The sequence below is a fragment of the Triturus cristatus genome, chromosome 2_2 (assembly GCF_964204655.1).
Source record: "Triturus cristatus chromosome 2_2, aTriCri1.1, whole genome shotgun sequence".
In the NCBI taxonomy this organism is placed as follows: domain Eukaryota; kingdom Metazoa; phylum Chordata; class Amphibia; order Caudata; family Salamandridae; genus Triturus; species Triturus cristatus.
The window spans coordinates 830,195,284-830,267,372 of NC_140582.1; positions in this window are offsets into that span (position 1 = coordinate 830,195,284).

The following is a 72,089-nucleotide window of genomic DNA, read 5'->3' on the forward strand; positions in this document are numbered from 1 at the left end:
AATGACAATTTCCTCCCCTTTCTCTATATGACTTAATACTCTTCGTAATCTGTGCATGCTAACGTAGTTGTTTAAATTGTTCTTGCACCTCAAATGAAACCTACCCAAGACAGCACATTTTATCTCACCTTTTATTTTATTTTTTAATTCCTTGACATGTCAAAGTTCACATTTTCTTGTGTGCGTGTTGGTCTTAAGGGGTGCTTCTCATGTGAATTCTGGTCATACACGCACTCTATTTGTTTCCATGCGTGTATAGACTACTTCTTCATAATTTGGTTGCTATTTTTTCTACATTTTCTTCTATGTTTGCTCCCAAACTCCTTGATCTTTTCAACATCTTCCTTGTAGACTCTAAGGCATCTGGTTCCTATATGGAGGCTTTGATTGTCCATATTCCTAAACCCGACAAAGAACACACCCTCTGTAAAAATTATCGCCCCATTTCATTAATTAATTATGATTGCAAGATATTTGCTAAACTCCTTGCCTCTCGACTTGAGAATATTATCCCACTATTGGTCAAAACTGATCAAGCTGGTTTTGTTAAGGGCAGATTGGCGGCGGACAATGCTTGAATGTTTGCTAATGTCATCTCGTTTGGGAAAAAGTACAAGTCTCCCCTTGCAGAATTGTCCTTAGATGCCGAGAAGGCTTTTGATAGTATTAACTGGCAATTCATGTTTAATACTCTTCAGTGGTATGGTTTTGGACTGAATTTGATCTTTTATGTTAAACTGTTATATTCTTTTCCTCGTGCCAGTATTTTTGTGAACAGCCATTGTTCTAAATATTTTCCTTTGTATAGAGGTACCCGTCAGGGATGTTCTCCTTCACCCTTGTTATTTGTTTTATGTTTAGAACGCTTCCTTGAGCGTATTCGTGTTAATACACTTATTTCTGGTTTTACACGTAACTCCATTGAAACCAAATTGTCAGCGTACGCTGATGACATTCTGGTATATATGTCCAATCCTATTACCTCTCTTCCTCCCGTTTTACATGAGGTTCAGTTGCATTCCAGTATTTCTGGATATAAGTTGAACTTCTCTAAAACAGAGGTTTTACCTTTGAACTCCCTCTGCTATCAATATATGTTTAATAGCACTAACTTTACCTGGTGTCCCACAAAAATAAAATATCTTGGAATTTGGTTTCCCCTGTTGGATGCTCCTTTTCCAGGCAGCACCTTCCTCCTACTGTGTTCGACCTCTCGATCCTGTCTTCGCCTCTCGCTTGCAGCCAAGCGCTCCTCCTCGCGCAGTCTAGCAGCCTCTTTTCGTGCCTGTCCCTTCCGGTGATTTTTGGCTCTTAGGTTTGCGGCTGGCATATCAGAGCCGCTCCCCGGCGCCTCTTGTCTTCCTGCGACCTCCTTCACTGCCCTCTGTACTTTCGGGGCCATGTCACGACTGAGGTCACTTCTGCCCCTTGGGTGATATTCTGAGACACAGTTGGCCACCAGCTTTATCAACGCCGTCAGCTTGCTCCGTACAGTCCGCTTCTTACCCAATCTCTTAATCAGCCATGATGCAAAGATGTTTGGCTCCCAGAGCATCTCTTCTCTTCAATGCCCTCTCGGTTTCTTTGACTCAATTCACTCCCCCTTACTCTCCAAACTTTCCAATTGAGATTCCATCACATCAGTGTATCTTCTATAGAAAATTATCGGGAGCAGGTCTAGGGGCTGCTGCTTCCTACGGATAGTCGGCGGCCATCTTGCCTCCTATATACGATGTATAGGAGCATCCAACAGAGTTACGAGTGGCGAGAGGCAGAAAGATAGCTCCTTTCGGCAATCGACATTATATGAATCTTTTACCTTGGTTCACCCGGAGCTAATTTTGGTAACTGCACCTGTTGACGGACTTGCAGAGGGAGAAGCTACGGGAGAGACGCTGGCGGTAACTCTGGGGATGACGGCGGCTCAATTGGAGGCCCCAACTGCGCCTGCGGAGATGAAAGCTGTGGAAGGGATCCCGGTGTCAGCAACAGCAGCTGCTCCGTTACTGGCCTCAACAGAAGTTACAGAGCTAGTTGACATCGCTCCTCTTGTAGGAGGAGCAGGCGGGGGTGACGTGATCGACGCGCAAGCTGTCAGCGCGCAGTCAGACTTTGCGGAGATTCAAACACCGGCACCGACACCAATAGCAGCAGCGGATGACAGGGGAGTAGGAGAATCGCTCGGTGAGGCTGATTTGTTGGCTGCAGCAAAATCTTCGGAGGTGGAAACAAATTTGCTGGAGGGTAGCCCCAGGCGGGGTGACAGGCAAATAGCTGGGAGCGCAGGAAGGAAAAAGGAGACGGAGACGGAGGGTTGGAAGGATGGTGCGCTTGCTACAATAAATAATCAGTCCCTTGGCTCTGGCGAGAATGGGTCAACCCCTAAGAATCAAGATGCATCGCTTAACTCCCAAGAGAAGCAAAGGAAGGAGGATGGCTGTAAAAACGGTGGGAGTAGCGGCGCCATTGCCACTACACAGAAAGATGTTCAAGTTGTGAATAGATCTACAATTCATGATAATTTAATCAACTGGGATTCTGTGACTAACCAGTCACAGTCAGCAATTGGTGGCGCATTAGTCGTAAGGAGTAAATCCATAAGAGACACCCATGTTGGAAACAGAGGTATTAGAGATACTCAGTTGAGATCTACGGGCTCACCGAGCGACGATTGCTTTTACACAGGAGTTGATGAAAAGGATGGGGGGCTAGAGGACACGGGCTCCAGTACTGGTTCATCTACAGATTTCTCGGTGGAGAGCTACTCAGAGGAGTTAGACTCAGAGGCCTCAGAGATGTCAGAGGCGATGGTGGGGAAAAATACTGCTTCAAGGAAGAATCATGCAGTGAAGTCAAAGGTGAATCCCAGCAGACCAAGGGGGGGCCGCGAAGGAGAACAAAAAAGATGGGGTATCCACCACAAGGAGATATTGCAAAGAGGTTAGTGTGGGAGGCGTCAGCTACCTCACAATCGATCTTGGGGGGTGCCTCAGGCGGAAAACAGCTACACTCAATCCAGGAAAAAGCCGGAGGGCAACCTACTGGCCAAATGGAGGGGCACACGGATAAGTTTGATTTGTTACTCACAACTCTGAAACAGATTCAGGGAGAGGCTCGCTTGGAGAGCAAAAGGGCAAAACATGCGAATAACAAAATTCAGACCTCGCTCCGCAAGGTCGATAAGCTATATGAGGAAGTATCTAGTAGACTTGAGGAAGTTGAAGAGAGAACTGGCAGAGTGGAGGAGGAGGTGGTGACGCTGCAAGAGTTTAGACAAAAGCAGGAGAAAACAGCATTGGATGTCCTCTGGAAGCTTGAAGATCTTGAGAACAGGCAGAGGCGTAATAACATAAGAATTCTTGGTGTGGAGGAAGGGAGGGAAGAGGGAGACATGCGGGCTTTTGTGGTGGAGTTGTTGAAAGGTGCGTTCCCGGAGATGGATAACTGGGATTGGGATAAGGAGGTGCAGCGCGCACATAGATTTCCGCTGGTTCAGAGGAAGAATATGTCAGGAGCCAAATCTAGAGCCATTTTAGTCTATGTGGGGAGCTACTTACTGAGGGAGGAGATAATCATGAAAGCCAAACCAATGAAGAAACAAACATATAAAGATATCTCCTTCTTTGCCCGCCCAGACTTTTGCCACAAAACAGTTGAGAGAAGATGGCAAATGAGGCAACTTATTACACCGTTTCAGAACATTGGGTGTGAAGCGTATTTAATGTTCCCATCACGTCTTAAAGTTATCGTTAACGGACAGACCAGGGTGTTCTTCTCAGAAATTGTGGCACAGGAATATTTAATTTTTTTGAAGGAAGAGAAGGGGCGAAGGGGAGAAAGGGAACAAAACAGGCAAAGTGATCGAGTTGCAGCTATCAGGAACACAGAACGCCTGACATAGTATCATCCATAGTGACATAGCAATATCCCCAAAAAAGGGGGGGGGGGAAAAAAAAAAAAAGAAAAAAGAAGTTAAGAGTAAAAAGAAATGAAATGAAACGAAAAGAGGGGAATAGATTTGACTACAAAAAGTGGGGTTATCACATCAGTGTAGAATGATTTGAAGGCTTAAGATGCGTGGGCAGGTTGGGGGTGCTTCCCGGGAGGACCGGCTGTCACACATAGGTCGGGATCGACCTATTTGCCAGTAAGGGGGGGGGAGGGGAGAGTGGGTTGGGGCACTTGGGGGGGTACAAGGCACGGTGTGCATAGAACAGGTAGGGCTAAAGAGGCAAAAGAGGCAAAACAGGCAAGGAGGATATAAGGAGAGGGTAAGAAAGCTGTTAGCAGGTTCAAGTAACTGGAAAACGGCGAGTACATGCAAGCAGAGGGAGGCTAATCTAGGGGGGGAGGGTCAGAAACCAAAAAAGATAATTCAAGGAAGGAGAAAGGATGCGAGTAATGATATCTCTGGGTCCTCATGGGTATTAGGTGTGTAACGTGGAATGTGTGTGGGCTAAATGATGCACAAAAAAGAATGAGAATCTCCATTGCCTTAAGGCAAATGAATGTTGATCTGGTTTTTATGCAGGAGACACATATAATGGACACGCAGGTGTACCTGTTGAATCAGCTGGGATTTTACTTATTAGTGAGCTCCAAACAGGGGGTGAAGAAGAGAGGGGTAGCTATCCTTGCTAGGAATAGGAATATTGCGGTAAGGAAGAAAGCGCAGGATCAGTGGGGGCGGTGGGCTATGGTAGAGTGTCTCTTGGATGGGGTATGGACCACGCTTATATCTGTATATGGGTCCACGGAAGATGATCCGGAAATCTTTCAATTCTTAGATGTAGAATTGGCTACCTGGGCCCGAGAGTTATTATAGCAGGGGATTTTAATATTAACGGGTCAGATGGGCTAGGGCAAGGCTCCTTTGGTAAATATAAAGGAAGGAAGAAAAGAGTGAGCCGGGCATTGGAAAACTTAATTGTAAAGAATGCCCTAATAGATGTCTGGGGGATTAAACGGATGGCTGACAAGGGGTACACATATTATTCAGCCCCACATCAAGTGTGTGTCAGGTTAGATTATTTTTTGGTCCCTAGCTCTGATGTCTCGAATGTACAGATAGGTAAATTACCAAGGATATTTAGCGATCATAACCCACTAATACTTACAATTTTAAGTAAAACAAATGAGAGACAGCGTACTAATTGGACGTTTGAAAGGGGACTGTTAAAAGATGAGGGTTATGTAGGACACATGACTAAGTGGATCAAAGATTTCTTCCTGATTAATAGAGGTAGTGCGGCAGAGGGGGTGGTTTGGGATGCCTTTAAGGCAGGAATCCGGGGCGAGACAATGAGCTTCAGCTCCTATAAACAGAAGCAAGAACGTTCAAGGGGCGAGGAGGCAAGGGGAAAAGTGATCGAGGCGGAGGCAGAATTAGAAAGTTGTCTTTTGAATGGTATCCAAATTGACAATGCATGGAATGAGCTACTCAAAGCTAAAGGGGAGGCTGAAAGGGATGTGGCTATTAAAGCGGCAGAATTGTTCACGTCAAAAAGGGAGAAGTGTTATGAGTGTAGTGAAGCCGTAGGTAGACACCTTGCTGTTCGGGCAAGACAGCAAGAGTCTGCGGGAATAATAAGGGAGATAAGGGATACAGCGGGCGGGCTACACACGGACTCGGAGGAAATTAGAGATGTATTCAGGAGCTTCTATGAGAGGCTATACACTGATGATCTGGGGGATATGGATAAACGGGCTTTGAATGAGTATTTTGAAGGGATACCTGGGGTAGCATTGGAGGAGGAGGACTCGGAGTGTTTGGAAGGGACATTGCAATTAGAAGAAATAAAAGAGGCAGTTTGGAATTTGCCGGCGGGCAAGGCAGCAGGACCGGATCAAATCCCGGTTGAATTTTATCGGGTTTTCTGGGGGGCACTGAAGGAGGTTATAACAAATATAATGCAGCAGGCGCAAGCAGGATCCTCAATCCCTGCATCGTGGGGGGGTGCGGTGATTGTGTTAATACTTAAAAAAGGGAAACCTCCGGTGGAGCCTGGGTCTTATAGACCAATCACTTTAATGAACTCCGATGCCAAAGTATTTTCTAAGGCATTGGCAACAAGACTAGCAGGAGTGATTGCTAACACTGTGAGCAGAATGCAACATGGTTTCATTCCAGGAAGGGGGACAACTCATCATATTCGTAAAGTGATTACTCTATTTGACGCGACGGAAGTTACAGGAGACCCGATGGCTGTTATGCTACTGGATGCGGAAAAAGCGTTCGATCGGGTCTCCTGGGGCTATCTATGGGGGGCATTGGAAAGATCTGGTGTAAAGCAGGGATTTATTAAATCAATTAAGGCATTGTATCTGAATCCTGTTGCCTCCGTTCGGGTCAACGCAGGGTGTACGAGGCAATTTCAAATCGGTCGCGGAACAAGGCAGGGGTGTCCTTGCTCACCACTGCTGTTTGCTATCTACATGGATCCATTTATACGGCGAATTGAGGCATGTGGTTTGGTTAGTGCTCTCCCTACCCTAACTGGGCAGTGTAAAGTTTTAGCCTATGCTGACGATGTCGCAGTGGTCACACCAACACCAACGGAGTCCATTAATCAAATCGAAATTGAGGCCACAAAATTTGGGTATATCTCGGGGTATAGGTTAAACACGGGAAAGACTCAAATAATTAAAAACAGATTTGCCATCTGTACTGATAACCGAGTTATTCGCTCAGGAACATATTTAGGAGTCTCTATATCGGCTGATTTGGATTCTTTAGTGGAAAGGAATATTGCTCCATTAATGAAAAAAGTAGAAAAAGACCTGGACAGATTGGAGAACTTGCATTTGAGCTTAGTGGGGAGGGCAAATATAATTAAAATGTTAATTCTCCCTAAATTTTTATATTTATTTAGGGCAATCCCCTTGCTGTTTGATGCTAGGTGGTTCAAAAAGATAGAACACATGCTTAATAGATTTATTTGGGGAAAAGGGAAGACACGAAGGGCACTAAGATTCATGACATTGCCAAAGGAAAGGGGAGGGTGGGCAGTGCCCGATTTAAGACTGTATTATTGGGCTGCAACGTTTCAAAATATGTTAGGGTTGGTAGGGGGTGCGGAGGCTGAAGGAGGTAGCGATCTAGGCACGGTTGCAATATTTGGACTGGTTTTGGGTATGGAGGTAGAAAATGTGTTTCTAAAATTCACGGAGGCCAGCTATTACAAGCGAACAAAATTCAAGACTCTTATGGCAGCATATGCAGTCTGGAAAGCATTTAGGAAAAGGGCAGGCCTGGGGAGGTATAACCGCTACACTAGATTCACAGATAACCCTAATATTCCAGAAGAGATTTTCGCGGACTCGGTGTTTACAGAATGGGTAGGTAAGGGAGTCAAGAGCATTGGGGACGTTCTGGGGGACTCAAGTGTCTGCCAATTTTTAGAAATCCAGAATAGGTACAACTTGCACAACAGTCACTTCTTTAAGTTCTTGCAAATTAGGAGTTTTTTGATGAGTAAAGTGGGCGGATCTCTGGGGTTTGGTAGAGACTCGGTAATGGAATTGATACGAATAGGGAAAGAGTGTACGATTAAACGATTTTATTCTGAACTAACGAAAGGGAAGCAGGATGATTTAGCGAAATGGAGTGATAAGTGGAAGGATAGTCTGAGTGTTAGTCAGGATTGTTTTGAGTTATCCCTGGAAAAGGGGCATAGACTTCTGTGTTCTGCATCATTGCAGGCACAGCATTGTAAAACTTAGTATCATTTGTACTACACCCCAGCTAAATTAGCTCAGTGGGGAGGAACTGTAGGAACAAATTGTTATAGATGTGGAAGTGATGAGGCAGACTTAGAACATGTATTTGCCACATGCCCCCATTTATACTCGCTGAAGAAGGATATTGGGAACTTCATAAAGACTGTACTAGGAATAAATTATTTCTCATTAACTCCCGCAATTATTCTATTAGGCATAAATGGGGAGGAAGGAGGGATGCAGTCAGGGGGGGAATTCTTGTTTGTAGCGGTAGCAGTCCTTAGACTGTGCCTAGCCTCTGCATGGCTAGATCCTCTCCCGCCTACATTTCATCAATGGCTTGCTAAACTGCTCTCGATGTATCATCTGGAGAAAGAGATATACGCTAGGAAAGGTAAAAATGGGAGGAAATTGGGCAGGGTAATTTGGGATCCCATCACTCGATGGAAGGAAGGGAATCTCTAATTTAGTTCAACGAACTGAATGGGTCTGGTAATACGTGTTTATATATCTTTTCTGCTGACTAGAAGTTGCGCAGATAGTGCTTCGTAAGAGTGGGGGATATTGTTTATGGTAATTAATGAATGATTTTTTTTTTTTGTATGGTCTCGTTTGTTTACCCTCTCTATCTGTGCTATGTATGCTTGCTCTTACGATAAAATTTTCTTGCCCTTTTCGCATTTATCGTAGATGGAATATCTCACTGCTGTTACGCTTCTCTTTTGAAATAGTGCACTGTGCCTTGTACATAAATGTAAAAAATGTTTAATAAAAGATTTAAAAAAAAAAAAAAAGGAATTTGGTTTTCCTCTACCTTATCTACCACAATCAGTTACACGTTTAATGCACTAATTACCAAATTACAAACACTACTTCTTTCTTTGTTGCCTCTTTATTTGTCATGGTAGGGTAGACTGGATACTATTAAAATGATGATTGTCCCCCATGTCCTTTATACATTATCCATGTTACCTTTTCAGATTCCCGTTTCATATTTTTCATAAATTAACTCTATTTGTATTAAGTTTTTATGGAATAATAAGCATCCCTGTATAGCCCTTGTGAAACTCAAATGCCCCAAAACAGAAGGTGGTGTGCGTTTTCCTGACTTTAAATTATATCACTCTGCATTTTTAATTTGTCAGTTTTTTGCCTTAACTTATGACTTTGCTGATAACCCTATCCCTCGTTGGATTGTTTTTGAACGTTCCCTATTAAAAGATTTTTCTTTTCGAAACATAATATACATGTCTAATTGTACAGTCATATCAGATAATCCTATTCTAAAATATTCCCAACAATTATTATATAATATTTTGTCAGATGGTCTTGATCCATACCAATATTTTTTGTCTTCTACTTTTTGGTATAAAAAAATTATTAAATATAGATGTAAATAGTTAAATTACAAACACTGGAAGGAGAAGGGAATTATATTAATTCATCAATTGATCCTCCATAATTCTGTTATTCCCTGCTCCCAATTGCAGTTGCAGTATAAATTGCCCAACTCATTTCTTCATGAATACCTCCTAATGTCAACTGCTTTGCAGTCCTATTTAACAGCTAATGATTTTCCAATAGCTTCTCCCTCACTTACTCCTGCACACAGATAAACGGTGTTTCTCAGGATCATGAGTCTAAGGCTGCTTCCATTTATTAGATGTTGCTATTACCTGTTACTGAACGTTATAAATCTCATACCGAATTACTCTGGGAAGCGGACTTATCTTTATCGCTTTCTATTCCTTCATGGGATAAATTCTGGTTCAAGTTATTCAAAACTTCTATTGCCGCCCGCATCACTCAATCCTTATACTTTATGTATAATAGAGCTGTTATTACTCATGCATGTATATCCAAGTTTTCGCCTACCTCCTCTTGATGGGGCAGTGTTTGACACATATAGACATCAGATCTAGATAACTCTGAGCAAAATGTTCCCCGCCCGACCGGACATAGGTGGACTGAGGGCAGAGACTATTAATCCTGATGAAGGGATAAACAACTCTCTCAACAGAATGAAAGAAAAATTGGGCCAAGAGACAAGATAGTCATGGGTAAATGCGGGCCTCTAGCTCACTTTTATCTTCAATATCCTTAAAAAGGAACTGCTCACCAAAGTACAAAATGGACTAGACAACATAGTTCGGTTGGATACAAAAACATGGCCAGAGATACAGGCTCATATCATACATTGAAGAAAGTGGGGCGGATTACCCACCCCACACCGGACGCACAGCCTTCAAGTGCATAAGGATGCCAATTAGTCAAGTTCATCTCAAATGTTTATTTCTAGTTAAATCATTCAATGTGTTCAGTTATTCTTAGTTCACATGTTAGACACACTATGTCCAATTTGAATTCCTTAATGCTATAGACATGCCATAACGAGCCTTATTCTGTAGCATGGAAAATTGCATAGTTGCTCCTCGATAAGATAATTTGCGTCACCCAATGCATTTCGTGCCTTCCTGGCACTTCGTCAGGGCTTCACTACAATGTTAAAGAAACATGACTATTAGGTTATGTCACAAAATAACCTTTGCTTATCAAGTTATACAATCACAGAACTTAATGCTCACCCCGTAATTAACGTTTTGCCCACTGGAATACATAAGAATTATCGATGTTTCTTACTGAATGCCCCATCTATCCCTTGACGCTCCCCTTCAATTAATACCAGAGGTGCTTTAGATTTCAGTAATCACAACACATTCTCGGCTTAACTCCCTTGCTAGTGCGGTAACCACCCTTCCTCTTCGAGGCTATTTGTTCTCAAAAAACGATTCCATAAACTCATACCTCGAGTGCGCTGCTGCCTGTTTCCTCGCGTTTCAATACGTGTGCTTCAATACGTGTGCTAGATATTACCCTCCCACCTTCATTTAACAACTTCCTGTGTTGTGTTCCCGCCTTCTTGAATCGTTCCAGATCGTCTCACTCCCTCAATACTAAAACTACAAGACCCACAATACACTGTTGTTATGCTTTGTAAAAACTGATGTGAAACGTTTTAACCCTCGTAACATTTACCTAGTTGTAATCACCCATATGATTGTTCTCCCCACATGTTCAAACCTCATCCGATCAATGCGTATTTCCCCGCCACTAAAAGGTCTCCGTGTAGTAAACATTCTGTGTGACATTTAAACGTAAATATGAAATTCCCCGCCCTCCCACAGATGTCATTTTTAAACGTTAATCACTCCAAGCATCGGAACGTAATTAGTGTTACTTATAAAAAGATAAACATGTTGTGACTGAAGTTAACCATGAGTCCAGCCGATTTTCATCTGCTACTTTACTCTAAAAACGTAGTTCATTATTATCATTCTCAAAGAAGGATGTAAAAATAGTCCCACATGTGACGAAACACTTTTCGTTGATTGAAATTCCTTAATCCATGGGTGCTACTCGTCGGGTGGACAGAACAGTAATAAGTCTCAAGAATGATGACAGAGTGCACACCAAATCTTTCAAATTTCAACATCGTTCATAATAATCAATTTTTGAGCGTGCTGGCCCGGAAACGTGGACTGCCCAGCCACGTGGTAGAAAGGTCACTGAAGAAAGTGGGGCGGATTACCCACCCCACACCGGACACACAGCCTTCAAGTGCATAAGGATGCCAATTAGTCAAGTTCATCTCAAATGTTTATTTCTAGTTAAATCATTCAATGTGTTCAGTTATTCTTAGTTCACATGTTAGACACACTATGTCCAATTTGAATTCCTTAATGCTATAGACATGCCCTAACGAGCCTTATTCTGTAACATGGAAAATTGCATAGTTGCTCCTCGATAAGATAATTTGCGTCACCCAATGCATTTCGTGCCTTCCTGGCACTTCGTCAGGGGTTCACTACAATGTTAAAGAAACATGACTATTAGGTTATGTCACAAAATAACCTGTGCTTATCAAGTTATATAATCACAGAACTTAATGCTCACCCCGTAATTAACGTTTTGCCCACTGGAATACATAAGAATTATCGATGTTTCTTACTGAATGCCCCATCTATCCCTTGACGCTCCCCTTCAATTAATACCAGAGGTGCTTTAGATTTCAGTAATCACAACACATTCTCGGCTTAACTCCCTTGCTAGTGCGGTAACCACCCTTCCTCTTCGAGGCTATTTGTTCTCAAAAAACGATTCCATAAACTCATACCTCGAGTGCGCTGCTGCCTGTTTCCTCGCGTTTCAATACGTGTGCTTCAATACGTGTGCTAGATATTACCCTCCCACCTTCATTTAACAACTTCCTGTGTTGTGTTCCCGCCTTCTTGAATCGTTCCAGATCGTCTCACTCCCTCAATACTAAAACTACAAGACCCACAATACACTGTTGTTATGCTTTGTAAAAACTGATGTGAAACGTTTTAACCCTCGTAACATTTACCTAGTTGTAATCACCCATATGATTGTTCTCCCCACATGTTCAAACCTCATCCGATCAATGCGTATTTCCCCGCCACTAAAAGGTCTCCGTGTAGTAAACATTCTGTGTGACATTTAAACGTAAATATGAAATTCCCCGCCCTCCCACAGATGTCATTTTTAAACGTTAATCACTCCAAGCATCGGAACGTAATTAGTGTTACTTATAAAAAGATAAACATGTTGTGACTGAAGTTAACCATGAGTCCAGCCGATTTTCATCTGCTACTTTACTCTAAAAACGTAGTTCATTATTATCATTCTCAAAGAAGGATGTAAAAATAGTCCCACATGTGACGAAACACTTTTCGTTGATTGAAATTCCTTAATCCATGGGTGCTACTCGTCGGGTGGACAGAACAGTAATAAGTCTCAAGAATGATGACAGAGTGCACACCAAATCTTTCAAATTTCAACATCGTTCATAATAATCAATTTTTGAGCGTGCTGGCCCGGAAACGTGGACTGCCCAGCCACGTGGTAGAAAGGTCACTGAAGAAAGTGGGGCGGATTACCCACCCCACACCGGACGCACAGCCTTCAAGTGCATAAGGATGCCAATTAGTCAAGTTCATCTCAAATGTTTATTTCTAGTTAAATCATTCAATGTGTTCAGTTATTCTTAGTTCACATGTTAGACACACTATGTCCAATTTGAATTCCTTAATGCTATAGACATGCCATAACGAGCCTGATTACTGAAATCTAAAGCACCTCTGGTATTAATTGAAGGAGAGCGTCAAGGGATAGATGGGGCATTCAGTAAGAAACATCGATAATTCTTATGTATTCCAGTGGGCAAAACGTTAATTACGGGGTGAGCATTAAGTTCTGTGATTGTATAACTTGATAAGCAAAGGTTATTTTGTGACATAACCTAATAGTCATGTTTCTTTAACATTGTAGTGAACCCCTGACGAAGTGCCAGGAAGGCACGAAATGCATTCGGTGACGCAAATTATCTTATCGAGGAGCAACTATGCAATTTTCCATGCTACAGAATAAGGCTCGTTATGGCATGTCTATAGCATTAAGGAATTCAAATTGGACATAGTGTGTCTAACATGTGAACTAAGAATAACTGAACACATTGAATGATTTAACTAGAAATAAACATTTGAGATGAACTTGACTAATTGGCATCCTTATGCACTTGAAGGCTGTGCGTCCGGTGTGGGGTGGGTAATCCGCCCCACTTTCTTCAGTGACCTTTCTACCACGTGGCTGGGCAGTCCACGTTTCCGGGCCAGCACGCTCAAAAATTGATTATTATGAACGATGTTGAAATTTGAAAGATTTGGTGTGCACTCTGTCATCATTCTTGAGACTTATTACTGTTCTGTCCACCCGACGAGTAGCACCCATGGATTAAGGAATTTCAATCAACGAAAAGTGTTTCGTCACATGTGGGACTATTTTTACATCCTTCTTTGAGAATGATAATAATGAACTATGTTTTTAGAGTAAAGTAGCAGATGAAAATCGGCTGGACTCATGGTTAACTTCAGTCACAACATGTTTATCTTTTTATAAGTAACACTAATTACGTTCCGATGCTTGGAGTGATTAACGTTTAAAAATGACATCTGTGGGAGGGCGGGGAATTTCATATTTACGTTTAAATGTCACACAGAATGTTTACTACACGGAGACCTTTTAGTGGCGGGGAAATACGCATTGATCGGATGAGGTTTGAACATGTGGGGAGAACAATCATATGGGTGATTACAACTAGGTAAATGTTACGAGGGTTAAAACGTTTCACATCAGTTTTTACAAAGCATAACAACAGTGTATTGTGGGTCTTGTAGTTTTAGTATTGAGGGAGTGAGACGATCTGGAACGATTCAAGAAGGCGGGAACACAACACAGGAAGTTGTTAAATGAAGGTGGGAGGGTAATATCTAGCACACGTATTGAAGCACACGTATTGAAACGCGAGGAAACAGGCAGCAGCGCACTCGAGGTATGAGTTTATGGAATCGTTTTTTGAGAACAAATAGCCTCGAAGAGGAAGGGTGGTTACCGCACTAGCAAGGGAGTTAAGCCGAGAATGTGTTGTGATTACTGAAATCTAAAGCACCTCTGGTATTAATTGAAGGGGAGCGTCAAGGGATAGATGGGGCATTCAGTAAGAAACATCGATAATTCTTATGTATTCCAGTGGGCAAAACGTTAATTACGGGGTGAGCATTAAGTTCTGTGATTGTATAACTTGATAAGCAAAGGTTATTTTGTGACATAACCTAATAGTCATGTTTCTTTAACATTGTAGTGAACCCCTGACGAAGTGCCACGAAGGCACGAAATGCATTGGGTGACGCAAATTATCTTATCGAGGAGCAACTATGCAATTTTCCATGCTACAGAATAAGGCTCGTTATGGCATGTCTATAGCATTAAGGAATTCAAATTGGACATAGTGTGTCTAACATGTGAACTAAGAATAACTGAACACATTGAATGATTTAACTAGAAATAAACATTTGAGATGAACTTGACTAATTGGCATCCTTATGCACTTGAAGGCTGTGCGTCCGGTGTGGGGTGGGTAATCCGCCCCACTTTCTTCAGTGACCTTTCTACCACGTGGCTGGGCAGTCCACGTTTCCAGGCCAGCACGCTCAAAAATTGATTATTATGAACGATGTTGAAATTTGAAAGATTTGGTGTGCACTCTGTCATCATTCTTGAGTCATATCATACATTATCACAAGAAGAAAATAGAAAAAGACAAAGACAGGTAGGACCAAGTACAGTGGGACACAGCCAAGTTGGCACAATAGAAATTTTAAAGGCAATGTTGGAGGGAGACATTGTAGCTGGTCCTTTTCTGCGTCCATTGGGACTTTAATTCATCAATTATATGAATTTTCTAATGTATTGACGTTTTGGCATTCTATTTGGTCCAAATGTATGAAAATATTTCAATGTAATATTCCATTATTATTGCAAAATGTTTTTCTAGGTTCACCAACTTTTGATGTTTCTTCTCGTATTTCTTTGTTGTTTGATCTTTTTATTGCTCTTGCATTCAAAGTGATTCTGTCCTGCTGGAAAGATAACTCTTAATTATCATTGTTAATTTGGTGGAAGTATATTTTTTATGAACAAGGAATTGCTAATGTCTCTTCTCTTTCCCTATCTCAGAAAATTCAATCTGACCTATTGTGGTTACCCTTTACTTCTTATCTTTCTACATATGCACCTGCATCTTAGTTTTTATCTTTAATTTTATTCTTTTCCTTTTTTATATTCATTTTATATTCTATAATTCTCTTCTCTTTCTCTTTTTTTTCTTTTCTTTTCTTTTCTTTCCTCTCCTATTTACCCATGTTTTCTTCTTATAGATTAATTGTTGTATTTTTATTACAATGTGTTTATTTGCTTGATAATGTTTTTCTTTTCTAGTCATGGGTAAATGCGGGCCTCTAGCTCACTTTATCTTCAATATCCTTAAAAAGGAACTGCTCACCAAAGTACAAAATGGACTAGACAACATAGTTCGGTTGGATACAAAAACATGGCCAGAGATACAGGCTCATATCATACATTATCACAAGAAGAAAATAGAAAAAGACAAAGACAGGCAGGACCAAGTACAGTGGGACACAGCCAAGTTGGCACAATAGAAATTTTAAAGGCAATGTTGGAGGGAGACATTGTAGCTTCAGTCACACAGTTGGCCGCGATCCACATGGTAAGAGACACACAGAACTTCCAGGGATTCCAAAATGAATGCTAAAAGGGCAAGAGGAGGTTCCATTTGGAAGAGGAAGGAGAGGCCCAATAAAAGACAATAGAGAATGCTTCTACTGCCCCTAGGATAGGACTCCTAGTAGGGGATTGCAGGACCAGAATGTATCACAAGCAACAGATAGCAAGGTGGGAGGCAAGGAACACATACAACACCCATCCCCATCCCCAGCCCAATAGCAACCCACAACACCCTCAGATGCAGAAGACTTGTGCTGCCCAGTGGGCCCCACGTCAAGGAGGGCAGTTGGAGACCTCTCGTCACCACAAACACGGATGGATGGGCCACACCTATGGCAGGATCAGCAAACAGCAGGGAATCAATGCCAAACATTAGCAAAGGGCCCAGGGTTCCCCGCTGCATATTTAGGAGCAACAGTGTGGGGAGGGAGCTCACTGTTTTCGCCCCAGAACCAGTGTTGTGTCCAATGAAGGTGACCAGGAAACTCCATGTGTCCTGGATTATCAGTCATGCACAGGTCTAATGAGGAACTCACTGTGACGGTGGTTATCAATAATGTACCTTATACCTTCCTAGTGTACCCTGGCGCCACAAGATCTTGTCTCAAGGAAGGAAATGTCCCCCTACCCCGGAACACAATGGAAACTCAGGGGTTTTCAGGGACTGTGAAAAGGGTTTCCTTCACTGAAAAACTTGACTTGGAGATAGGTGGAAACCAACCCAAGGGCAACTACTGTATCATCCTTCATCCCCTACTAACTTTCTGCAGAAATATCTAATGGGCAAACTAAACATGGCCATCCACTTCGGTCTCAGGGTCACACTCTCGTTGGCAGCTCTGTTGTGCTGTGTGTTGCCTGCCAGCCCCTCTATGCAGGGTTCGATCCCACCCTGATACTGGTCTCAGTTTTTTTCTGCATTGTGCCTGATTGCGCTTAAAATTTCACTGTTTTCACTGTTTTACCCTTGACTCTGCCTCTGATGAACTGTGTTTATTTTTCACTGTTTTACCCCTACGCTGCCTCTGCCTGACTGTGTTAATTTTTCTCTGCTTTACTCTACCTGATTGTGCTTATTTTTTTTTTCTTCACTGCTTTACTCTTCCTGCCGTTTTTCTCCACCCCTCTCCCCCCTCCCAGCTACTCGTCCCTCCACCCTCCCCTACATAATGGCGGCCGCTGCGGGGGAGCGCGAGTGAGACCTCCGACTTCGGTCCCAGGGTCACACTCTCCCCGGCAGCTCCGCTGTGCTGTGTGTCGTCTGCCATTCTATCCGTGCAGGGTTCAATTCCACCATGAAACTGGTCTCAGTTTTGTGCTGCATTGTGCCTGATTGCACTTAAATTTTCACTGTTTTACCCTTGACTCTGCCTCTGACAAACTGTGTTTATTTTTCACTGTTTTACCCCTACGCTGCCTCTGCCTGACTGTGTTAATTGTTCTGTGCTTTACTCTGCCTGATTGTGCTTAATTCTTTTTTTCTTCACTGCCTTACTCTTCCCGCCGTTTTTCTCTGCTCGCTCCTGCCTCCCAGCTACTCGTCCCTCCCCGTCCCCTACATAATGGCAGCCACTGCGGGGGAGCATGAGTGAGACCTCCGACTTCGGTCCCTGGGTCACACTCTCCCCGACAGCTCTGCTGTGCTATTTGTTGTTTGCCAGCTCCTCTGTGCAGGGTTCGATTCCACCCTGATAGTGGTCTCAGTTTTGTGCTGCATTGTGCCTGATTGCTCTTAAACTTTCACTGTTTTACCCTTGACTCTGCCTCTAACGAACTGTGTTTATTTTTCACTGTTTTACTCCTATGCTGCCTCTTCCTGACTGTGTTAATTGTTCTCTGCTTTACTCTGCCTGATTGTGCTTAATTCTTTTTTTCTTCACTGCCTTACTCTTCCCGCCGTTTTTCTCTGCCCCGCTCCCTCCTCCCAGCTACTCGTCCCTTCGCCCTCCTCTACAAAATGGCGGCCGCTGTGGGGGACCGCGAGTGAGACCTTCGACTTCGGTCCTAGGATCAAACTCTCCCTGGCAGCTCCGCTGTGCTGTGTGTCACCTGCCAGCCCCTTCATGCAGGGTTCAATTCCAATCTGATACTGGTCTCAGTTTTGTGCCTGACTGCGCTTAAACTTTCACTGTTTTACCCTTGACTCTGCCTCTGACGAACTGTGTTTATGTTTCACTGTTTTACCCCTACGCTGCCTCTGCCTGACTGTGTTAATTTCTCTCTGCCTTACTCTTCCTGACGTTTTTCTCCACCTCGCTCCCGCCTCCCAGCTACTTGTTACTCACCCCTCCCCTAAATAATGGGGGCCGCTGCGGGGGAGCACGAGTGAGACCACCGACTTCGGTCCCACGATCACACTCACCCCTTGCAGCTCCGCTGTGCTGTGGGTCGCCTGCCATCCCCTCTGTGCAGGGTTTGATTCCACACTGATACTGGTCTCAGTTTTGTGCTGCATTGTGCCTGATTGTGCTTAAACTTTCATTGTTTTCACTGTTTTACCCTTGACTCTGCATCTGCCGATGCACACACCACCAGAACCCTGACTTGCATCCTGCTCAACGTGCACTCCCTGGATGAAGGACAGCTGCCTGAAGCTAAACTCAGAGAAGACAAAGGTCCTCATCCGAGGTCCCTGCACCTCCGCCTGGGTCAACACCTGTTGGCCCTCTGCCATCAGGAGCCCACCCACCCCTACAGACCAAGTTTGGAACCTCGGCATCATCCTTGACTCCTTCCTCTCCATGAACCGCCAGATCAACGCCGTCGCATCCACTAGTTTCAACTGCCTTTGCATCCTCCGTAAGACCTTCAAGTGGAACCCCTCCGACTGCAGACGGACCATCACCCACACACTCATTACCAGGAGACTGGACTACGTCAACGCCCTCTATGCCGGAATCAACAAAGCTCTCCTGCAGAGACTCCAGACCATCCAGAACGCCGCTGCCAGACTCGTCCTCGGGACACCGCACCATGAGCACATTACCCAACACCTACGAGGCCTCCACTGACTCCCTGTCAAGAAGAGGGTCACCTTCAAACTCCTCACTCACAACTACAAATCCCTCCAGAACACCATTCCCAAATACCTCAAAGAGAGAATATCCTTCCACGTACCCAAGAGGAACCTCCGCTCCGCCGACCTCGCCCTGGCAGAGGTCCACCGCATTCGCAGACACAGAACCAGCGGGAGAGCCTTCACCTACATCGCAGCCAAAACCTGGAACGAGCTCCCTTTGAACATCAGACGCTCCCCGACCCTGCACACATTCAGGAAGGACCTCAAGACCTGGGTCTTCGACTGATCCAGAGCTGCCCCCCCAGTGCCTTGAGACCCTCACGGGTGAGTAGCGCACTTTATAAATCCCTGATTGATTGACTTTTCAGAAGATGCAACCATGACTTGCTCAACACACGAGATCTCCCCATTACGACTTATCACCCTAAGATCCAACCCTTCTAAGGGGGACGCAGTCCTGGCCTCACCAATAAACCTGGCTGCATTCTCCGAGCCAGTCCTGACCCTCATCGCCAACTCCCCAGCGCTAATTGGGATACAAGTACAGCTGCCCAAGGAAGTCTTATTTTGCACGGAATGGCACCAAGAGCGGAGATTTGACACAGGTACCCCCACAGCTATGGACAGCTATGGGCAACTGGTGAACATGATGTGGGGCTCATTAACACCACAGAACCAGTAGGGATCACACCCAGGGGCATACCCACTGTCCAGGTTAGCAGAGGAAGGCATAGACCCCAGGATACAGGCCCTCTTTGATCAGGAAGTCTTCCATGTGGAGGTGTCACCCTGTAATGCCCCACACACACTGTGAAGAAGGCAAAGGGGGTAGCTTGGTGCCTAGTAAAGGACCTACACCCACTAAATTATATAGTGGTTCCAGAGTTCCCTGTGGTACCAGACCCATCCATCATGATGACCTACATTCCAACCAACGCTGTGTACTTCTCAGTCATAGATGTTAAAACTGCTTTTGTCAATATTTTGCTTCACTCAGACAGCCAGTACCTAACAGCAATCATATTTAAAGGAGTTCAACTGCTCTTTCAAAGGTTGCCTCAAGGGTCCGATGAGTCACCATGTATCTTTAATAGGATACTGTGGTGTTACCTGTCCAATTTCCAATGTAACAGCACCCTGTTACAACATGCTGAAAATATCCTGATATGCAGCCCCAATGTACTGAAATGTAGACAAGACACTATAGCCCTCTTCACTATGTTAGCAGACAGGCTGCAAAGTGGGCATAGAGAAAGTATAATACGTACTACAGGAGGTCAGCTATTTGGGTCAGTTGATCTCAGCCTCAGGAAGACTGGTCACACCCGAGCAAACATGTACCATTAGTGCAATGACAACACCTCAGACAAAGAGGGAGATGCAAAAATTCTCAGGACTCTGTAACTACATCAGGTGATGAGTTTTGGACGACAGCACCCTCATAGCCCCCTTACTGTCCCTGATGAAGAATGCAAAGTTCAGTGGTGCTCAACCGACATGGACCCCTGAGATGCAGGATGCCTTCACCCGATTAAAAGACTAAATACCAAACGCACTTGTACTTGGGACCCCACGCTAAAAAAAGGAGTTCTTCCTGTTTGGCCAAAGTGATGGATGAGTGATGACGGCAGTGCTCACCCTGAAGTACCCCTTAGGGCACTAACCCTTTGAGTACTACAGTAGTCAATTCAACTCTGAAAATGCACTGACAATTCTCTTGCGAGCAGGCTATGGTCGCTGCAGCCTTTGTGGACAAAAGCACCTCCATTGTCATGAGGGCACCCTTCACACTGCACACCGAACACACAGTGTTCACAATCATGCAGAAAGGGAAAGGTACCCTGACCACCCAACGAGTCTCAGGATATGAGCTTATGCTTTCCAGAGCAGTGCCATATCGTAAACCCAGCTACCTTCATTGCCCATGAAGTACAAGAAGCACAGGAAGTTCATGACTGTCCAGTGCAGGCACCAGATTACTCTGTCAGGGCAGAAGAAGACCCAATCCTCAATATTACAGCCATGTTAGTAGATGGTTCCTCTGTGATAGATCAAGAAACCACTGTTAGGCACACAGGCAGCAGGGGTCACAGGAGATAGTCAGGCAATCTCAGATTCCCTGCAGATCACAGCACAGCTGTCATTGCTACCCCACCTCTCAGTGCAACCAGCAGAATTAGTGGCACTCATGGAGGTCCTCAGACAAGGCACAGGGGACATCATCGCTGTATATTCCAACTCAGCCTATGTTATAAATACAGTACATTCCAGTATTAGTAGATGGAAGATAAGGAACTTCCTCAAATCCGATGCACAGGGATCTGTTAGAGCTCCTCATCAACGCATTGAAGCTGCCAGACCGCGTAGCAGTCGTCAAGTGCACCGCACATACAGACGGCCAGGCCTTTATCTCTGGGGCAATACACTCACCAACCGGGCAGCAAAGGAGGCAGCCTATGGAACCACTGGAGTAATCCACGAGTTCCCAATACCGGGGGCTGAAAAGCAACCTCCAGAGAACTCCTCATCACCTTCTGAACTACCATACACCGAGACAGCTATATTATACCTCAGGGAAATACAGGAAGCGGCTCTTCCACAGGAGAAAGAATTCTGGGAACCTAGGGGATGCACACAGACCCCCGCGATCTCATCTACAGGTACACTTTTAGAAGGAGACCCATCATGCCCCAAAGCCTACTCTACACCACCCTGAACCAGCTTTACCACCCAGCACACACCCCTGAAGAAAGCATGCTCACCCACCTACAACTAGACTGGTTCATTCACTATGTAGCTGAAGTGATCTCTGTGTATCTAAATGAGTGCATAATATGCCAGATGAACTCATACTAAACAAACACTAAAGGTCACAGCCTCATCTATCCTGAGACCCTCTGGGCCATTCAAGACACTACACATAGATTTTATCGACATGATCAACTGGTGTGTCACTTACCAAAATCATCGAGGCTTCCTGAATATAAACACCAACAGTTCCTCCTTTCAATTAAAAAGAAGTGCACCGGCACAAGTTGTGTCGTTTTAAATTCATTTTAAAACAACACAAGTGCCGGTGCACTTCTTTGTATGAGTGAGTAAGTTCCTGTGTGTTTGAGTGTTTGGGCGAGTGGGTAGGTGCTTGAGTAGCTCTATGGGTGATTGAGGGTATATGAGTGGCTGTGTGGAAATATGGATTTTTATGATCAGTTATGTCCCCTATCTTGGACCCCAACGGTTTCATGTATAAATCACAAGTACATGTATGTTCCCTCCAGTTCCAGTTATGAAGACGCAAACACATGTGCGTCCATCGTCAACATGTCCTCTTTCAGATCCGCCATGAATGGGCCGGATATTCTATTCCTAAGTATGAAAGGCCACCGGCTTTATATGGTTCATTTATCCCATTTTACAGTCCAGGCGAGTAGGCCCTGATTCTGCCATTAAGCCTTTTACTGCGTTCTGCCTCTGAAAACTCCAGTCTGAGCTCGCATCTGTATCCATGAACTTTGTCCTACTCCCTGCGCGGCTAACGGTGCCTGACTCGGCCTGTCTGCTTGCCAAAAACTGTATTTCACCTTCGAGATTATCTGCTCCGCTCCCCATCCAATGCATTCCTGTCTAGTAGTTTAAATAAACATTCTTCCAGCTACCGAGCAAAAGGCCCGGCTTCTCTGTCTTTATGCAAGTAATTCATAGCCCTGTTACTATGGAAGATTCCTGCCCTTGCATCTAGTGTAGACACTTAGACGCTTGTACACGCACTCACAGTCAGTATAGAATAGATTTTATTCGAGAGACCTTTCCTTTTGGATAACGTAGTTCTTTAAACATAGGATGTTAGATATGATTTGGGATTAGGTTGATTTGACCCCCAGACTTCTGTCTCTACATGTAGAGCTAAATGTCAAGTCCCCTTCACCCCCTAGTTGCACGTCAATCACACGTCATGCTGCTGCGCGCGCATCTCTGCCAAGTATTTCTGCTGACATTGCGAAATTCTTTCATGGAACCACCCATTTATGACATCATACCTGATGACGTTCTTTAGTTACGCCTCGTTACACCCATTTTAGTTACGCATGTATGTTGTTATCTTTGTTATCAACTGTTACGCCTCTTGCATCTGTTTCCACTACAATGCCTCTGTATAAAAATGATTACTTGTCAATAAAGTATGTCTTTCACTTCCTGAACCTTCGTGGTGATGGAATATGGAGTCCATCAATTCGAATTGATTTTGGAATAAAGCCCGTTCCGAACCTCTAATACCACGGATTCTGCCTCTTATTTTACTGAGCTATTATTATAGATTTTCTGCATCAAATTAAGTACCGGTAATTAAATTATTTACCACATATATGGCGCCCGAATAGGGACACTTTCTCATCTCACGCGCCGGAGGTGCGTTGCAGGCCCGGTCTCCTGCCACAGCTGGACGGACAACAACGCGTACCCACAGGATTTCCTGTATCTCCCTCCTGCCGGGCGGGGGTAACTAAGGCTGCGATCAACACCCAGACGAGGCGGTGAGAAGTGCGAAGTATCCCGACCAGAGCCTAGCTGAGAGAGCAAGATCCGAGGTATACAGAGGCCCACCAGTTTCCGAAGTTCCGAAGTTTCGAGTCGAGTCCAGTCCGGTTCAAGTCCAGTTCAGTTCAGTTCCGAGGCCTTCCGTTCCGAGCTACCCGGTGAGTACCATTGTCGGGGAGGCGTTCTGACGTGCACATAGGTTGTGCCGGTCAAGACGGGTTTGGGTACACAAATCCGGTCTGCACTGTTTCAGCAGTGTATCTGTACTGTTCAGCAGTATATCTAGTATGTCTAGTATATAATTCAGAATTACCTAGTTAGTACCGAGTATTATGCTTAGTGACTAGTTCCCTAAATGGCCATCATTGTTGTTCATTAAATGTTAAATGTTAAATGTTTTAAATACGTTCTGCATATTGTGGTGTGAATGACTGTTCATTATTGTGTTTTGTTGTATTAAAACGTGTTCAAAATTAGGTATCAGATCAGTTCTCAATATGCCGCTCTTTTCGAAATTAAGACAAATCAAAACTAGAAAAGGGGTACTCGAAGAAGCTGTTCCCATTCCTCCTAGGGACACTCCAGGGTACTTCATGTATCATAAACATGGCCTAGACGCCATATTATTTCTTGATTTATGGGTAGACTACACCAAGGAATTACCCGAAAGTCAGAGGTGGCCCGCAGCTGGGACCTGGGATGCAGATTGCATCATGAAAGTAGAGGAAGAATTATGGAAAAAGAAAGCTAGACAGTCACAGAAAGATGCCATTGAATTATGGCGTAAAGAATCATATAGACGTACAGAAAAAGCGCTCAGACAGGAAGAGAAAAGTAAGGAGAATTCAAATAAAGTCCGAGAAAATGTATTAATTGAAGAAGGTACTCGAGTAAAAGCAGAACAAGTAGACAGACAAAGAAATGCCCTTATGAATGGTATGTATCCTCTTCTGGCCGAAGGGTTACCTAGGGCTACTCCGGAGATACCAAAAGACTTGCCACCCCCATTGTTTCCGATAAAAGCATATCCCAAAGGGCATCCCAGAACCGCAGAAGATGTTTTCCTTTCCTCTTATTTAGACGACGCAGCTCCCGAATATGCTAATACTGCACCTCATAGACCGCCTGCCGAGGGGGTTCAACGCCAAGACCCTCCTCCGTCTGTACCTCCGCAACAACAAACTCCGACACAAGTTCCGGCAAGCACATCTGTTTCTACAGCTGTATCCACACCTATGGTTGCTATATCACGTTCAACGAATCCTTTCACATCCAGCACCCCAGGTGGTGCTACAGGAAGTGCATCAAACATTTTTTCCACGCCACCCAGAGTAAATAAACTTTCCTTTCAAGAATTAGCCCACCAACGTACGCCCAAACTAGTAACTCCCGACATGCTTAAGGAACTTCTAGTAGATTGCAGATATGACCCTGTGCCCGGCAAAGAGGACGAAATGCTGCTGGCATCATTACGTATCCGACGAGCTGCAATATATTTAGGGAGGCTACCAGGAATGACTACACATTTAGAAAATATATATCATTTTGTCCAGTCAGGGCGAGATTCTGAAAGTATTAATCGAGCAATGGAATACCAGAAAGTGGAGATACAGGGGGAACTGTTACGTTTCCTCATAAATTGTGTGATCAGAAATCAAGACCGACCAGGGGTAAATCCGGAAGAAATGCGAATTCTTACCACATGGAGTCGGAATATATCAGAGGGGAGACATAATAAACTATTAAGTATAGTAGCTATGTGCCGAAAGATCCGCAAAGAAGTGGAACGAATACACGAAGAAAGATTAGCGGTAGACCAGCCTGAACAACACGAGGAGGAGGAAGAATTAGAACTGCCCACAGGACAGTTAGAAACAATGGCCTATGTAGGTAGAGGAAGATCTTGCAATAATACTAGATGCTTTACTGATCCGATACGTCCGATATGTCCAGATAATAACAGAAATTTCCAAACACCTATAATAAATATAAGGTCCCCCGAGCATTCGTTCCAAGCCGCTGACAAATTACTCCGAGAACGAAGGGGTTATCATATACTCGATTCTATGGACGAACAAGAATTAGCCAGGTCAGCCGTTCACTGGGTTGATAGTCCCGGAAAATATAGTGATGATACACTAGCGCACACGTTTTTGAACCTCACCCCAGATGAACAGCGTTTAGCTGGTATCTATATGATTCAACAACTCCTTATATTATATAAAAGCCAACACTCCGATCCTGGTCCCTTACCTAATATATTGACTGAATTACTCACGAATAAATGGAGAGGTTCAGGTACTGAGTTAATTAGAGAAATACTAGAATCCAGAAAGCAGTACATTCTTTTTGTATGCCCCGAACATGTCTCACTGCCCATCAAGGAAAGAACAACGTATTACATGGATAGACAGAATCCCTTACGCGAAGTGCACCCGATAAAAGGTGATGATAACCAGTTTAAACGTGTGTTTGTATACACACCCATATCTAAAATAGAACTATTAGAAATGAAGAAAGTGGTACCCAGTCATGATAAAGACCCAGCGGGTTTCCACCGAGAAATTAAAGACATGTTGCTCATGGGAGAATATACCTATCCCGACATTATGAAAATATTGAAGGTATTAATGCCTACGGGCATTTACGAAAAACTCAAGGAAAAGGATTGGGAGGTGGGAGACCAAAAGATAGATTGGACAGCATTAGAAAACGAAGAAAAAGCTCGAGGTCCAGGTTCAGGGCTTGGGGACAAGACCAAAACACTACCAGGTTTACTAGTACAGGTACTGCCACGTTTATTAACTACGAAAAAGGAAGACTGGGGTGCAATCTCAGCCTGTAAACAAAAGCAAGATGAAGACACTAGTGATTTCTATGCCCGATTCGAAAAATGTTTTGGTATAAATAGTGGAATAAAAGCAAGTAGCGAATCGTATCCACATCTGTTTGTGACAAAATTAGTTGAAAATTCCTTGCCCCAAGTTAAGAATAGAGTATTGAAATTCGAGAGTACCTGGCAAGGTAACACTCCGTCCCAAATGTTACAAATGCTACAGTACCATCACAATAGAATTAGAGAGGAACAAGAACATGAACACAGACGCATGAAAGACACGAAAATAAAAATGCTAGTTTCCCAGACAGTTCCAGCTGACGGTCATAAAAAGGGTATGACACAGTCCAGTGTTTCAGCAGGTCCTGTAAAAGGGACATGCAACTATTGTAAACAGCCAGGTCATTATGTACACGATTGTCCAGTTTTAAAACATAATATCGCCATAGGTAATACAAAAGAAAGACCACGGCCACTTAGACAGGATCAGAACCAACAAGGAGCCCCGCAGCATGCACAGTCCATGCCAGCTCCGCAACAGTCTATGCCAGCTCCCCCACCGCAGCCTATTGCTGCCACACAAACAACGACACAACAGATGTACCAGACCGCACAGTATGACTATCCTGATTATCAACGATACTCATGAAACAGCCTAGAGAGGGAAGTTGGCTTACCCCTTATCGAGGTCCCTGTGGATCAAGAAGGACCTTATGTACACAGTGAACTATTAGGCCAAGATAGAAAGTTTTTACTTGATACAGGGGCAAGCCGAACAACCATAAAACGTAGTGAAGTTCCAGGGGCACCCCTCTCAGGCTCACAGAATATTTCCCTTGGTTTTTCAGGAAAACCTATCATTAACGAAGTATCACAGCCTCTTCCACTTACGATTGGTCCCTTGACACGAACTACAGATTTATTGCTTACTAAATCCTGTCCAGAAAACCTGTTAGGTATAAAAACATTGAAAGCTCTAGGAGCTATAATATGTTGTTCTCCGGAAGGAGTAAGATTGTTTTTACTTGATTTCAAAGGGCACTATGTGTCTCGAGACATGGATCACCGACTGCAGACTTTACCCACACATTTATGGGCACAAGGCCCTACAGATGTTGGTTGCATGAACATTACACCATATCGAGTCACACTAAAGACAGGAGTGGTATTACCACGAATGCGACAATACAAGTTACCCCCAGATGCTGTAGTGGCTTTACTGCAAATCATTGACGAGCTTATTACCCAAGGAGTGGTTGTGGAAACCGACTCCAATGTATGTAATTCCCCGATAATTCCGATTCTTAAACGAACTGATCCAAAAGCCCCGCCAGTATATCGATTGGTTATTGACCTGCGCGAATTAAATAAATGCATTGTACCACAATACCCCGTAGTCCCAGACATTTCTTCATTACTGACAGCCATTGATTCCGAAGCAACATTCTTTACTGTAATTGATCTCAAGAATGCTTTTTTCAGCGTTCCAATAGATCCGGAAAGCCAATACTTGTTCGGATTTAGTTTAAATGGACGAAGCTTTAAATTCACACGCGCACCTCAAGGATTCACAGAAAGCCCCAGCATCTATAGCCAAGCACTGAAACGAGAACTTGACAGTATCAACATGCCAGTCAACACTGCTCTGCTTCAATATGTCGATGATCTGCTGATCACCGCTAGAAGCGAACATAAATGTGAAAAAGCCTCACTGACGGTTTTAAGATTTCTGGCCGACAAGGGGCACAAGGTGTCCCCTTCTAAGCTGCAATTCTGTGTCCAGCAAGTTGTTTACCTTGGGCACTCGCTGTCCAAGGAGGGGAGGCAGCTTACACCAGATCGCATCCAGTTAATTGCTAACATGCCAATACCCAAGACACAAAAGGAGGTACGGGCTTTCATAGGCCTCACTTCATACTGTAGGCAGTGGATCCCTCAGTATGCATTTCTAGCAAAACCACTCATTCAGTTGACAACGCAGGAGGCAGCCACATCGACTGTTCTCCCTTGGACTCAGGAACATACACAAGCTTTTGAAAGCCTAAAGAAAGCTTTATGTCAAGCACCTGTTTTAGCAACACCATGTTACAATAAACAGTTTACACTCTTTGTTACAGAACGCGAAGGTACTGCCTTGTCAGTACTCACACAGGAACAAGCAGGATCACACAAACCATGTGCTTATTTTTCTAGTACATTAGATCCCGTAGCTCAGGCTCTGCCTGCGTGCCTGAAATCAGTGGCAGCGACAGCTTTAGCAATCAGACAAAGCGATGCCATAGTGTTAGGACATCAATTGACAGTACAAGTACCACATGCAGTAGAGGTTCTCTTGAACCGCACACAAACACAACACTTGACTATAGCAAGACTCACCGGTTATGAATTAACATTGTTTCAGCCACACATAGAAATCAGACGTTGTAGTACATTGAATCCTGCCACACTGTTACCAGTAAACGGAACAGACCCACTAGCACATGATTGTATTGAAGTTATCACTATCACGACGAAACCCAGACAAGACTTGACAGACGTCCCATTGTCAGATCCAGACCTGACGTTGTATGTAGATGGTTCATGTATGAGAACAAGTACAGGAGAGTTAGTGGCCGCGTATGCAGTCACAACAGACACTGAAGTCATTGAAACAAATTGCATAAATACCTTGTCAGCTCAAGCAGCAGAGCTCATCGCTCTGACACAAGCCTGTATTCAAGCCACAAATAAAAAAGTCAACATATACACTGATTCACGTTATGCATTCGGAGTTGTACATGACTTCGGCGTGCTGTGGCGAGAGAGAGGTTATTTAACTTCTCACGGTGCCCACATTCAGCACGGACCCCTCATTCATGCCTTATTAGATGCCATACATCTACCCACTGCAATATCAATTATGAAATGTAAAGCTCATACGAAAGTTACTGATATCATTTCCCAAGGCAATGATCTAGCTGACAGAACAGCTAAACAGACTGCTCAAACTCACACATCTGACATGACAAAGACAATAGTTCCGACACCAACACATTGCATGACGGTTAAGGATCCCGCTCTTGACGTAATTGACATACAGACACATGCTACACCAGATGAAATAAAGAAGTGGACTGAATTAGGAGGGATCCAAACGGATCAAGGATGGATGACGAAGGAAAAATCTGTATGGTTCCTTCCTGATTCAATGGTCCAAGTTATCATTAATACAATACATAGTCCAGCGCACCTAGGAGAAAAAGCTATGCTAGACAGCATTCAACACATTTGGTTCAACAAACATTTACGAGCAGCAGCTAAACAAAAAGTTCGTACCTGTATGATCTGTTGTCAGTTTAACCCAGGTAAAAGCATCCCCGTAGAACAGGGTGGATTTCAGCCTCCTGATCACCCTTTTGAAGTCCTCCAGATGGATTATATCCAGATGGAACGATGTCGAGGATTCAAATATGTTCTCGTAGTTGTCTGTGCTCTTTCCCGTTGGACAGAAGCCTACCCGGTTTCAGATTACACTGCCCCGACTACTGCCAAACAGTTGGTTCGAGAATTTTTCCCACGGCACGGTTTACCACGTGTTGTCTACTCAGATAACGGCCAGCCGTTCTCATCCGAACTAATGAAGCACGTTTCACTCTTGTTAGGCTATCAGTGGAAATTTCACTGTGTCCGACACCCCGAGGCAGCAGGTCTCATGGAACGACATAATCAAACTCTGAAAACTAGATTGTCCAAGATATGTAGAGAGAAAGGTGTCGACTGGGTAGTAGCCTTACCCGTTGCACTCTTTTACATGAGAATGGTAGCGCACTCTCGAACAGGGCTATCCCCTTATGAGGTGATCTTTGGCAGACCACCAAATATGTGGGGGACGCCTATACCACGCAAAATAACTGATGTTGACTGTAATATGCTGACAGATTACTTGGCTTCCTTGATGTCTGCACTACAATCTTGTCGTTCACAGGTAGCTGCAGCCTTTCCCGACAACACCGAGGTGAAACCCCATGACGTAGTTCCCGGGGACCTGGTGTTAGTGAGAAATTTTGACCGGAAGACTCAGCTGGATCCTAGGTGGAAATCGCCTCAACTTGTACTGTTAACCACGAGGACAGCCGTGAAGATCGAAGGTCGCAAAGGCTGGATACATTCAAGTCATATCAAGAAATTTTATGGACTACCGTTCGATGTAAACGATACACCTCGCGTGTCTTCACCGATTGACTCAAAGCTTCCCTTGGTTGAACAGACTAATAAGGAACTATATAAACTAAAACTACGGTCTAACAAGTCAGACAATTTGATTGTTTAAGTCCTCTCCAAGGTGAATCGGTCGAATTTGTCTCTGACATGTACCCCCTAGACCTGAACAGAGAAAGAAACCGAAAGATGCAGTTGAAACAACATGCGTACTGTAAATCACTGCGTAGTCATTGCACAGTGACGTTATTAATTTTGTTTTTCTTAAATCTTTTAATAATCACTGCAAGTATATTGTTGCATATATATTATCCTATTTCTAAACTTGTTTACAATGTTACTGCTGAACATTCTTTTAGTGAATTACCCCCGCATGAGTTGCCCTATAGATTTGCGCTGCGCAATAACACTTTTATTAGTATGTTACATCATTCCCATCAGGCTAGCAATGCTACAAATTGTTGGATATGTGGCCGACTCCCTCCCTATCAGAACTATAAGGGAATTCTGCCTCTCTTCCCATATCCGTTCACACACAATGGCTCCTGTGGAGCATGGTTTAGTTTAATTAATTCCTTCGATTCAAACTCAGTAACTTATCAAGACAATTGGGTATGGGGAAACCTGAACCTAGTTTTACTCAAAGCCTGCTACCCTAACAAGGAGGGACTTCCCAAAAGAACAGGAACTAGAAAATGAAGTATATGGATTAGGGAATTTCACGCTTAATCTCATGATCCTGAATGTTGAATCCGAAGCTGCACCAATTTTGCCTGCTATGTCAGTATTTCCAGTTAAAGGTGAATTATGTGTAAGAAAGAATGGTTCTATACATATGGGCCATAGTAGATGCACCACTGTAATAGAATTCAGTGATCAAGGCAAATCTACATTTAGAGCTTCTCGCCATTCCTACTTCGTATGTGGTCAGACTGCCTATATACGTTTGCCTCTAGATTGGGATGGTACCTGCTACATCGGATTCCTTTTGCCACCCGTTTTCCTAGCTCCTCCTGATTATCACAGAAATACTCATTTAGTACACAATAGAGAACGGAGAGATCTCCCAATAGTCGATTACACTGAAACAGCATGGGAAAAATACACAGATTTCAATAAAGGTCTCTTTCCCTATATAGGTACAGTTACCAATAGTAAGCTGATACGTAGATTAACCAGAACCCTTGAAGCAGTAGTGAACGAAACTATTTCCGCCTTAGGCAATTTAACAGAAGAGCAGTCTGCTATGCGGATTGTTGTGCTTCAAAATCGTCTTGTCCTTGACGTCATCCTGGCCGATAGGGGCGGAGCTTGTAGGGTCATCGGATCAAGTTGTTGCATTTTCATACCAGAAAATTCGCCATCTGTATATAAAGCCATAACTCGCCTTCATAAGATTGTAAGCCAGATACACCAGAATCCAGGCACCTGGACTTGGTCCGGTTGGTTTTGGGGTGTATTGTCAGCCTGGGGATGGAGGGTCCTATCCTTCCTAGGTATTGGCTTTCTCATACTATTCAGTTGCTGCTTATGCCTACAATGTGGACCAGCGTTTTGTGGTCTGTGTGCCACATCGTGTATTCCACCACCAAGATTTCATTCATCCCGGAAGAAGAAAGAAGAACAAATGATGCTATATGAACAGATCGACGGATTGATGAAGATTGATATCTCCTAAGGGCAAGTAGGGGACAAGGAGGGAATGTGGAAATATGGATTTTTATGATCAGTTATGTCCCCTATCTTGGACCCCAACGGTTTCATGTATAAATCACAAGTACATGTATGTTCCCTCCAGTTCCAGTTATGAAGACGCAAACACATGTGCGTCCATCGTCAACATGTCCTCTTTCAGATCCGCCATGAATGGGCCGGATATTCTATTCCTAAGTATGAAAGGCCACCGGCTTTATATGGTTCATTTATCCCATTTTACAGTCCAGGCGAGTAGGCCCTGATTCTGCCATTAAGCCTTTTACTGCGTTCTGCCTCTGAAAACTCCAGTCTGAGCTCGCATCTGTATCCATGAACTTTGTCCTACTCCCTGCGCGGCTAACGGTGCCTGACTCGGCCTGTCTGCTTGCCAAAAACTGTATTTCACCTTCGAGATTATCTGCTCCGCTCCCCATCCAATGCATTCCTGTCTAGTAGTTTAAATAAACATTCTTCCAGCTACCGAGCAAAAGGCCCGGCTTCTCTGTCTTTATGCAAGTAATTCATAGCCCTGTTACTATGGAAGATTCCTGCCCTTGCATCTAGTGTAGACACTTAGACGCTTGTACACGCACTCACAGTCAGTATAGAATAGATTTTATTCGAGAGACCTTTCCTTTTGGATAACGTAGTTCTTTAAACATAGGATGTTAGATATGATTTGGGATTAGGTTGATTTGACCCCCAGACTTCTGTCTCTACATGTAGAGCTAAATGTCAAGTCCCCTTCACCCCCTAGTTGCACGTCAATCACACGTCATGCTGCTGCGCGCGCATCTCTGCCAAGTATTTCTGCTGACATTGCGAAATTCTTTCATGGAACCACCCATTTATGACATCATACCTGATGACGTTCATTAGTTACGCCTCGTTACACCCATTTTAGTTACGCATGTATGTTGTTATCTTTGTTATCAACTGTTACGCCTCTTGCATCTGTTTCCACTACAATGCCTCTGTATAAAAATGATTACTTGTCAATAAAGTATGTCTTTCACTTCCTGAACCTTCGTGGTGATGGAATATGGAGTCCATCAATTCGAATTGATTTTGGAATAAAGCCCGTTCCGAACCTCTAATACCACGGATTCTGCCTCTTATTTTACTGAGCTATTATTATAGATTTTCTGCATCAAATTAAGTACCGGTAATTAAATTATTTACCACAGCTGTATGGGTGTATTGAGTGGATATCTTAGCGGCTTTATTGGTGAGTGACTGGCTGTATGAGTGCCTGTGTGGGTGAGTGAGTGGATGCATATGTAGACCTATAAATCAGTGAGTGGGTATGTATGTTCTAGTATTGGTGTGTCAAAGGTTTCAAGAACGGCAGTCTAAAATTTGGAGTGAGTGTATGATAGGTTATATTGGGGTGTGAGTAGGTGCATCACAGATTATGTGGATGATGTCCTCAGTGATGGCATTTGAGATATCATCAGTGATGTCACTGACCATGTCATGAGTGATGTAATATGTGACATCACTGGCAGTGCATTGCGGGGGTGCTAGTTATAGTTACCTCAGCTAACTATAACTGCTGAATTTCTCTGGTTTTGTACGAGTGAAATGTCAGCGTAACTATAATGTTCCGGTAACTTGTGTTTTTTTCAGTGAATATCTAAGGTTTTTTTAATGCTAATTCCTAACTATAACGTCCATGAAACCTGTGGTTTTTCCAGTGACTTTCTAAGGTTTTCTAAATGCTAATTCCTAACTATAACGTCCCTAAAACCTCTGGTTTTTTCAATAAATTTCTAAGGTTTTTTAAATGCTTACTTCTAACTATAACCACCTTGTAAAGAGGCAAGAGAAGTGCCTCAGTGAATGGATTCGAGAGTGAGTGGCAGAAAGAAGCAAGAGAAGTGCAGAGAGAGGCAACAGAGATGCAGAAAGAGGGAAGCACAAAGAAGAAAGAGAGGTGCAGAAAGAAGCAAAAGAAGTGCAAAAAGAAGCAAGAGATGTGCAGAAAGAGGAAGAAATTTGCAGAAAGAGGCAAGAGAAGTGCAGAAAGAAGCAAGAGAGGTACAGAAAGAAGCAAGAGAGGTTCAGAAAGAGGAAGTAAGGTACAGAAAGAGGCAAGGGAAGTGCAGAAAAAGGTAGAAAGGTGCAGAAAATAGCAAGAAAAGTGAAGAAAGAGGCAAGAGAAGTACAGAAAGAGGAAGAAAGGTGCAGAAAGAAGAGAAGCACGGAAAGAAGCAAGAGAAGTGCAGAAGAAGCAAGTGAGGTGCAGAAAGAAACAAGAGAGGTGTAGAAAGAGTCAAGAGAAGTACAGAAAGAGGCAAGAGAGGTGCAGAAAAAAGCAAGCGAGGTACAGGTAGAGGCAAGGGAAGTGCAGAAAGAAGAAGCACGTTGCAGAAAGAAGCAAGAGAAGTGCAGAAAGAGGCAAGAGAGATAAAGGAAGTAGCAAGAGAGGTACAGAAAGATAGAAGAGAGGTGCAGAAAGAGGCAAGAGAAGTGTAGAAAGAGTAAGAAAGGTGCAGAAAGAAGTAAGAGAGGTGCAAAAAGAAGCAAGAGAAGTACAGAAAGAAGCAAGAGAGATGCAGAAAGAGGTAGGGGAGGTGCAGAAAGAGGTAAGAGAGGTGCATAATTAGGCAAGAGGGGCGCACAAAGAAGCAAGACAGGTGTAGAAAGAGGCAAGAGAGGTGCAGAAAGAGGCAAGAGAGGTACATAAAGAAGCAAGAGAAGTGCAGAAAAAAGCAAGAAATGTGCTGAAAGAGAAAGAAGCAAGAGAAGTGCAGGAAGAGGAAGAATGGTGCAGAAAGAAGGAAGAGAAGTCCAGAAAGAGGCCATAGAAGTGCAGAAAGAGGCAAGAGAGGTGCATAAAGGAGCACGAGAGATGCAGAAAGGCAAGAGAAGTGCAGAAAGGAGAAGAAAGGTACAGAAAGAAGCAAGAGAGGTACAGAAAGAAGCAAAAGAGGTATAGAAAGACAGAAGAGAATTGCAGAAAGAAGCAAAAAAAAGTGCAGAAAGAGGAAGAAAGGTGCAGAAAAAAGCAAAAGAGGTGCACAAAGAATCAGGAGAGGTACAGAAAGAAGCATGAGAGGTGCAGAAAGAGGTAGGAGAGGTGCACAAAGAAGCAAGAGATGTGCAGAAAGAGTTAAGAAATGTGATTGGATGGGTAGTGCGTGAGTGATTGGAAGAGTGCATGCGTAGTGCTTGGGTGCAAGCATTTGCCTGAGAGAGTGCATTTGTTCATGGTTAGTGCCTTATTTAATGCTTGAGTTGAAGAGAAGTGCTTCAGTGATTGGATGAGTGCAAGGCTAGTGTCTGGGTGATTGGATGAATGCATGCATAGTGCTTGGGTGATTGGATGAGTGCATACATAGTGCCCGAGAGAATGCATGAGTTCAAGGGTAGTGCCTCAGTAATTAGATGAGTGTATGGGTAGTGTTTTAGTGATTGGATGAGTGCATTGGTAGTGCTCAGACACCTAAATTTATACAACCAGTCACTCACCCATACATTCACTGAGACACCTAATCACTCACTTAAACAGTCAGTCACGCACACAGTAAGTCATCCGTACAGTCACTCATACACCTGCTGATTCACTAATATACCTTGGTATTTATATTTAACACTCATAAATGTAAAAAACACTCACAGTCACTGGAACCAGAGCTCAGGAATTCCGCTGCGTATAACTTACAGGAGGGACCAGCAGGGCTTCTTGGCCTCAAAGGTCCCTCAGGAGTAAAGTGGACTTCATCCACCACCTAGAAGTGCACCACAAGGCGTGTTTGCAGAGTAGCGGAGAAAGGGGGCATGGCCTCCAAAAACCTCTTAGCAATCCCACTGTGTGGGACTTACTGGAGGTAACAGGAGGGGCAGTTGGCCCCCAAGGACGTCCTTGCTGGCCAACTTCCCCTCCTATTACCTCCAGTAAGTCCCACACAGCAGGATTACTGAGTTATGATACCAGTCCATGCCCCCTTTCTCAACCACTCTGCAAACATGCCTCCTGGCGTGCTCTTGGTAGGGGGATGTAGTCCCCTTCGCTGCTGGGGGCCCTTAGTGGCCAACTAGCCTACCTGTTACCTCTAGTAAGCCCCAGACAGTGGGATTGATGAGAGGTGATCACAGGCCACGCCCCCTTTCTCTACCACTCTGCAAACACACCTCCTAGTATGATTTTGGTTGGGGGATGAATTCCGCTTGCCTCTTGAGGGTCCCTGGGGGCCAACTAGCCCTCCTGTTTCCTCCAGTAAGCCCAACACAGCTGTATTGGTGGGAGGTGGTCAGAGGCCACGCCCCCTTTTTTCACCACTCTGCAAACACGCCTCCTGGTGCACTGCTGCTTGGAGAATGAAGTCCACTTTCATCGCCCCACCAGCAGTGTGCAAAGAGGCACATTTGCAGAGGGCTGTAAAAAAGGAGCGTGGCCTCGGACCACCTCTCAGCAATCCCAGGGTTTGGGGCTTACTGGAGGTACCTGGTGGGCTAGTTGGACCCTAAGGACCCTTAGTAGCTACAGGGACTTCATCCCCCAAACTAGAGCATGCCAGGAGGAGTGTTTGCAGAGTAGTGGTGAAAGGGGGAGGGGCTTCCGGTGAGTTGCCGGTTCATCTTGATTTTAATTTAGGAAAGGGGGCCGTGTAGCCCCCTTCCCTTGGTGCTTTTGTGCCCCAGGGACCCCATTCCCAGGTCATGACCCTTTTAAAAATATTTAATTAAATAAAAAGTGAGGCAGTGTGCGAGGCCCGCTCCCCCAGGCCATTTACAGACCCTGGGACGCCATCGCCTGGGCCCGCCCATTTAAAAAAAAAAATTGAAAGGGGGCGTGGAGGAGTGGCCCCTCACCCTGGCCATTTTCGGCCCCGGTTACCACATCTGCCAGGGCATGGCCTCTTATTGGGGACTACGGGGAGGGCCTCAATGCCCCACAGCCCCTGCTGGGTCCCCACCTCCTGCAGGAGCCAGCATTGCTTTTGGACACAGGGAGCTGCTAACATGCAGCTCCCTTTGCCCAAAAGCAATTCTGCTTCACTTCATAGACGAGAGAGCAGTTTTCCTGCTCGCTCTTCCATGAAGCAAAGCAGAAGTTTGCAATGGCATGGCGGGAGAAGTCTCCTGCCATGCCACAGAAAACTGCAATGTCCCGTGGTGGCGGTCCCAGGGTTGCGGGGGGCCGTGTGCCCCCTGCATGTATTGATGACTGTCGCCTGGGGAGGTGGCTGTCCCCAGGGCAGCAGAGGCCCCCGCGTGCCCCTGCATCACAATTAGGTATTGCCCCCGGGACTGAGCCGACCTGTGGGCTTAATAAAAACAAAGCGCGGGAGACCGCGCTTTGTTTTTATTTATTTTTGGGCAGGATTCGCGCACCCTATGTGAATCCCGCTGAAAAGGTTTTTTTTTAAAAATGCTTTTTTGGGACCCCCCGAGCAGGCCTAGGGGGTCAGGGTGTTTCTACCCTGCCCCCTTTTCTTTTCTTTTACATTTTTTCTTGTAACTTCGTTCAACCATGTTACAAGATGGCTGCCAACACTTCCTGGTTTGAAGTGTTGGCAGCCAATCAGATTGCACGCTTGAGATTGGGAGGGTTTGCGGATCCTTCGCATCCATATATGGATATCTGTAAATATAAAAATTTCTCAGGAACTACTGAATGGATTTACACCATTTAACAAAAAGAACGCTTTCTGAACCAAGATCAAACCAGGAAGTGTTGGTAGCCTTCTTGGGACTCGCCTTAAGCCAAGTCCCAGAAAAGATGCAAAAAGAAAAAAAGAAAAGTAGGCACGGTAGAAATACCCCAACACCCCTAGGCTTCTTGAGGGGGTCTGTGGGACCAAAGGGATCCAAGGACCCCGCCAAAAACCTTTTAAAAAATGAAGCGTGTTCTCCAAAGCTTCATTACTAATCAGCCCCCGGGTGGGCCAGTCCCGGGGGCATTTTAATAAAAGAGAGAGGGCGCACTTGATGGCACTGGGATTACCACTGCCCTGGGTCTTGTTTACAAATAGATGCGGGGAGGACTGTATGGCCTCCCCGCTGCCCAGGGAACCACCACCTCCTGGGGCTTATTTAGTTATAAATGGGGGGCCTCTTCGATACCTCAGCCCTGGGGATCACCACCTCACAACAGCTTTATTTTTAAACAATGCAGGGGGGCGCGACCTTCTGCAGCCCTGTGGACCACCATTTCCCCGGGGCAAAATTCAAGAAAGGAGGGGGTAGAGTAGGGCCCTCCCGAAGCCATAGATGACCCTGTGGACCGCCACTCCCCAGGGCAGGCTCCTACTATCTCCCAGGGTGCCCATCCCCAGACATAGATGTTTGTTATGGCTTGGTTGGAGATTTACCATTTCGGCCAAGCCATAATAAACTGCTCCACTTCCAGCAAGGGAGAGCATTCTTAATGCGGAGAAACATTGCTTTTACACATAGGGAGCTGCATGTTCAGCAGCTCCCTATGTGTAAAAGCAATGCCTGCTCCCGCAGGAGGTGAGGAGCCTGCAGGGAACACACGGGCCTTTAGGGTCCCCCACAGTTCCCATCAGTGGTGAGTGGGTGCCCTGGGTGGGACAAGGGCAGCCACAATAGAGGTCGGGCACTAGGGGATGGGGTCACCGGGGATGAAATCGCCCTGAGAGTGTGACTGCGCAGCCCCCTCCCCTTATTTCTGCAAATAAAAATTTATATGTTGGGCCCCAGCGGATGGGGTCCCCAGGGCTAAAATCGGCCTGGGAGGGGGGCCACACAGACCCCTCCTTTGATTAAAAAAAGGAAAGAAATGAAAAGAAAAGAAAAGAAAAGAAAAGAAAAAAGGCTGGGCCCTAGGGGATAGGGGTGGTGGGATGGGGCCCCCGGGTCCAAAATCAACCTGGGGATGGGAGCCACGTGGTCCCCCTCCCCACTGAAAAAAGACCTGGCCCTCGGAGATGGGATACCTAGGGCAAAAAGCAGCCCAGGGAAGGGGCCACCTCTCCTAATAAATGAAAAAAAAATTAAACCTACCACCCCCTTTCACCACCACTCTGCAAGTGTGCCTCCTGGCACACAACTGGTTGGGGGATGAAGTACCCTTTGCTCTGGAGAGTCCTTGGGGCCAACAAGCCCTCCTGTTACCCCCAGGAAGTCCCATACAGCGGGACTGCTGAGAGTTGTTTGGAGGCTGCACCCACTTTCGCCAACAATCTGTAAATGTGCCCCCTGGTGCACTACTTGTTAGGGGATGATGTCCTCTTGGATGCTGGGGGTTCTTGGGGGCCTAGAAGCACTCCTGCTACCTCCAGTAAGTCCAACACAGCAGGATTCCTGAGAGTTGGTCAGAGGCCATGCCTCCTCTCTCCACCACTCTGTAAACATGCCTCCTCACACACTGCTGGTTGGGGGATGAAGTCCTTTTGGCTCCAGAGGGTGCTTGGGGCCCAAGAAGACTTCCTGTTACCTCCGGTAAGTTCCACGCAGCGGGAATGCTGAGGGGTATTCAGAGGCCATGCCCTTTTCTCCACCATTCTGCAAAAGCTCCTCTTAGTGCACTGCTGTCTGGGAGATTAAGTCCCCTTGGATGTTGAGGGTGTTTGGGGGGCCAGCAAGACCTCCTGTTCGCTCCAATAAGTCCCACAGAGTGTGATTGCTGAGAAAGGTTACAGATACGTTATATTTAGAAAATAGATTTGAAAAACCTTGGAACTTAAAAATTCACTAAAACCATCAAAGGTTACAAGGATATTATAGTTAGGTACAGATTTCCCTCATACAAAACCAGTGAAATTCAGCAATTATAGTTACCTGATCTAACTATAACTTACACCCTTAATTTTACTACTAATGACCTCACATAGTACATCACTCATGACATGGTCAGTGACATCACTCATGACATCACTGATGACATCTTCCACAGAACCACTAACACAACCACTCACACCCAATACATATGCCAACTCACACAACCACATAACCACTGACATATCCTTTCACAGACCCATACCAGTACTCACATACCCACTCACTCCTGCATAGCGCCTCTCATACATCCCCTCACTCACTCACTTGTACAGCCACTCACACAACCATTCACTCACTCACACAGCTACTCATGCAATCAGTCATTTACTCATACAGACACTCACACAGCCACACACTCACCTACTCACGCACCCACTTGTTCACCTACACAGTCACTCACACACCCACTCTATCACCCCTACAGCCTCTCTTCACAGCCACTCACGCCCCAATACAAGCACTCACACACTCACTCACGCACCCACACAATCACTTAAATACCCATTCACACATTCATACAAGCACTCACACATCCCCTCACTCACCCATGCACCCATTTACACACCAACACGCGTAACCAAAAACCTACTCAAACAGCCACTCACTCAGCTATACAGCCACTTACACACCCAGTAGCTCACTCATACAGCCATTCAGACTTGTACTCACTCACCCGTATAGGCACTACACAGCGTTACCCACCCATAGAGTCATTCACTCACCCATACAGCCATTGACTCACCCATTCACTCACCAATACAACTACTCACACAGCATCTCACTCATCCACACAGCTACTCACACACCCACTTATACACCCATACAGCCACTCACACACCCATACACACAAGGATACATACAGTCACACTGCCACTCACATAATATTTGTTAGAAGTAGAGTCACTCAGTAGTAGTTTGTGCACCTCTCTTGGTTCATTCTGCACCTCATTTGGTTGTTTCTGTAGTTCACTTGATTCTTTCTTAGTCCTCTAGCTTCTTTGTACCTCCCTATCACTTTCTGTACCTCTTTTGCCAAATTCTGTATCTCTCTTGTTTCTTTCTGCACGTCTCTTATCTATTTTTGCACCTCTGTTGCTTCTTTCTACACTCTTCTTCCCTCTTTTTCTAACTCTATTGTCTCTTTCTGGATCTCCCTCACCTATTTCTGCACTTCTCTTGCCTTTTTCTGCACACTTCTTGTCTGTTTCTGCTCCTCTGTTGCCTGTTTGTGCACATCAGTTGGCTCTTTCTGTACCCCTATTGCCTCTTTCTGCACCTCTCTTGCCACTTTCTGCACTTCTTTTGCCTTTTTCTACACTTTTCTTATCTCTTTCTACACTTCTCTTGTTTCTTTCTGTACCTCTCTTGTCTCTTTCTGCATCACTGTTAGTTCTTTTTGGACATCAGTTTCTTCTTTCTCCACCTCACTTGTCTCTTTCTGTACTCTTTTTGTCTCTTTATGTACGTCCTTTACCTCTTTGTTCACTTCTCTTGCCTGTTTCTATACTTTTCTTGTTGTTTTTGCTCCTCTGTTTGATCTTTCTGCATTTCTTTTGCTTCTTTCTGCACTTGTCTTAGTTTTTTGTGTATCCCTCTGGCCTCTTTTTGCATCCCGCTTCCGTATTTCTCTGCATGTCTTGCCTCTTTCTGCTGTTGTCTTGCCTCTTTCTACACCTCTCTAGCTCTTTCTGAACTTATTTAGTCTCTTTCTGCACTTGTGTTGCCTCTTTCTGTACTTTTCTTGCTTCTTTCTGTACTTCTCTTGCTTCTTTCTCTACCTCTTTTGACTGTTTTTGCTCCTCTTTCAGTTCTTTGTACACCTGAATTACTTGTTTCTGGAGCTCACTTGCTTCTATCTGCACCTCGGTTGCTTCTTTCTGCATGTCCATTACCTCTTTATGTACCTCTTTTGCCCTTTTTGGTACCTCTCTTGCTTCTTTCTGTATGTCTCTTGTCTCTTTTTTCACGGCTTGCCTTTTTTACACCTCTCTTGCCTCTTTTGTACACTTCTTCCCTTTTATGTACCACTGTTGCCTATTTCTGCACCTCTCATGCCTCTTTCTACACCCCTCTTCCTTCTTTCTGCACCTCGCTCACATTTTTGTGCACCTCTCATGCCAATTTGGTGAACGTCTCTTGCTTCTTTTTGTACATCTCTTGTCACAATCTGCACCTCTGTTGCCTTTTTTCTGCACACATCTGGCCTCTTTCTTTTCCCTTCTTCCCTCTTTTTGCACTCTGTTGCCTCTTTGTGCACCTCTCTTGCTTCTTTCTGCATATCTCTTGCCTCTTTCTGCACATTTCTTCCTCTGTCTGCAGTTGTCTTGCCTCTTTCTGCACTTCCCTTGCTTGATGTTGAACATCAGCTGTTTCCTTATACACATTTCTTGCTTTTTCTGCTCCTCTCAAGCCTCTTTCTGTACCTCTCTTGCCTTTTTGTCTGTACCCATCTTGTCTGTTTTTCACTTCTCTTGCCTCTTTCTGCATCTCTCTTGCCTCTTTGTGTGCTTCTCTTGCATACTTGTGCACCTCTGTTGTTTCTTTGTGCATCCCTATTGTCTCTTTCTGCACCTCTGTTGCCTCTTTCTGCACTTCTCGCATTTTGCAGCTGCATTGTTCTTTGTGTATTTCTTTTCGCTGTTTCTAAACCTTTCTTTTTCTTTCTGTCCCTTTCTTTCTCTTTCAGCACCATTTTCCCTGTTTCTGCAGTTCTCTTGCTTACTGGTTATTATGAATATTGAAATTAAAATTGTTAATTGATGTAACAAACTATTGAAACTGTTCTTTTTGTTTTAGAAAAATATTTTATTTGGATCCCAAATTTAAGATGGCAAGAAAACATGAAAAGAGAAGACAACAAAGAAAACAGTACTACTTAAAGAAAAGTCAAAAGAGTGCATTAGAAAAAGATCAAAATGTCACTCTGTTTTGGTAAGAGCACTAAACATTTTCTTAAAACAGTTGCAGAGAGATTAAAGAAAGTCTATAAGAAAGGAAAAAGAAAAGTTTTAACACATTTAAAGAGATACGTATAAAAATGTTCATATGTAGAGTAATTCAAAAAGTGTTAAAATATTTTAAAAAGAATAGAAAAAAGATCAGCAGCGTATAAGAAAAAGCAAACCATTGAAAGTGTAGTAGATACTGCTTTTGAATTGAAATGAAAATTATTTATATTACTATTGAAGAGAATGAGAACATTGGATAAAACAATGATGTTTATTAAAGAGAAAATCAAAAGAAAAAGACTTGTTAATAGAAGTAACTTTTGTAAAACTTTTACTGGTGAATAGAAGCACACTTCTAGTACTGAGCCTTTCTTTAAGGAAGGAAGCTTTTTTCAACAGCGCACAGTATAGCACAACGTATGAGGAAATTTTTGGTTAAAAGTTTTAGGAAATTTAGAGAATGGTTTTTTGGTAAAAGGGAAGGGGAGGACGTGATGGTATTAAAAAAAGGCAAACAAAAAAATATTAACTTAATGCAGAAGGGAAATTATCTAAAGTTACTTTATGGATTCTCTGAACATTAAGATCATCTCAATTAATATTTGTGGGCTTAATGATCTAGCTAAATGACAAAAGGCGGCAATAATATTGAAAACACCGCGAGCCAACATAATATGTGTACAGGAGACCCATATAGAGGGTACCAAAGGTGGGATTTTAGAACAATTAGCTTTTGGATTACTGGTGGCCACAAATCAAGTTATTAAAACCACAGGGGTAGCTATCCTCACCCACAGGAAAGATATAACAGTTAAAACGATACTGTCAGATAGATGGGATCGATGGGCTTTAGTGGAATGTGTGTTCTCTGGGGAGCTATTTACTGTTTGTTCGGTGTACGGTTCAACAGCCGAAGGCCCAGAAGTACTAGAGTTTTGGGATAATGAGTTACCTAAATGGCCTATTCCACTTATAGTATGTGGTGATTTCAATATTAATGGGCATGGCGGACTCTGGGGAATCACCGGCAACAAATACGTAGGACGCAAGAGAAAGGTTTTTAAGGCACTTACTAATATGGTAAATAATCGTGGATTTATAGCTTTATGGAATCACTTAAATACTAATGACCACGGTAGCACCTTTTTCTCTGCCCCACACAATGCGGTTTTCCGACTCGATTATTTGTTTGTTTCACACTCATTAGCACACCGGGTTAGAATAGAGAAACTCCCAAGGATATTATCGGATCACAACCCTCTCGCTCTCACTCTGGTTTTTACTAAAGGAGAACGGGGTGAGCGGACTTGCACCTTCAAAAGAGGGCTTTTAACAGATCCTGAATATGTCTCTCATATGAAGGGGAGGATTAAGGCTTTTTTTAAATATAAATAGATACAGTGTTAGTGCAGGAGTAGTGTGGGACGCTTTTAAAGTGGGTGTTAGATGGGAGATTCTCAGTTTTAGTTTATTATGGCAGAAGAGGGAGTCGCAACGTGAAGAAATGCTCTATAAAAACTTAGCCAGGATTGAAGAGGAGCTGGCTATAGCAGCAAATACAGGCTCAGTAATTAATGATATTTTGCATCGGCTTGCTTGGGCTAAGGCAGAAATTGGAGAACGGGCTGCTGTAAAGGCATCAGAATGTTTTTTAGCAAAAAAAGAGCACTGTCATGAATTTAGCGAGCGGGTAGGTCATGCACTGGCAGTCAGACTTCGACAAAGGTGTGCCGCAAGCGAGATACATGAGATTACTGATGAGTTTGGAAATCTAGCCACAGATCCCTCTGGGATCCAATCATAATAATAATCCACATTTGTAAAGCGCGAACAATCACCCGTAAGGGTCTCTAGCGCTGGGGGCCGTCGGGAAGATTAAGCAAGCTATTGCCTAGAGTCACATGGTGCTGGGCTAATCTGCCGCCAGTGCTGGGGATCGAACCGTGATCCCCAGATTCTGGAGTCAGTCGCCCTGGCCACAGAGCCACACCTCTTCCCTAGTGTTTCAAAAATGTTATCATCGACTATACGGTGAGGAATCTCAGGATTACCTCAATAGTATACCTTTGCAGAGCATTGAAATTGAGGATAGTGAAAAGCTGGAGGTAATTCTGACGCAGGATGAGATTTATGGTGCACTGAGAAATCTCCCTTCTGGCAAGGCCACCAGACCTGATCAGATTCCTTTGGAGTTCTATAAGGTCTTTCTGTCTGAAATCGGACCCGACCTGGTTGAAACGATACATTGCGCATTATCAGGGAGTTCGGTTCCCGTCTCTTGGGCAGGCACTGATATTATAATATTTTGTAAAAAAAGGAAAGCCGCCCCAGGAGCTGGGATCATACCAGCCAATCATGCTTATAAATTGCGATGCTAAGATTTTTTCAAAAGCCCTGGCGACTAGATTAAATACTATTATAGTGAAAACCATCCATCTGTGCCAGCATGGGTTCATACCCGGGAGGGGGACTACTCAGCATACGCGACGTGTAATAACCCTGTTTGACGCAGCGGAAGTCTCAGGGGACCCTACGGCTTTGCTACTTCTGTATATGCAGAAAAAGCCTTTGATAGGGTCTCCTGGGATTATTTATGGGAGGCATTGAAATGGTTTGGAATCGGTCAGGGGTTTATTAAAGCCATACGAGCTATGTATAATGTACCAACAGCTCGTTTAAGAATAAATGGCAAATATACTACATCTTTTGAGATCAAGCGGGGCATCCGGCAGGAATGCTCTTGCTTACCCCTGTTATTCACCATATACATAGACCCTTTAATTCGGCTACTAGAGGCTTGTCGGGAAATTGAGGCAAAAATTGTTCACGGAATTGCAACAAAAGTTCTCACATACACAGATGATGTCGCCTTCGTTACCCCCAATCCATTAGCAGCAATAGCGGCTGTTGAGGAAATTGCTTTAACATTTGGTAGGATTTCTGGATGTGCCCTAAATAAGCAGAAGACCCAGACAGTCACTAATCGGGGGATTAGCCTCTCCGATCCACGGGTGATAGACTCAGCGGTTTATCTGGATATTTCTATATCCCCTGATCTGAATGTTTTGGTGGCAATAAATATTGATCCTATAATCCGGAAGGCTGAAAAAGATTTTGATAAATTTCACAATTTGCACTTGTCTTTGGTTGGCTGCTGTAACATGATTAAAATTGTATTTTTACCGAAAATACTCTATTTATTCAGGGCCATTCCTTTAGAATTTGGGAAGCAATGGTTTGTTGCATTAGACAGGCTTGTTAATTGATTTGTCTGGGCACATGGTAAAACAAGGAGGGCCTTACGTTATATGACACTGCCTTCTGTAAGAGGCAGCTGGGCGCTTCCACACTTTAAATTCTATTATTGGGCTGCGGCTCTCCAATATATGTGGGTGTTGTTTGGTGGGCAATCAGAAGATCCAAGTGCCGAGGATAGGCTGTCAGATGTTTACAGGTTATTGGTGGGTGAGGATGCAACAAACTGTTTCATGAAATTTAGCGAGCCTAGCTATTTTAAAAGAACAAAGTTTAAATCTATGGTGGCAGCTTTTAAAATCTGGGCTGCCCTTAAGAAGTAGACGGGTTTGGGTAGAACAAACTTTTATACCCAGGTGTTTGGCAATACCACGCTGCCAGAAATCTTTTCCGATCAGATTATGGCAGAGTTGGCAGGGCGTGGCCTTGCGAAAGTGGGGGATTTAATGAGCTCTGAGGGAATGTTTCAATTCAAGGATATCCAGGAGAAATTTGGAATAAGCTCTAAGAACTTCTTTAAATATCTCCAGATCAGAAGCTTCCTTGGTAAATTGCTGGGTGGGCTCAATGGCTTTGGTAAAACTAAAGTCATAGATGTTATAAGAAGCGGCAAGGGCTGCACTGTAAAGGGAATTTATTGTGAACTCGCTTTACTTAAGCACAATGACTTAGAAAAGCATGGTGAAAAATGGAAAGACAGGCTGGGCACTGATTCGGATAATTTCCTTGAGTCTCTAGAGCTGGGGCAGACAGTTCTGTGTTCTGCTGGGCTTCAGGCTCAGCATTACAAGACAATCTTCTCACTCTATTATACCCCGGCAAAGATAGCACAGTGGGGAGGACAGGTGGGAACTAGATGTTCACGGTGCAACCTAACAAATGCCGACTTAGTACATATGTTCTCCACCTGTCCGCGGCTTGATCCAATAAAATCTTCAATTATGGCTTTTTGTGAACACACCTTGGGTCTTAAAGTTAAGCTAAGCCCAACCCTAATGCTTCTTGGGGTTGATAACAGCCAGAGGCAAGTCTTGCATTATTGCTTTCTGTTTCTTGCTATGGCAGTTTTCCTAATTTGTGTTGCTGCAGCCTGGCTTGATCAAGTCACCCCAACCTTTCAACTTTGGCTAGCTAGGCTACTAGCGATATTTAACTTGGAGAGGGGAATTTATGAAATGAGGGGTACAAGAGGGAACATTTTGGGTAAATGTATCTGGGACCCTGTCTATAATTGGAAAGAATCGCAAATTCATATTGGGCCCTAGACTTTTGAAAAATGATTTATGTTGTGGTGCTTTCCCTCTGTTAATATATTTGCTTGCCAGAATTTTATCTTAAAGGATACTTGTTAGAGTTCCTTTTCAACTGTGGATAATTCTTAGTTTTCTGATTTGATCTGATTTTTTTTTGCTTTCCCTTCCCTCTGAGAGATTACCTAAATTGTATGTCGGGGAAAATTTTATTTTGAAATATCGATGTTAAGAAAATGGAACTATTAATCCTCATACACGAAAGAATTGTATATGTATGATTGGTGCTGTTTATTAAATTTAAAAACTTTGCAATAAAAAAAAAGAACACATTAGTACATGCAGTTGATACTAGTGGTCGATGCTATGAGATGAAAGATGGTTGTGCATTCCAAAATAAAAAATGGTTGTTAGGAATGTGGACGAAGTAATAGCTAAAGAAGTTCAAGGGAGGCATACACAAGCTCCTGTATATAAGTGGAATTGTAGTAGTATTTGCAGTATTCAACAGGAATCTATTGACATATTACAATTCTTTTTATGAGAATATGAAAAAAAAGTGTTAAACAGAAACATAAGATGTTACAAGGACTAGATCCATGTAAAATAAGAAAATATACTAACTTGCAGGGTCATTCTCTGGCTTGTCTTTCAAGAAAAGTGTTTCAAAGTACTTTTCATCATTTAAGAATGTTAGCCGTACACGACTCATAAATGCAGAAGTTAGTAAGGAGACTCTACAATGTAAAAACTCCTGCATTATGTTTAAGTAAAATGAACACAGCTCTTTTGCGTGGTTCAGTATCATATGTACAAAAAGTTTGGATGGTATACAGTTTCGTTTTTTTGATTCACAAGAGAAGTGTAGAGAAAGAGAGAGCTTGATAAATGTAGGTGACGAAGAACACGGGAAAGAGATTAGTATTGATGAGTTTGCAGAAGAAATTACAAAGTTGAAGACAGCTTCGTCTGAAAAACCAAACTATGTTTGAATTTGTTGTCGACGCACTCACTATAGAAGTCAAACTAGGAATGTTGATTTCTATTTAAAAAAGTGAAAAGAAAAACAATGATAAGTGGCAGCCATTTTGTGCTTATTTGTTAGTAGAAGGTCAGTATGAGTTGGATCCTGATCAAGTTATTTTAAATACTGTTACAACAAATTAGAAGAGAACAAAATGCCAGCTAGAGCAGTACATATCAACTCAGAGTTGGTAGCTATTCCTCAGGAACTGACAGATATGAAGCCATATGAACCATTCTTATTCAATCTGTACACCCATTTCAGGTCATAGTTCGTATGGAGCCTAAAACAGGTAAGCTGGCACCAATAGATTTACAAAGAGGTCTGAAAGGAAGAGTTGTGTACTTACCTTTAGATTTTAAGAAAAACATTGAAACTGTTGGTGTAGACAGGGAGGAAAATGAGCTAGTAGTTGTTCTAGTAAATGGTGTACCAACAAAGAGTCGAAAAATCTGCAAGAGTTTGTAGATGTTAATAAACTTCAAAAGGCTACATTATATCTGGAACAGAATAATATTTATTATAAGAATGTAAATGTGTATGAACAGGTAATATGCTTAGAAGTTGAAACACAAATTTCAAGCAGCCAAATAGAAAAAGTGGACAAGTCCAGGAGTGAAGAGATTTCTGAACATTATACTATACATCCTCTACATTCAAAAGAATTGATAGAAAACAATACTGAATTATTTCTAATAAAGGAAGCTAAGGGAACTCCCATGAGTGCATAGGAAAAAGGTTTAGAAGCTTGTTACTTTCCACAGCTATTTCCCACTGGAGAAGGTGGACGAGTTAATGAGCGAGTTGTAAGGATTCCAGCTTCAGAATACTGCTCAACAAGATTGTACTCTGAAGATCCAAGATTTTGACACTGCATTCCATATATATTTCATACTCTGTTTGAAAGTGATTTGTCTGCACTGTCATATAAAGTGAACCACATATTAAAAGCAGGAGTGCATCTTCAACATGTTTCTGCAAAAGAGTTCATGGACAAAGTTCAACAAAGAGATGAAAATGTAGAATCTGTGTTAATTAATTTGATGGTGTGTCAATGTGGTACCAATGAATATTGGTTTCGTCGTCGCGGTGAACTTAAATGTATGTTAAGAAATTTAGATACACCTACATGGTTTGTAACACTTAGCTGTGCTAAATATGTGTGGGAAGATTTACTTGAGTTTCTATGAGAAGCAAATTCAAATGTTTAAAATATTGAATTGAAGACACCTGGAGAGCTCTGTTCCTTGGCTCCTGTAAATGTCTGCAGGAATGTTAACCATAGGTTTTAAAGTATGATGTAATTTATCTGCAATACAAATATTCCTCCTCTTGGAGAATTTACTGATTTATTTTGGCGAAAATAGAACCAAGCCAGAGGTCCTCCTAATATGCTATTACAGATAAAGAATGCTGCAAAATTTGGAACTGATCCTGATGAAACTGTTTTGTCTTTCTTCGAACAGTATGTTACATGCACCATTCCAAGAGATGGAGGAGAAAAGAGCTTGAGACACCAAGTTTTACGGTTTCAAAGTCATCGATGTGCAAAATACTGTAGACGAAAATACAAGTGTAAAGGGACATTTTTTACAAAATGTTGTTTTGGATTCCCATGTCCTATAATTTCTAAAGGAAGAGTGAATAGTTTTTTGTCAGCAGTAAGGCATACAGTAACTCGGAAATTTCCAAAGAATGCATACAACTTAAAAAGAACAGAAGATTCAAAGTGCATTAATGACTACAATCCAGTTATTTTCAAAATGTGGAATGCAAACATGGATATTCAATATGTAGCAGATAATGTAACTGCTGTTTCTCACTATGTTGCATCATTTATAACTAAATCTGAAAAGACAGAGATAAAAGAAATATGGGAAGAAATTTTACAAGAGGAGAGTCTTAGCGAGAAATTGTACAGCTTTAGCTTGAAAATGCTTTCCCATCGAGAGACAGGATCCTCTGAATGTTCGGATCACTTGAGCTCTGCCAGTTTATATTCAAAGTCAAGAGGAATCATTTGGGTAAGTTTAGGTCTTGCCTTTACACGAAATATTGAAATCTTTACAAGAAATCGAATACTTAGCACAGAATGAACAGAAAGTACAGATATTGTTAAAACTAATATGTTGGATACATACTATCCCAAAAGGAGTCCACATCTCTAAAACCTATGTCTGTATGAAATACTTCAACAATACAGCTTTAAAAGAAAAGTTACAGGAAATATAAAAGAAGAAAAATATGCAGTAATTGGATGTGATGGATGATTAGTAAAACATGCCAAAGGAAATCTTTTAACCACAGAAAACTCAGTTGGTAAGGTCCAGATAAGAGGGGATTTTTCTATTTAGCACTTCTGGAACTGTTCAAGCCTTGGCGTAGTGAAACCGAGGTACTTGGAGATTTTGACCGCTATGAAGATTCCTTTAATGCAACGAAAAATAGCATTCAGTGCACAATTTTTCCAATGCATCTATAAATGTTAAATGATGATATTGAACAAGAAAGTACTATTTCAGCTGAAATAGCTAGAGAAAGTTCACAAGACAGTCAAAGTTCTGGTCCACTGAGTCAAGATCCACTGGGACAAACAATTATCAAAAATGAAGCAGTAATAGCCATGAATGAGGTAGAAGATGCAATGCAACAAGCACAACAGGATATTATTCAGTTGGAAAAGTTAGAAGAACAACTACATATTGAACAAAAAGAAATATATCTCCAAGTCAAACAAAAGATACAACATGGTGTGCTGCACGAAAAAAAAGAATGCCAGTGTTCATCATTTAAACCTGTTCTGTTGTACATCAGTGGTCAAGCTAGAACAGGAAACAAATTCTTAATTTTGACCAGTTATCTACACAAAACTACAGAATCACATTTATCTTGTGTTGTAACATCTCCAACTAGATTAGCAGCACACAAAAAAAGGGATTACGTGACATTGATTATTTATGCTACCTGTTGAACATGAATACTGTCAAGGAAGTTGCACCAGATTTTCCACAGAGGCAGAATGATGCTGGATCCCAATGCCCACCTCCCAGAACGCACTGCGAAGATGCAGCTGCTCCAGGCAGGGGGAAAGGGGAATGGGACAAAGAAGAGACACTTGTGCGTTCCTGGACTCCTGCTTCTTAATCTTGGTTGGGCAGCTTCTGGAGTACCTAATGCACAGAGGGAGATAACACTTCAATCTTTTACCTCTTAATATCTGTCTGTCACTACTCTTGAATATCCTTGTTACCTCCCTACCCAGGTTCGCTGGTGTTTAGACTCCTCTTTTTATTCAGTGTGACTAATCACTGGTAGGTGTGATATGACGACCTAATGCACAAAGGAGATACAACTTTGATTAAATGTCCAATTATTCTACACACTCTTTCTTTCTCTAACAGTTCTGCATCATTTTTCTTCTACCCTTACCATTTGTGTTAGTCTTCCTGTATTTGCTTTCAGCATGAGAAAAACAGCAATGATATTCCGTAATCTTTAGCGAACTATAGTTCTTGTCGTGGTGATGTAGGAACTGGAAATACTCAGCTTCTAGAAGGGGATCGTGCAAATAGGTAAAGGAAAGGAAAACATAGGTAGGAAAGAGCAGGTAAGTATGCCAGGGAAGGATAGGGAAGAAGCCTGAGTTGCATTGGTATACTCTTCTGTCAGCGTCTTTTAGTAAATAAATCCAAAGTCTTGTTTGACTAGTTCTTACTTGTGCGTTTTTGTTCAGCTCGAAGTTCTTGCCCTCCCTTAGCTCGACGATAAGCCTATCGGAGAAGGGAGAGCCTTCGAGTACCTAATGGAGTCTCCAATCAGCCTTTTTCTCACCGGGAAGTCAGATGCTCGCTTCTCGAGCGGATAGTCTGGAAAATATTCCTCCGAAGGGGGAATAGAAGTTACTCTTCCCCAATACGGGATACTATGGACTCTGTACCTTTCTTTACTTGGACTCGCTAATTCCTCACAAGCGGTCGGTAGACACGCTAGGAGGAAACAGAGACGCGCTCTGAAAAAGATTTGTTTACTGAGGAGCGTACGAGAAACTCTACTTCCCTCAAATGCAGTCAAATTGAAGTGCACATTGGAACGCGCTTAGTCGACACACAAAATGTCGCCTCTCACGAGATTTCATGCCTCACTCCAGTCATTTGGATAAGTAGGGAAACACAAGCGGCCATCTTGGAATGGGGTTGCTTTGGCGTAATACGTATTCATCCAGACATTGCAGCAGGAGGGCTTAACCATTACTCGGGGTCTTTTCTCATTCTGATTCAAAATAGTAATGGCATTCACGTTTTTCCTGACAGTACACCACCTCAAAGACTGATTTATGGGTCCTGGTTTCAATGGATGTTGCAAATGAAATTGTTTTATCAGTCTTGGGGCATGTATATTTTCTGAAAGTTCCCAGGTTCTTTCTTCAGGTCCATAACCTTTCCAATCTATTAGATAGATTAACTTGCCTCTAACCTTCTCTGAATCTAAAACCCTTTTTACCTCGTATTCTAAGTGTTCTTTGATCTTCAAAGGGGGTCGAGGTCTTACTAATCGGAGATTAGGAGCTGTCTTTTTTAAGAGGGACATATGAAAAACTGGGTGAATCCGCAACTGCTTGGGTAGTTTGAGTTTGCAAGTGACAGTGCCAAGAACTTGTTCTATGGGAAATGGGCCTAAAAATCGAGGCTGAAATTTTCTTTCCCTTCAACCCTAGATGTCGGGAGGACAACCATACAGAATCTCCCACCTGATACTGTGGTGCCTTTCTCCTATATCTGCTTGTTTCTTGTAGCCATCTTTTGCCTTTAATAGATTAGATTCTGCAGCCTTGCGAGCGGAAGCCAATTCCATTAACAGGTTACTAGCAGCAGGAACCCCGAAATCTCCTTGATTACAGAAGAGGTTTGGATGCCTCCCTGAATTTAAAAAGAATGGAGAATAACCGGTTGAAACATTCTTTGCGTTGTTGTTTGCAAATTCTGCCATCCATAGTAAATCTGACCATTCACCACCTCGATCCAAAAGGAACAAACGCAGGTACTGTTCTAACTCTTGGTTCACCCTTTCGGTCTGACCATCTGTCTCGGGGTGGTAACTGGTGGAATGTCTGACCTCCACACCTAACCCTCTCATGGAGGCCTTCCAGAAGTGAGACACAAATTGAGGGCTGCGGTCAGAAATCAAAATCTTAGGGACCCCATGAATCTTCACAATATTTTCCCTGAAAAGCTTAGCTAACTCAGGGGCAGAAGGGACTCCTTTCACTGGGATAAAGTGGCTCATCTTGGTGAAGGTGTCTACAACTACCAATACAGTGTCATAACCCTTACTCCGTGGAAGGTCTACGATCAAATCTAAGGTGACAGTATGCCAAGGATGCTTTGGTGTGTGTAAAGGTTGCAAAATCCCCTGTAGGGCCTGTCTACTCGATTTCCCTCTAGCACAGAGCTCACAAGACTCCACATATTTCTTAATTTGAGAATTCATATTGGACCATCAAAAATAACGCTGGATTAGGTCGATAGTCTTCAAAGTTCCCTTATGGCCGGCTAAAGGTTGATCATGACAGTCTCTTAGAACTCGTTCTTGAATCTCCCTAGTGGGCAAATGCAGAGCTCCCTGTCGATAAGGCAAGGGATCCTTGATGACTCTTCCTTCTTCTTGACTTGCCCACTCGGTCATTTCAGCTGCTGACATCTGTTTGCCAATCTCTTCTTGATAGTCTGCAAGGGAAAGTGTGCACACAATCTTAGACTCAGGAATGATTGGTTGTGGGGTTACCAAATGTTTAGTACTTTCCATCTGGATCCTGGACAAGGCGTCCGCCTTGCCATTCTTGCTCCCGGGGCGATATGTAATCACAAAATCAAAATCTGCTAAATAAAGGGGCCATCACAATTGATGTGGAGATAGTGTTTTTGAAGACTTAAGAAATTGAAGATTCTTGTGATCCGTAAACACTGTTATTGTGTGCCAGGCCCCAAGTAAATGGTGTCTCCATTCAGCGAATGCATCTTTCACTGCCAACAGCTCTTTTTCCGCAATGGTGTAATTTCAGCTGGGTTCAATTTCCAAGAATGATACGCCACAGGGTGTAGTTGTCCAGTTGATTTGTGCCGTTGAGACAGGACTCCACCAATTGCTTAATCAGAGGCATCTGCTTCCACAAAGAAGGGCTCATTTGGATCTGCGTGAAATAAGATTGGTGCGGATGTAAAACTGGTCTTAAGATATTCAAAAGCTTGTTCTGCCTTAGCCGCCCTAAAGAACTTCACTCCCTTCTTGAGCAATCTGGTGATTGGGATGATTTTCTGCGAGAATCCCTGGATAAACCGACGGTAAAAGTTAGCAAATCCTAGAAATTGCTGAACCTCCTTTACATCTTTTTTTGATGGCCAATCCACCACCGCTTGAACCTTCTTAGCGTCCATCAAGATTCCTCCCGGAGATAATACGAATGCCAAAAACTCAACCGTCTGCACAATGAAGGCGCATTTCTCTAATTTTACGTAGAGCTGGTGCTTACGAAATCTCTCTAGTACAGCCTTGACATGCCCAGGATGTTCTTGAGGATTCTTGGAGTATATCAAGTTGTCATCTAAATAGATCACTGCAATTGTATCCACCAGATCTCCCATAATGTCATTGATGAAGTGTTGAAAAGCCGCCGGGGCATTGCATAGACCAAAAGGCATAATCTGATATTCAAAAAGCCCATATTTGGTCCTAAAGGTGGTTTTCCATTCATGACCTTCCTTCATGCGAATTAGGTGATATGCCCCTCGGAGGTCTAATTTGGTAAATATTTGAGCATCTGTAATCTGGTCTAGGAGGACTGAAATCAGTGGCAATGGGTAACGGTTCTTCAATGTAACCCGATTGATTGCACAATAATCGATACACGTCCTCAGAGACCCTTCTTCGGAATGAAAAGGAGTGGAGAGGATACTGGAGACTGCGACGGTCTGATGAACCCATTGGCTAAGTAGCGATCTAAATATTCTTTGAGATAGTCATTCTCAGCTTCCGTCAATGCATAAATTTGACTGCAGGGCAGTGCTGCCCCAGGTTCTAGGTCAATGGTGCAATCATACGAACGTGGTGGAGGAAGTTTCTCAGCCTCTTTTTCACTAAAAACTTCTTGGAATTCTTGGTATTCCGTTGGAACTTCTAAGGTATCAATGACTCCAATTGATTCTCCACAGAATGATAACAAGGTGGCCATAGATGGTTCTTGAACCTTAGATGGGAAAGCGAAGCAATGTTCAGAGCAAAATGTCGAATCCATATCGACCGTTCGATTTTCCCAATCAATTGTTGGATTATGCAAAGAAAGCCAAGGAAGCCCCAAACTTATCTGAAACTGTGGGGCGTCAATCAAATTAAATTGAATGATCTCATGATGACCATTGGCCTGGATCAGTTCCACCGGTTCTGTATGATGTGTGATTGGGCCTGAGGAGAGATTAGTCCCATCCACTGCACGAACGGACTCTCTTTGTTCCTTGCGCATAGCCTGAATTCCCATCTTTTTTGCATATTTAATATCACAAAAATTGCCCGTGGCCCCTGAATCAATCATGATGGCCACTCCATCGATCTCTTGATTCCGGAACTTCAAAATCATTTGTAAAATTAAATGTGGCGTTTGGGTCTGAAGTATATTCATAATATGATGAATTCCTGGAGTCTGGTCTTCCGTTTTTGCCTCCTGAGCGACTCCGCCTACAGATGGTTTTGAGAGTGTCCAGAATTTATGGTCTTCGGTCTTTTTGGACACTCTTTCACAAAGTGTCCAGAACCCCTGCAGTACATGCATAATTTCTTTCCCTTCTTTGTTCTTTTTCTTCCTTACTTAAGGGCCCGCGAACAGATCCTATCTACATTGGTTCACTGTCCGCAGCTCCTCCCGAACTCTTGCTCGTGTCTGGTTTCGTTCTGTCAAATCGAGGAAGGTTCCAACGAAAATCTCTTGTTATTCTTTCTCCTCTTCTCTCTGAACTTCTGAAGTCGATCTCAAGAACCAAATCTACCAATTTGGAATATTCTGTGGGTCGATTAGGAATCTGCGCCAGAGTATCTTTTATTTCATCTCATAGCCCCAGATAAAATAAGGCAGATCTCTTCTCCTCGGGCCAGTTGGTTTCAACAAGCAATTTATTAATCTGAGTTAGGTAGGTAATAAGATCCCTATTCCCTTGACGCAGTTATAACAGCTCATTATTGGTGGCCTGCGAATTTCTGCGCCTATCAAAAATTCTAAGGAATTCTGTCTTGAAACGATCAAAATCATATAGAAAGGGATCATCTCGCGTAACTAAAGGCATGGCCCAATTTGCGGCATCGCCCCCCAGATAGGATAAAATAAAGGCTACTCGTGATTGGGCATCTGGGAAGAGAGTGGGGCGACACATGAAGTGTAAAGAACATTGGGTATGAAAGAGTTGAGCCTTTTGGGGATCGCCATGAAATCTTTCAGGGAGAGCCAAGGGAATTAAGGGGGAAACAGAATGAATTACTTGAGCTACAGTGTGTGGGTCTTGAGCAGGCTGAGAACTACCAGAAAAGGTTGGGGTAGGAGGTGTTCCGGTGGAAATTTCACTAACTCTCTGAGACAATCGTATGGTTTCTTGATGGGAAGTTAATAGTTCCTGTCTTAAATTCTTATTTTCTTCACTTAGGGCCCCTAATTCATGCTCAATTCCCTCTAACATTTCTCCTAAAGCCTTTAAACTAAAACCTTCTGCCATTCTGCCCAGGTGGAGGAATTTCGTGGGCACTTCAATCTGTCAAAGAAGTTGCAACAGATTTTCCACAGAGGCAGAATGATGCTGGATCCCAATGCCCACCTCCCAGAACGCACTGCTAAGACACAGCTGCTCCAGGCAGGGGGAAAGGGACAAAGAAGAGACACTTGTGCGTTCATGGACTCCTGCTTCTTAATCTTGGTTGGGCAGCTTCTGGAGTACCTAATGCACAGAGGGAGATAACACTTCAATCCTTTACCTCTTAATATCTGTCTGTCACTACTCTTGAATATCCTTGTTACCTCCCCTACCCAGGTTCGCTGGTGTTTAGGCTCCTCTTCTTATTCAGTGTGACTAATCACTGGTAGGTGTGATATGACGACCTAATGCACAAAGGAGATACAACTTTGATTAAATGTCCACTTATTCTACACACTCTTTCTTTCTCTAACAGTTCTGCATCATTTTTCTTCTACCCTTACCATTTGTGTTAGTCTTCCTGTATTTACTTTCAGAATCTTTCAGCATGAGATAAACAGCAATGATATTCCGTAATCTTTAGCGAACTATAGTTCTTGTCGTGGTGATGTAGGAACTGGAAATACTCAGCTTCTAGAAGGGGATCGCGCAAATAGGTAAAGGATAGAAAAACAGAGGTAGGAAAGAGCAGGTAAGTATGTCAGGGAAGGATAGGGAAGAAGCCTGAGTTGCATTGGTATACTCTTCTGTCAGCGTCTTGTAGTAAATAAATCCAAAGTCTTTTTTGACTAGTTCTTACTTGTGCGTTTTTGTTCAGCTCGAAGTTCTTGCCCTCCCTTAGTTCGACGATAAGCCTATCGGAGCAGGGAGAGCCTACGAGTACCGTATGGAGTCTCCAATCAGCCTTTTTCTCACCAGTAAGTCGGATGCTCGCTTCTCAAGCGGATAGTCTGGAAAATATTTCTCTGAAGGGGGAATAGAAGTTACTCTTCCCCAATACGGGATACTATGGACTCTGTACCTTTCTTTACTTGGACTCGCTAATTCCTCACAAGCGGTCGGTAGACACGCTAGGAGATTTGTTTATTGAGGAGCGCACGAGAAACTCTACTTCCCTCAACTGCAGTCAAATTGAAGTGCGCATTGGAACGCGCTTAGCCTCTCACGAGATTTCATGCCTCACTCCAGTCATTTGGAAAAGTAGGGAAAAACAAGCGGCCATCTTGGAACGGGGTTGCTTTGGCCTAATACGTATTCATCCAGACATTGCAGCAGGAGGGCTTAACCATTACTCGGGGTCTTTTCTCATTCTGATTCAAAATAGTAATGGCATTCACGTTTTTCCTGACAAATACATTGGAATATCAGAAGGTATCTGGAGAAGCTTGTTATGAAGTCTCAAGATTACTGAAGAAAACAAATCTTTTAATCATTGATGAGGTGAGCATAGTCTTAAACTTAGTGCTTGCCTTTGTACATTTAAGAATGCAACAGATTTTAAAAACAGATTACGATGTTCTGTTTGGAGGAAAACATTTAATTGTTTTCGGAGACCTACTACAATTTACTCCTGAGGAGAAGTGTGGCTCAATGGTTAGAGCGGCAGACCCAGATGCAGAGGTCTGGCCCGGGACCTGGGTTCAATTCCCGCCTCGGTGGGTCTTGTGCTTAATTTCCTCAGACCTGTTAATTCTCGCCTCGGTGCCTACTCTAATCATGGGTCCCACTCTTCAACTCTGGGCAATAGCTTGCTTAATCTCCACAACGGCCCCAACAGCGCTGGGATGCCTGGCTTCACCTTGGTGGTGCCCAGAAGTGGACATTTCACAGGGAAAAGCCAGGAAGGGTTCCCAGCGGTATGAGTACAGCGCCAGAACACCCTAGGGTAACAGTGCACTATACAAGTACAACACATTTACATTTAAAAGGACAACCTGTTTTTAAAACACTTGTCCATGAAGACACAAGGAAATCTTTGGGAAGGATTGGAAATGTGAACATTTGGTTACATTTTGAATATAAAGAACTTGTTAGAAATATGAGACAAGCAAGTGATGTAGATTATCGAAATATTCTTCATGACATAAGAATTGGTGTCTTGACGGAACATGGTAAACAGGCTTTAGAAAGTCGGCTACTAAATAACTTGTTTACAACTGGAAACACAGCAGCTGAAGTAATGTACAATATGCTTGGAGAAAAGAAGTCTATAGTTTGCCTAATGCCTATACTGCAAGAATGTTCTACATGTAATCAACAACTTTTGGAACTGGAAAAACAACAAATTGTGGAAATTGAAGCTACTGCTAAAATTGAACACCAGGGACTGGATATTCTACTTACAGAGAAACTACATGCTAAATTGCATTCTTTGGAAAAGTCTGTATTTTATACTGCAGGCTCAGAAAAGACTTTACATGTATGCATAAACTGTCAGGTAATTTTGCGGCACATTTTGAATGTAGAAGAAGGTTTATTAAATGGAACAATGAGAAAAGTTGTTGATTTTGTAAAATTTCAGAATAGAAATTGAATTTTTAATTATGTGTTAACAGTTTCCTCTGGCTTTAGCATATGCAGTAACTATTTATGAATCTCAAGGTTTAAGTATAGCTAGAGCTTTTGTAAATATTGGAAGTATAGTGTTCAAAGAGGGAAGGGCATATGTTGCATTGTCTCAAGTAAGAACATTGTCTGGTATGTATTTGATAGATTTTGATGAGAAAAAGGTTAGTGCTGATGCAAATTGTGTAAGGGAGTACCATCATTTAAGAAGACTTTATACGCCTGATTTTGGTGAATATCTCATATATGAGAAACGTACAGTGTGTCCAAAATGGAAATATGTCAAACATTCAACTGAGGTTCAAAAAAAGAAAACAATTGAAGAGAAACTTGAAGGGGTAAAGAAAAAGAAAATGGAAACTGTTGATGACATTGTAGGATACCAGTTGGAAAACAGTTCAGGTATCAACTGTTATGCTAATGTGATTCTGAATGTTGTGTTTTATCTACCAGATCTTCATCATTAAATCATGGGAATTCGGGAAAAAAGATTAAGGGCCAGTTGTACGACCCATTTTTGCATGCACCAATGGGTTTGCACCAACATAATGGGCCATGTACATCGCCTGCTTAGCAAGTCGCACATTTTTTTGCGACTCGCTAAATAAGTTTTGCGACTCTATATTTGGAAGGGGCGTTCCCTTCCAATTAGCGAGTCTCAAAACAATGTACTAATGTTTTGCAAACAGAATTGCGGTCGCAAAACACTCACAATTACCACCTACTTCAAGTAGGTGGGAATGCATTTGCAAATGGGAAGAGGTTCCCAGGAGACCCCTTCCCCTTTGCAAATGCATGCAAAATAATTTTTTAAGGGCAGACAGTGGTCCCAGGGACCACAACGTGCCCTTAAAAAATTAAACAAAAACATTGCATTTTTTTTTTAAATGCATCCTGTTTTCCTTCAAGGAAAATGGGCTGCATTTTTTAAAAAACGCTGCTTTATTAAAAAAGCAGTCCCAGACATGGTGGTCTGCTGAGCCCATCAGGTCACCATCCCTGGGAGGGCTGGCATTCACAATGGGCTCGCAAATTGCGAGAGGCTCATTAAAATTAATGAGCCTCACAAATTACAATCCATTGGGAATCGCAAAACACTGTAAACACACTGTTGTACATTTCATTTAGCACCTCGCAATTTGTGACTCGCAATGTGTTGCAAATTACGAGGCGCTAAATAAAAAGGGTCGTACATCTGGCCTGTGTTCTTTACTACATCATGTATTCCAACAGTTGATATCTGACAGAAGTAAAATGCATACTGCTTCTGGAATTCAGCATCTTTTAGATACATGTACTGGTTCATTCATTTACTCTCAACATACAACAAGATGCACAAAAGTTTCTAATGCTTTTGCTTGGAGTATTAGAACAGGAAGGAATACAGATTGAAAACTTATTTGGACTAAGTTACAGATGGGATAGAGTGTTCCTTTCCTTCTACCACTGAAATACAAACAGAACGATTCCTATACTTGTCAATACCAGACTACAATAAGTAACTTTTAACAAATTAATAAAAACAGCTATTCAGGATATGAGATGTTCACATTGTAGATCAGAGATGCCGTCTACATTACATATACAAAGATTAGGAAAATATCTAATTTTAATGCTACAACGTTGTAGAGCAAATGGAAAGAAATTGGAAACAAAAATTACAATTTTTAATGCAAGTCAAATATCTATTTCAGGAACAACTTTTACCACAGTGGCTATTATCTTCCATGATCGACCTACTACAACATCTGGACACTATACTGTGTATTTAAAGTGCAATAAAGGATGGACGCATTGCAATGATGCCCACTTGGAATTCAAACCTAGATTGCCTTATGAATTACCAAATGTATATTTGTTATTAACTGCAGACGAAATTTTGAGGTCATCATTCGGCCTGTTGGGAAGATGTGAGTAGAAAGTAGACAGCACTGCAAACTATTAGTATTTATAATTAGTATTTTGATTATTATTTGCAGTAAGTTATATTACAGTTGGAAAATTGTGTGTATAAGCAAGTAGTTTATATATTTATTGTCTATATTGTACCAGATACAAATGAGAATCTATATTCTGGCAAATGTATTTGAGATAAATAATAAAGTTAATGTAGATGAAGGAAGTAATTGACAAAGAGTAGATAGAAAAACGCATAGCTGCACATATTGATAATGATGTACTATGCTGATTTGTTTTTTTTTTCCACAATCAATTTGATTGTTTTTCCCCACTGGTCAATGATGATACTACATTGAAATGACTGTGTATGGTGAAGTTAAGTGGAATCTTAGAACAGCAAAAAACAAAAATTGAAAATGTCTTGTAATCCAAATTTATGTTGTGTTCTTAAAAATATAATGTTATAATTTCTGTAATATGTTATCATTAAATACCAGTTTTTCTTCTTCATCATCTGTATTGTAGCTACTGTTGGAGTTTGAAAACTGTTTTAATGCTGTTTAGGACAATACCACTCTAAAATAATTCTACTGAGTAATGTATCTAAATTAATTGAAAGGTAAGAGTACATAATATAATATGCTTGATAACCTTGAAAAATGTTTAAAATGTAATCATATGTTATTTGTTTCTAATATAAATAATGTTGATCCTTTAGATTATTTGAAAACTATCATCATATTTCTGAAGAGCAGTATCACACTTACCTTTTACAAAAGTGCATAGAGCAATAAAAGTGATTTAATTGTAAGTTATGTACTCCTCATTATACAGGACAGGTGTGTATTGAACTCCCTATCCAATGACTTCTCAGATACATACATAGAAAAGATATGCACTAATAGAATTACCCAGCAAATACCAATCCACTTATTGAATGAAACACTCATGCAATCATACAGGGAGTACCTGTACACTCATTTATTACTATCTATGCACTCATAGAATCATCCAGACAGTGCTGTTGCACCCAGCTAATCATCTAGCCACGAGCCAATTCACTCATCCATTTACTCATGCACTGCCCATGCACTCATCCAGTCAGCCAGGCACTCATCCTTTCACGTAGGCACTACCCATGCACTCATCCATTCTCTCAGGCACAACTTATGCAATAATGGGATAACCCAAGCATTACCCTTGCATTCTTCCTTTCACGCAGGCATCACCCATGCATTCATACAATCACCCAGCCAGTAGCTCTGCACTCATGCAATCACTCCGGCACTATTCTTGTACTCAACCATTCACATAGGCATTACCCATGCACTCATCTAGTCTTTCAGGAACTACCCATGCACTCATCAAATGACCCAGGCACTTCCTTTACAATGATCCATTTACTCATGCAGTACCCATGCACTCATCTAAGCACCCAGGCATTACCCTTTCCCTCATAAAGACACTCAGGTACTACAAATGCAGTCATCCAATCACCAAGGGAGTACCCCTACACTCATGCAATCACCCATGCAATACGCATGCACTTATTCAATCCATCAGGCACTACTCTTGCACTCAATCATTCAGTCCGGCACTACTGATGCACTCATCTTTTCTCTTAGGCAGTATGGATGCACTCATCCTATGACCCAGGCATTACTTTTGCATGCATCATTTCATGCAGGCACTACCCAGGCACTCATCCAATTACCCCGGCAGTACACCTGCACTCCTACAAACACTCAGGCTCTACTCCTGCACTAATCCTTTCACTCATGCAGTACCCATGCTTTCATCCAATAACCCAGGCAGTAACTCTGTACTCATGCAATCACTCAGGCATTATTCTTCTACTCAGTCATTCAGTCAGGCACTAACCATGCACTCATCCATTCTCTCAGGCATTACCCATGCACTCGTTCTTTCATTCATGCACTACCCATGCACTCATCCAAGCATCCAGGTATTACCCTTGCAGTCATGAAATCACTGAGGCACTACTCTTGCACTCAACCATTCACTCTGGCACTACCCAGGCACTCATGTTTTCTCTTAGGCACTACCCATGCACTCATCCAATGACCCAGCCATTACCCTTGCACTCATCCTTTCATTGCAGCAGTACCCATGCACTCATCCAATCACTCAGGCACTATTCTTGTACTGAACCATTCACTCAAGAACTACCCATGTATTCAACCATTCTCTCAGGCACTACCCATGCACTCATCAAATGACCCAGGTACTGCCCTTGCAATGATCCTTTCACTCATCCACTACCCATGCACTCATCGAAGCATCCAGGTTTTACCCTTGCACTCATGAAGCCACTCAGATACTACACATGCATTCATCCAATCACACAGGCAGTACCCATGCACTCATGCAATCACTCAGGCACTGCCCATCCACTCATGCAATCACTAAGGTAGTACTCGTGCACTCAACCATTCACTCAGGTACTAACCATGTACTCATATTTTCTCTTAGGCACTACCCATGCACTCATCTAATGACCCAGGCATTACCTTTGCACTCATCCTTTCACGCAGGCACTATGTGTCCACTCATCCACTCACCCAGGCAGTATACCTGCACTCATACAAACGCTCAGGCACTACTCTTGCACTCATCCTTTCACTCAGGCTGTGCCCATGCACTCATCCAAACACTAAGGCACTATACCTGCACTCATACAATCACCCAAGCACTACATATCCACTCATGCAATCACTAATGCAGTACTCTTGCACTCAACCATTCACTCAGGTACTACCCTTTAACTCATCTTTTCTCTTAAGCACTACCCATGCACTCATTTAATGAATCAGGCACTGCCTTTACACTCATCCTTTCATGCAGGAACTACCCATGCACTCATTCAATCACCCAGGCATTTCACCTGCACTCATACAAATACCCAGGCACTACCCATCCATTCATGCAATCACTCAGGCAGTACTCTTGCACTCAACAATTCACTCAGGCACTACTCTTGCATGCATCCTTTCACTCAGGTAGTACCCATGCACTCATCCAATGAAACAGGCATTACATTTGCACTCATCCTTTCACACAGGCACTACCCATGCACTCATCCAATCACCAAGGCACTACACCTGCGCATATCAAATCACCTAAGCACTATTCTTAAACTCATTCATTTAGTCACATATTATGCATGCACTCATCCTTCACTGAGAAACTACTTATGCAAAATTCTAATATTCATCACATACACATTTATACAAGCAATCCCTTTGAGATGTCATCAGTGCTGTCATCAGTCGTGTCACTGACCATTTCATGAGTGATGTAATATGTGACTGTGCACTGCATGGGCGCGAGTTATAGTTAGCTCAGCTAACTATAACAGCTGAATTTCTCTGGTTTTGATTGAGTGAAATGTCAGCCTAACTCTAACGTCCCTGAAACCTGTGTTTTTTTCAGTGAACATCAAAGATTTTTGAAATGCCAATTCCTAACAATAATGTCCCTGAAACCTGTGTTTTCTTCAGTTAATTTTTAAGGTTTTTAGAATGCTAATTCCCAGCTATAACATCCCTCTAACCTGTGTTTCTTAGTGAAAAACAAACAAAACAATATATATATATATATATATATAAATCTCTCTATCTATACATATATATATATATATATTCACTGAAAAAACCATAGGTTTCATGCATGTTATAGTTAGGAATTGGCATTTAAAAAACCTTTGAAATTCACTGAAAAAACCAAAGGTTTCAGGGGGGGTATAGTTAGGAATTGGCATTTAAAAAACCTTAGAAATTCACTGAAAAAAACATAGGTTTCAGGGGCGTTATAGTTAGCTGGACATTTCCCTCGTACAAAACCCTAGAAATTCCCCTGTTATAGTTAGTTCAGCTAACTATAACTCACACCCCCGCAACGCACTGCTGATGACGTCACATATTACATCACTCATGACATGGTCAGTGACATCACTGATGATATCACTGATGACGTCATCCATGTGATAAAATAGTGCATCTTCTCACACCCTTTGATATACCCAATCAAAATTTCAGACGTCCATTCTCAAAACCATAGATACTCCAATCCCAATAACTACATACCCACTCACTGACTCTTAGATCTACACACACATCCACTCACTCACCTGTACAGTCACTCATACTTACAGTCACTCAGTACAGGACTACCATATGCATTTATACACCTACATAGACACTCACACACCACCAATCATCCATAGAGGTACTCTCACACCTAGTCAGTCATGCAAATAATTAATCAAACTCCCATTTACTCACCTATGCAGTTATACACACACAAGTTCACTTACTCATAAAAATAGTACCACATTATTACGCTCTTATACAATCACTGATACAAGCACACACTCATCCATACAGCCACTCTCACAATCACACACTCTCACATATACCCACTTATATACTCTTACACACATATATACTGCCTTTCACATATGTAGTTACTCACACATGTACCACTGAGATATACATTGAATCACTAACACACCCATACATACACTCACCCAACCATACAGTCCATCGCAGATGCACTCTTAAAACCATGCACCCATAGAATCACCCACTCACACATGTATGCACAGAGTCACACACACCCTAACCACACAAACACTCAGGCACCCATACAGATACTCAGACAAGCAATCAATAACCCATAGAGACACTCATATAGCTATTCACAAAACCATTCACCCGCTTATACACCAACAGACAGACAGATACAGACATTCACACAGTTTAGTCACTAGTCTGCAGTAAGATACATTTAATGACTCACTTATAGAGTCAGTCAGGCACCTACTAAATCATCCATTCACACACTTATACACCCACTCATTCTTCCATAGGTTTTTCCCTATATATATATTAAACATATTTAAAATGTACAGAAACACACACTCACTGGATAACGTCATCAGTGATGTCATCAGTGATGTCATTTCAGATGTCATTAATGATGTCATCAGTGATGTCACTGACCATGTCATGAGTGATGTAATATGTGACGTCATCAGCAGTGCATTGCGGGGGCGCGAGTTATAGTTAGCTGAACTAACTATAACGGAGGAATTTCTAGGGTTTTGTACGAGGGAAATGTCCAGCTAACTATAACGCCCCTGAAACCTATGGTTTTTCCAGTGAATTTCTAAGGTTTTTTAAATGCCAATTCCTAACTATAACGCCCCTGAAACCTTTGGTTTTTTCAGTGAATTTCAAAGGTTTTTTAAATGCCAATTCCTAACTATAACGTGCATGAAACCTATGGTTTTTTCAGTGAATTTCAAAGGTTTTTTAGATGCTAATTCCTATCTATAACTTATCTCTAAAGATATCATGTTTAATGATTTTCATTGGATTTCAATATTTTTCAATTTCAGTGTGTCAATTCCATTAATTATGTTTTTTTGAAATTCTTTTTTAACACTATTTTTTAACCTATTTTTTGATTTATATCTTTTCAAAATTAAAAAATATTATTTGTTTTTATTGGGTTTTTGAAACATATTTTTTTATATTTGTAAAACATTTTTTTTAACTATATGTTCAAAACTTTATTTTATATATTTTTTCCATGTTTTTTGGATCCGTGCACCCTATGCGCACCGTTCTCGATCCCTACGCGATAGCATCCGCGCATGGTATGCGTTGGGTATGTGTTTAGTGAGCGATCGCAACGCGACTGGTACGCGACTCCCAACCTATACGCGACACGTTCGATGTACGTAATGCAACGTTTACGTGGTTCCGCGATGCGTCATGTGCGTGCAAGATGCGATAGGTGCGCGGATCCCGCGAAATATTTAACATTTAAAAAAACATATATATGTATTTCATGTGAATATTAATTGAAGACAAACTCTAAACTAGTCTTAAAAGTAATATATTTTTACATCTAATCCTATTTTTCTTTTTAATTCAATTTCACAGATATGCGCTGGGTGCGTGCTGCATAAGCGAAGGGTGCGCGGATCCCATGTGACCTGCAAAAAAAGAGATTTGATTGGTTCATTACACTTCCTGTTCTAACTATTGAAAGACCCCACCCATTTCAATCATTCTTCTTTCACCTTCTTTGGAGGAGCATCTCTTTGCAGAGAAGAAGATTTTTTAGACTAAGTTTACACTTAGCTCTAACTTTTTTCACCTAAAAATGGCTTCAGGGCAGCAGGCATCACCTGCATCTCCTCATACATTTGAGGATGAATTTTTGGAGGAGCCAGCACGCACACCATGTTTTTCTTCAGTGGTGTGGAAATTTTTTACTTTTCCCCAAGGGCAAACGAAGACCAATGCCACCTTGGTCACGTGCAAGATTTGTAAAAGAGTGCTGTCTCGAGGGGATCCGACAAAGAAATACTCATGCGGGACAGCCAACATGCTGAAACACCTACGGACCCTTCATCCTGTCAATCTTGCATGAGAAGAATGCCGACGGATGAGAGACACTCCTGCTCCTGCGCCTTCCACCTCATCGCAGCCAAGCACTTCAAGAGTGCATCCGTCAGCCCAAAACTTGGACATCCGTCCTCAATTTCAATTTTTAAAAGTGCTCTGCACTAAGTGCAATGCGACTTTGTGCTATGGTAAGCAGTCGATCGATCTGATCTGCCGCCGGCAAGAAAGTCACCATTGCTAGTTTTTTTTTTGTTTTTTTTTGTTCCCTGAAGTTCATTGTTTGGTTTCTCCTGTTTTGTTTTTTGTTTTGTATTTCCAGAAAAACCTAAAAAATCACAAAATTGTTGGAAAAACCAAAAAATATATATAAAAGAAAAAAGAAGAAAAAAAAAGTTCTTCTAAGAACTAACTTTCCTGGTTTAAAAAAAGAGCTACATTTCTTTGTTAGTGTGTGAAAGTTTAGATGAATGTATGTGTAGTACGTAATTGACTGAATGAATGCATTAGTAGCGTATGGTGAATGTATATGTGCAGAACTATGAGGAAGTGCTGCAGCATCACACAGTAACCTCTTCAACTGCAGTGTGCTGTAGTACTTCCGAAGCACAGGGATGCAACATATGTACATAAATATGTTGCAAATCTATGCTTCTCTCTGCACGGCTGCTTAAACTGCAGCCATGTGGTGATGCAGGCACCCTTGCACCATAGTGCAAGGATATCTGTGTCATGTGCTGTTTGTTTTTCTGCAGGAAGACACACCTTCCTGCACAAAAACAATGAGAAAATGCATTTTTCTCCTTCAATGTATGCTGAACATTTTAGCATGCATTGAAGATATAAAAATGTGGAGAAATGAAAACAATTCTCCTTGCTGTGCTTTCCTACACCAATTTTAGAATGGTGCAGCATTCACACACATATCGAGATTTATGATTTCTGATAAATCTAGAGATGTGTCTTGTTCTATGAGTATTCAGTGCAATCATGCACAACAACACTTATAGAACACCCTTTCAACGCAAAGTGGTGTGTATGATGAGGTTGTATTTACATGGAGTAGAAAAAGTACACAGAGTGCCTTTTCCTCTCTTTGTAAATATGAAAGAATGTCTTGCGCAATAACTATGTTACAAAAAGTGACATATTTCCAGTTTTAAAATTCCTTGCGAATGATAGAAGGTAGGCACAGAGTTTTGTCTGCAAAGATGTTCAAAGAAGAATGATTGAAATGATTGCGGTCCTTCAATAGGTACAATGGGAAATATTATGAACCCCTCAAATCTCTCTTTTTGCAGGTCACATGATATCTGATTATGGTCAGATTTCAGAACTACATAGGTATAAACAGAGTGTTTTTAGAAACGTTTTTCAACTTTGTAGCTTCTTGCAGACCTCTTCAGTCTGCATATTGAGACTTAGTTAAACTTACCTTCACAGTAATAGGAATAAAAAATGGTATACATTTTTTTCAGATTTTCATTGCAATCTAAATTGATATAAATTGCTTATTTTAAAATTTGGATCTGTGAAAGAAAAGAAAAAAAAATTATAACATGTAATAATAAATTTTTTACAACACAGCATAATTTCCACAAAGTAATTTGTTTGCCTTTTTTGCTGTTCTCAGAATATATTGAATTTCACTAGAAATAGTGATTTTAATCGTACTCATCACTTAACAGCGGGCAAAAAAAAAAAACAATCAGAAAGATTGTTAAAAAAACAACAACATGCTATTCTCAGTAAAATACCAGAAAATACAAATCACACATATATGAAATGCGTACGGCTTACAAAATTTTATAACTTTAACTTATAAAAACTGTAAATATTGCCGCTTTAAAAAATAGTCACCGAATCAATGACCACCAAAAAGTCCATAATTCAAAAATATACCTTTCCTTGAGGCCAAATGGTATTTTTGCACTCCTTCTTTATTTAAATCGTCCAATGGTAGTCCTATTAAATTATAATAATAAATTCCTCAGAGAGTGAATTATCTTCCTAAAACTTTGACTTTAAAAATATTAGGTAGGAATTTTGTAATTCCCTAGGCAAACGTTGTTTAAAAACCAACTGAGAATCATTACAAAGTGTCCAGCCTTTGTCATATTTTAGATAGGCAGTGTAATGTCCAGATGTGGTGGAAGGACCATCATGGAAAATTAAAGCAATTGCTACAAAAGTCCTTCCTGATATTGATAGTTGTGCTGCTACAAATTGCTTTATTAAAGTATCCAATTTTCTTCCGTCAGCTGTACAACGTTGCATCATTAAAATTATGTATTTTCCATATTTTGTTAAGAATAATGTGGATAACATTTCTGATTTACATTGGCTACACTCCATGTTTTGATTTGCACCTTTAACTAATTTATTGAAAGACACTGATTTACAGTCTGGTAATGTTAAATACAGAAATATCTCAGTGTCTACATTGGTGCTACATGTATACATGCAATTTTCACAATGATGTTCCCATTTGTAAGAAAGGCCAAAAATATTTTCTATTTCTACACCTTCATTTTCAAAAATGGTAAGCGTATACATTAAAAATTCCTGAGCATCTTGTTGGATATTTTGTGAAAATTGTGTAGAACCAGAACACACATCCAAAACACTACGAACATCTGAAACAGATTGTATTTTACTTGTATCTGTTGTCAACTTTTCATAAACAGAATGCAACAGAGAACAAAATCTTTTTTGTCGATTCTGCATAATTTGTTCTCGCAAACCTTCCAGATAAAAAACAACATTGACCACTACATTAGCATAGCAGTTGACACCTGAACTATTTTCAAACTGATAACCAACAATCTCTTCAACAGTGTCCAATTTCTTTTTACCTGCAATCACCACTTTATCTTGTTCTTTTCCCTTCTTGACATCTTCAGTACAGATATTCTCAAACCTTCTTTTTCGACCAACCACACGCTTTTCAAATACAGGATATTGACCTAAATTGGGAGCATACACCCTTCTTAACCTATTATACTCTTTTACACAGTTTGCATCTGCAGTAACCTTCGTCTCATCAAAATCAATCAAAAACAAACCAGATAATGTTATGACTCGTGACAAAGCAACATATGCCATACCCTCTTTAAATACGGTAGATCCAATGTTCACCAAAGCACTGTCTACACTTAATCCTTGAGATTTATGAATAGTCACTGCGTATGCAAGAGAAAATGGAAATTGTTTCCTACGGACATATAAATCTTTAACAAGCAAAAATCGAACTGAACAACGACCAATTTCTTTAACTTCATCAATCTGATCAAATGTCATTTTTAAAAATTCAATTCCTTCTTTTTTCTGATAATTCACAAAATCCACCACTTTACCCATTGCACCATTAACTAAACCTTTCTCTACATCCAAATTACGCCTTAAAATTACCCGACAGTTTACACACGCATATAGTGTCTTTTCTAAACCATCGGTTTTAGATATTTTTTTTCTAAAGAATCCAGTTTTGATCTCAACTTTCCCGTCAAAATAATAGTGATTCCTTCATGCTGTATTTTATCGATGGCTTCCATTTTTACAATTTCTTAATTTTCCAGTTTCAATAGTTCTTCGTTGAATATTGAACACTCGCGCAGTGTTAGCATTAAACAAACCACTGATTTATTTTTAGCAATTTCCACATACACTTTTGCAGTAACTGCATTTTAATTTGGAAAGACATTGCAAAGTAATCGACTCTCCAAAGCTTGTTTGCCTTGTTTTGAAAGAATTCCAATTCTTATATCTTGAAGAATACTTCCATATTCAGCATCATTTGCCGGTCGCATATGTGTTGTCAGTTCTTTTTATTCAAAATGAGTCCAAATGTTCACATTGCCAACACTGCCAAGAGACTTTCTGGTATCTTCATGGGCTAGTGTTTTAAATACCGGTTGTTCTTTTACTGGAGTCAGTTGCAGTAGATCTCCAAAAACTATGACGTGTTTTCCTCCAAATAACACGTCATACTCTGTTTTAAGAATTTGCTGCATTCTTAAATGCACAAAGGCAAGCATCAAGTTTGAGACCATGCTCACCTCATCAATAATG